The sequence below is a fragment of the Lissotriton helveticus genome, chromosome 4_1, assembly GCF_964261635.1.
Source record: "Lissotriton helveticus chromosome 4_1, aLisHel1.1, whole genome shotgun sequence".
NCBI lineage: Eukaryota > Metazoa > Chordata > Amphibia > Caudata > Salamandridae > Lissotriton > Lissotriton helveticus.
The window spans coordinates 2,126,948,362-2,127,020,075 of NC_136063.1; the positions used below are offsets into that span (position 1 = coordinate 2,126,948,362).

Sequence of the window (71,714 nt, forward strand, 5' to 3'; positions counted from 1 at the left end):
CGACAGCAAGGTATCTGTTGAATAAAGATTTTTTGGGGAAAAGTGAGTTAGTAGAAAGAAATTTGAGATTACAAATCCTGTAGAAACAGAAAATGTTTTGCTCTTATTCAGACGTCATTTGAAACTCAGCTAATTTAGGAAGAATTTCTCTATCTATAGAACTGTATGACATTTTAGAAAACCCCCAACAACATACTTTCAGTGCAAGATATTTTGATTTTTATCATTCAATAAATAAATCAAATAGGGAGAATTTATCGAATTTTAATACCTTATGTTATACTAGTGCTTTAAATAAGGTATGTTATGTTTTTTTAATTATTAGTTCATTTGATTCCAGTCTAACTGCTGAGCAATATTTGATATCATTTTATTATTGATGTCTTTTATATAAATGGGAGAAGGTATTGTTCAAATTTTACAATTACACACACACCATAATATATTGTATGAGGAAAAAAACAGCAGCAAATCAAATTCAATTCAGGGGTGGCCTTTCATATCTTTAAAGTGTGAACACAGCAATCTATAGGTTAAATGTAGGCAGAAACCATCTGCCACACTTTGACAATAATGCAGAGTTTGAACCAGGATCTAAAATTTTAAGAAAAAAAAATAGCACGACAGAATAAAACAAATGGAAATGAAATTTTGTGTAATACATTTATTACATATAATATGCCATATCAATAATGGCTAGAGTCATAGAACAGATCATGCCTGGGTGTGGCATAAGCAAGTTCAAAAAGAAAACAATCAAGACAGTTCCAATTTGATAGCAGTTTGTAAGTCTGCATCACTGGTCCTTCCATTCTTTTGGGGTAACTCGACCAACAGGTGAAAAATTCCATGTAATTCCAGTCTGTGTTAATACCTGCAAAAAACAAAAGAAAATAGTTAACCTCTGGTTAAAAAAGGGGCATCAGTTAAGCCTACAGAAAGAACATGTTTAAAAAAGTGGTAATAATTTAAAATAGAAATAACTCCTGACACAAACATCATCCCTTCGCACTGAAATCAGTGCTGTAAACTGCCCACATTGTAACGGATTTCCCAGCTTTGCAATCAAAAGCTCCCTTATGTTTGGGGAACAGTATTTTTTTAATTTCTGGGGTATTAACACCGATTTTCTTGGTTAACAATTCAGCTTGCTTGATACCTTAAAGGCTGCAGGGGAAGAAAGAGGTAGAATGATGCAAAAGTTCGGATGTATGCGTTTGTCCAAAAGCAATTATCTCCTTCACAGGGCCCACGTAGCAGCTGAAATCTATTACAACAGGCATGGACTGGAAAGCAGGAAAAGTTGAACGGCGGTTCAATAGCATCCCAAGTATTGACCAAGCCCATAGACAAGTCACAATACAAGATATGTTTCTCGTTTAAGGAGACGATGGGAGATTTGTTTATGAACATAAAGAAGTTTTCTAATATCGAGTGTTAAAATTAGGAGTAAATAACTGTCTTCACGATTACAGGATTATCTCCCATTTGACTAGGTTTGTGCTACACAAATCCCATAGTACATATATTCACATTGAACAGAATAGCAAGCTCAACCTCCCCTCCCACCAGGAGGGAAAGGTGACCAGTGAGAATACATATAACTATCATAGTTTAAGTTAGATTGCAAGCAATATGCTGGTAAAAAGCGTTAACAGACCTCTATGTGGTGCCTCTGAAAATCTCAGCAAAAAACAGTCTGATACCTGCATCAGAACAAGCCTTAGATTTACCAGGCAGGAGCTCATTTCAATGATGCAGAAGACTATCCACCTACAGAAGTTTTATTTTCAATACACTTTGTGAGTATTTATGTGCATTACCTACATCACATCTATGAAATAACCGCTCAGTTTGAAAGGGTAGGTTTGGAGTGCCACAAATTAGTCTGAAGTAAAAAACCAAATTGGCGTTTGGAAGGAAGGAGTGTGTTCTAAAGGTCGTATTATAAATCAATACAGTATGTTAATGAGAGCAGGTGTGGAAAAACTGCCTTCAAGCCAATCTAATGGTCAAAAGGAGCACTACTTCCAAGGAGAAATGTCGCAGGCCAGACTTGGGTGGGCCCATTCATAGCGAATAGGCAGTGATTGATTCCAGAGAGAATATAGTCTTCTAACTGGAGGGAAAAGGGTCACACCCATAAAATCCACGTTCGTACTGTTGGCGTTTGAGCTTAATGAAATCCTTAGGCAGAACAGGAGACAGAAAGAAAATGACTAGTCAATCGAGTTTTGAGATGTTGAAAATTAAGTCTCAGCATTATAAGTTTCTTGTTGTGTTGAATAAGTCCGAATTTGGGACCTCTCAGTTTCGAAAGGCATATGTCAGAATTTTGTAGTTGATAAACCATCAATATTCAGACAACGGATGCCTCCTTAGTTTGTCTGCTCAAGTTTTTAGTTCAACTGATAAAAAAAAATGTTTTAGACAGGCTACAAGTAGAAGCCATTGTTAAAACGAACAAAGCTCTTCCACGAGAAACATAGACCAGGTACATCTGAGTTAGGTGACCGAGTGCAATACATGAGAGCAGCACTGTATGACTGAGTTAAGATAAGACTTTGCCATGAATAACGTGAGAAGACAGGAGTCTCATGTGGGTGGCTCTAGAACACCCATTGCCATAGTTTTTGTCAATAGCGTCAAGGGAGCTGCAGGTAACCCACAATGACACCCTGATCTAGCATGGCTGTATCCGTTATTACTGTTTGAGTCAGATGTTTTACAACAGGGACTCGACTGAACAAGTTCTTTTTCTGGAACTAAAAGGAAAGCAATGTAGTCCTGTTTTGGTATGTGTCTTGTTTGCCCTTCCAGTTTTCAGACTTCTAAGATCACGTTTTTTTTTTTTAAACTGAGATGTGTGTTAAACGATGAACTAGGAATTAATATGCAGGTAACCAGCCCGGCTGGAATGACATCTTGCTTGCTGATGGAAGGGGAATTTGTGTGAGGAGTTATACACTTCTTATCAAATAGATAGCTGCTCAAGGAGATATCTAGTGTTGGGAAGTGCCGTCAGCTATTGTATCGACATTCCCTTGTCCCCTGGCACCAACAAATCCATGTCGCTGTAAAGAGGGGCTCATAAAGCAGAATAAACAAAGAAATCGCTTCCCCGAAGATGGAACAATTGCAGAGTCCGGATCGGCATCTATCTCGCTGACATCTCATGCACAAGCCTAAGGAGTGGAGGAGTAGATGTTTCCTGACCTGGGTTTGTAAATGGTCAAATTCCTGCTTAATTCCAAAAAGATCAAAAGCCATATGCAGCTCTGTTGTTGGTTTGGGTTCCCACCCTTAGACATCAACTTGCGACACATGCAGATTGTGCTTTGAACTGCCTAATGGCATCGAAGGTTACATCAAATTCCTTTGGTCAGTGTTTTCAAGGAAAGTACATTTCAAAGATGAGAAATCTCTTAAAAAACTTCCAGCACACAATCAGAAATTTTGAAGACTATGAATATCAAAAGGTCAATCCATGATTGAAAACGTCATTTTTTTCCAGAGAGGAATGTTAATCAGAGGAGGGAGCAACGGGAGACTCCAATAACTATTGGGTAATGAGGAAGGATTTCAGAGTACAGTTTCTACTGTGAGGCCTAGAAGTGTATCTTTGATATTGAAGAGTGACAGTTGTGCCTCACTTTGAAAGGCAGGCTATTAGGCTGAGAAGGGAATAAAAATTGAAGTATTGAATAAGCCCGACTGAAATTTCAATGATTTTGGTGTAATTTGCCTAAGTTCCAGATTTTTGCATAATGCTTTTTTGTGCAAAAATCCACAATCACACCACATTGGGAAAGAGACAGATTTGTGTTTCGCATAATTCAGCATCATTTTTTTCGAAACTGCTCGTAATTATACGAAGGTAAATGTAGTGAATCTCACACATCCCCGCCTTGGACAGTGGTAGTTTTTTTCAAGTATCTTTGCTAGGAAATGCCAAGGAGGCCTGTAATTTTTTTTTATCTCTAGTAAAATCCAAGGTGGGTTTCCAGAACAGAAAGTTACATTTTTAAAGGGAAAAACAAATAGATTATGAGGAAAGTAATGGACAGGTCTAAGACTTGGTGGATAAAATGCTTTAAAATAAAATCTGTAGCTTAATCTTCTAATGATGGAAACGGGGAATGAGAAAACTATGAACATTTGACTGCTGTGTTTTATCATAGTCTGGTATAAGTTTCTAGGTAAGCATATTTTGTTGTATTGTTCAATGGCATTGCATTTTTTTTTACATACGTGCTGCAATTTAGCATTTCGACTTAGCAGACTGGCTTAATTCCAGAGAGAGTATGTTGTACAAATGACTGGGCACTTCCTTGCACTAATATGGACATGGAGATTTTAGATTGGGATCCGTAGGATAAGATTAGTGACTTCCTCAAGACTATATTCAATTCTTACATATGTATAATATACTGCTTTGCGAACTTAGTGAACCAACTGCTGTTATTGCTGCGGAACAGCTGGCTTATTCTGGGGTAAGCTGCTCAGCACTGGTAGCAGAAAACAAAGACTGGTGGCTTAGGTCACGAATGAGTTCAAAGGTTCAAATAATGGCAGGTCCACTTTCATCTTTTTTTAAGTCAATAATTCATAGATTACAACTTGCACCAAAAGGTGGCAAATATTTTTAAAAAAGGGTTAAACTCATAGATAATCCCTGTTGTACACCACATCAGAGTTTGGTGGCTTTGGACTGACGGGGTCCGAGTTCTGCCAGTAAGCGCAGCTAGATGAAAGTTCTCAGAAAGTCACCTTTGTTATACAGATGTTAAAAAAGAATGGCTTGAAAATCATGTAGAAAGGTGCGCTGCGATCAAGACTGATCAATGTTGCCGATCGACCCTGATCCTGCATGAGATTAAGGTAGTCTACCACATTCAAAGGTGCAGTTTCTGTGCTCTGGGCCACCCGAAACCTAGATTGAGAGGGGTCCTATAAACTGCTAGATTCAATATAGTGCTCAACTTGTGGAGTACATTTTTCAAGGTGTTTCACTGTATAGGCGAGATATGGGTCTGTAGTTTGTTAAATCATTCGGATCCGCGGAGGAGAAAGATTGGCTACAAAGAACTGTAAAAGCTGGCTTAATAAGGCAAACACGTGAGGAAGACAAGGATTGATAGAAGCACCCGATAGTATGGTTGGAATAGTATTGATATCTGTAGCGGGATCAAGAGTGGTGACGTTCTTTAGTGAGGCACCATTACCAGAAACTAGATGTGAATTAAAGGAAGAGAAGAAAAGTGGGGGATCAAAACTGCTTTGAATTTTCTCAGAGAAATGGAGTTAGAGAGCACCGCAAAACTCCTAGGAGGGCTGTATCCCCATACTGCAGGCTCTAGGCTGAGCAAAGTTCTTCATATGAGATTTCCCATGAGGAATTGGTACTGTTACTAATGTGTTTGGCAAAATATACACAATGTGTGAATGGCCACTCGAAAGAAATTTTATAATGGTCTGTCCAGGTTACAAGAAACAGTGCCTCAGCTACTGTGCCTTCCAGGATGAAAGAGAAAGGAGCAAGAATATGGACTGCTAAATGGGTTGGATTATCAACAAGCTGAAGAAGGCCAAGTGTTTTGATATCATCAGTGAGACAGCATGTGACTTAAATGGAAAAACTGGGGCCACAAAATATAAGGGAGGATAAGTTCTACCAGTTTAGGAATCAAACCTCCCCTTGTGGGGTAGGAAAATAAATGAGAGTTCCCTAGAAGCCTGCGTTAGGCTTGCATCTAATTTTAAAGATCAAATACTCCATCTAGGAAGTTGGAAGACAAAATGAAAAGGTCTAGGGTAACACAGAACGTTTTGGCTAGTCCACTGTCCTACCTCTTGGGTCTACCTTGTATTAAAATACAACACCATAGTTAAAGACATGCAAGTTTCTGAACTTCCAATGATACAGGTAGCTGAATAGAAAGAATGTCTGGAAAGTGGGAGGTAGTAAAAAAGCAAAAACCATACAATCTGCAAATGTTTGGATAGTAAGACGGCAGGCCGGATATGGATTGGAAATTGAGAAATGTCGACAGATGGTGAGAGGGGTGTATCAGTGGTGACACCTTAAGTAATCTTTGCAGGTGCATGCAGAGAATATGCACCAGAGGTCCTGGTGCTGGGCTTGGTCCAAGCATGGAGCAGACACACAACAGCATCAACGCTGTAGTCCACCAGAAGGTGATTGTAATACCTGGGTATTTCAAGCAGAATCTGTTCATGCGAAGCACCTGCGAGGACTGCGTATGCACTAAAAATGCAAATTGCTATTTTGCAGGCAAAAATTATGTTTTTCTCGAAAGCTAAGCTGGTGTGTTCAAATTAGAACTTGGTATTGATAGAAAAATATTCATATTTTCAGTAACCGATATGCTGATGAAGACAAACACTGAAATTCCAAAACGCATTTAAAGTTGATAGATGAATAATAATTCAGTCGGGAGGGGTGTCTGGAGGTGCCCGGCACCAATATTTTTCAATGTGACTAAATGCAATGAAATAAGAGGTACTGATGGCTACCAGACAGGCTCCCAAGTCGTGGTAGAGTTTCGTTCATTCGAACGCAGACTTAAAGCACAACAGTACTATGGGCCGATTTTGCTGCCATGTTTGAGCAGGTTGGCCACTGCTGCTCTTAACAGGAGGAGGAAAGTCTGGCTTGTGCTATGACATCACACAGAAGTCAGAGAGGTTCCCATTTTACACAGCACTGCAGCCAACCGAATAAGGGCTTTAGAGAAACAGGTTCCGTGGAGTGAGAAAGCACTAACTGTACAGAGCTCCTCGTCCTATCCAACAAACTTCTCTGTAACACCAGGGCTCTTGCAGGCTTTAGCGTCTGGAAGCTAAGGTAAGAAAGTGCCCATCATTATCCTGAGCAGTATTTTGGGCTGTTACTCAAGTCTCTACTGAAGTAATGGTAAGCATAAGCACGTCAGCATGGTTTCTGCCAAGTCAATGGCTAGCGAAGCTCACTTGCTACATAAGATTTGATATTAGTAGTCTAACTTGTTTCTAAGCACTGCCAGAGTTAACAGAAAGAGGAACGGAGCTTGACTTTGACAACATCAGGATAATCCAGGCCTCATACGCAGTGGAAATAGACCTCAAACTGCTGATCAATGAGTAGTCCCACATGTTCAACCACTACCAATATGCGAACACTCTGAAGTGATAGCAAGAAGACATGCTATCTCTATAGAAGAAAAAACAAAGAAATAAGCTTATGTAATAAAAGGCTTATTTTCGCCCATCATTCTTAAATATGAGCACAGAGTTTCTGTATGTGACACACACATCTACTCAATATATATTGTGTGCGTCAATTTATTTGTTTATATACAATTCTTCCAGTACAGTTTTAATCTTTGCATATACGAATTAACCTTGGCTACTATAAAATAGCACTCTTTATTACATGCTGCGCATATTATTCTGCATTAGGATTTTAAGTTACGGCATATACACATTCCACTTTTATCAGGTGACACTTTCAGCTATGATCTAAAGACTTATACTTGCTGATCTTTCCATCTTCAGCCACTTCTTTCCACCTGAAAAGGTTATAGCTACCATTCGGCAAACTCCTGTCAATCACATTCAATGATTATCCCTGGAAAGCTCCTCCGTCATTCCCCCTCTTCGCCGCTGTATGCAGCAGCATCCCTGACCACTGTAGTGGATCTTACAATACCTTATCATCCATCCTAACCTTTCTCAATCTAAGTTCCTTTGCTAGTGACCATTCCAGTAAGCCCCTTTTGCAATAAGCCACAATTAGGACTCCTGGTCAAATCCATCGAATAGATAGGAGTCTTTTTACCAATACAAATACCAGCAGAGCAAATTTATGTTCAGCTCTAATGCCTCTGGATCTACGTATGGTCCCTAATACACAAATGTTTGATCAATGCATTTATGGTTATATTTGTTATTGTTGTTAGCCTGTTTGTTACCTCAAGGCAGCATTTACTGACCTTCTTGCATGCCCATACAGCTAGCCTGTATATGACATTATCACGTCTGGTAAAATAAAAAACATGAGGTCAGTCAATCACACATGCCATAAAACAGTATTTCCCCAACACAAGCTTTGTTTTGAATGAAACGTTTTCACTTAGATGTTATATAGCAGGGACGTTGGGTTTATAGTATTTCACCAACCAGCATGAGTACCTTTGTAGGGTTGATGCAGTATCCTTGTCGTACGAAACAGAGTATTTCAATTTGTTTCTATATTCCATTAGCAACCCGTGATGGGCTTTCAGCTCCTGGTGTACACATTCCTAGCATTTAAGGATGTAGTCCTGGACAAGACAAAGCTTACACGCCTGTCCATTTTAGTTTGGTCACTAAAGAGCAAGATAGTAGAAAGTCTGTTATGCAATAAAACTTAAATCGCACAATTCCCCGACAGTCCTACATATTGGGCATATATCTCTTACGTAATAAAGATGTTTCCTACAAAACAAACAAGGGACTATGCAATGCATACTCAAGAAAATAAGAAGTAACAAGCATCTTCAGTTCAGGGGGCACCCGCACGAGAATAGCCTTACCTAGAGGCAAATGACCAGTTAGGAACCTCCAAGCTCACAAACCAAAGATCTTACACTCAGCCACATTCGATGGATGCAAAGCCTGTGCGCGACACGTGCCCTTGGTTCAGACAGCAAGTCAAGGGAGCCTCATTAAAACCTCATAGGGGACGTAATCCTAAATACACTAAAAGTGGCTCAATCCCTTTAAGAACGCTGATGTTACTACCTCACACCAAGTACTGAACTTTAAAAAAAGTCTACCAACATGAATAATTGCATCAAAAAAAGCCCCCACCAAGCAAAACCAGCAACTTTACCTTTGCACTGGCAAGGCTTCGATTTTCACACCATATAATCATTAACGACCACACTGAGTTACATTAAAAAAAAAAAATTGCAACAAGTACAATCCACCTGAAGACGCTGCACACTATAAATGCCTCACACACAACAAAAAGCATATTTTCTAACTTCCTAAAAGTGGGTCAGAATCTCAGGTGAAGCCAACCATGGCTAGGGCAAGCTACACAACTACCACTCCAGTACCCTCCTCCTCTTAGGAAAGTCACTCGAAATAGAAGTAGAAGCATATACCAATCACAAGTGAAGGTATTTGCTTGACATCGTGAACCTTAAATGCTTCTCAACCTACCTTTCCACATATGCTAAGCGTCTTTGACTGCATCTACTGCAGCCCGTCATTAAGGGCACACAAAACATAAGAAAACCAGGGAACGTGACTCAGGGAAGCCTTTCCTCAAACCCACAAAGCTGCCAAAACACTGTACCAGCTCTCAACATTTTGTGCATTGGAAAACACAAGTATGCTGTATGGCTTTGCATACACAAACCACCCTTTCACCACTGGTCAAGTTAAATTTAACATTCCCAGAAAAGAAAACTGGTGTTTTTACGCCACCAAATATAACGCAAAGTCTACCTTTGTCACTTGCTTGCCGATCAACTTCAACCAACCAGGTAATTTACTATATAGGATCCACATCAACAGTGGAAGCCACACAAACCGTTGCTTTTCCAATGCATGAGTGAAACTTCAAAATACAAACAAATTATCAAAAGCAGGCTTTCTCAACGCTGCCCCAAGACTTTGGAGCAATTTAACAACTCAGATTATCCTTAACTGTCCATACAGTCCCTGGCAACCACAGATAATCACTCGCCCAAGACCCACACCACAACTCCCATGAAGTTTTCCTTGTCTCCCATAATACGTATGTGTTGTGCATTCTGCAACCTCACAAGCCAAACACATTCTCCTTTCTTATGTAAGATGTTCCTTTCTCTATTGGGGTCAGACCAGGCCCGAACTTGAGAGCAAAGAAATCTTACAAACAGGCGTGCATGCAATAAATCCACGGGAGCCGACTGCGTGAAACTACACGTTCTAAGAAAGTACTTACATAACTCCATATGGAGACACAGAACACGAATCCAGAGGCTAGGATAGCATTGCCATATTTATCATGGAAATCGGGTCCAGTTTTATGATGGCTCTGTCTTGCCGCAATCCTCTGAATGCCACGAGCTAAAATATATGTAAAACGAATTACCTACAGCTTTAAAAGTGTAAACACCTACTCAAAGCAAAAAATCTTAAGTATTAGAACAAAACAAGTGAATAAATACAGCAACATTCAGCATTTAGATTTTATGACAAAAACGGAAGCAAACAATTTATTTCCTTGTAATGGTTACTACTAACATTTGTAATTAAGATTGCAGACATTACGGTGTGTACAATACTTAGAAATCCATGGGCTGCAGAACGTAGCCTATCCTCCTTTCTTGCTGCTCTTTCAAATTATTTTTCCCTCCTTCTTGATTTAAGTTTATCAACTCTCCACTTTTACTTGGTCCCTGTCACTTATGTTTGCACTGTCAACAGAAGGAACAAGCATTTGCAATGCAATAGGTCTCGCATTAGGAAAGTTTGAGCTATTGGTATTGGAAATGACACATTTTTTATTTATGTAATGGTTTTGAAATTAGCTAAATTAATCGGTTTGTCATTTACAATGCAAATAGTTATAACTTTCACAAATGTGACACCTATAGCATTTGTAATGCAATATGTGTTGCATTTACGTGACTTAGATGTATTGATATTACAAATAACATTGGCTTTTCATTTTTTTTAATAATTAATACTTATAGTTAATTAATTTATAATGGCAATAGCTTAAACTTTTGTAAATAACTTTTGTGAAGATTATTTTCACTGTATTTTATTGTGACGAAAATCCAAGAACAGAAGTGAAATACTAACATATTTTTGTGGCATTTGTAATAAAGCTTGAAATATTGATAGAACATATTTGAACCAGTTGTTGTTGAATGGTTGCACAGATTGATGCTGTGGTGGCTCTGAGTGATGTGATGGGGACGAGTGATGCTGTGGCGTTCAGTGATGCTGTGGTAGAGCATAGTGATGTTGTGGTGCCCCGGAGTGATGCTGTGGTGGTGCTGAGTGATCCTAAGGTGATGCGATAGATAGATAGATAGAGTGAGTGCGATAGATAGAGGGAGGGCGATCGATAGATAGAGGGAGGGCAATAGATAGAGGGAGGGCGATCGATAGATAGATAGAGGGAGGGCAATAGATAGAGGGAGGGCGATCGATAGATAGATAGAGGGAGGGCAATAGATAGAGGGAGGGCGATCGATAGATAGATAGAGGGAGGGCAATAGATAGAGGGAGGGCAATAGATAGATAGAGTGAGGGAGATAGATAGATAGATAGATAGAGTGAGGGCAATAGATTTAGTGAGGGTGATAGATAGATAGAGTGAGGGTGATAGATAGATAGAGTGAGGGTGATAGATAGATAGAGTGAGGGTGATAGATAGAGTGAGGGTGATAGATAGAGTGAGGGTGATAGATAGAGTGAGGGTGATAGATAGAGTGAGGGTGATAGATAGAGTGAGGGTGATAGATAGAGTGAGGGTGATAGATAGAGTGAGGGTGATAGATAGAGTGAGGGTGATAGATAGAGTGAGGGTGATAGATAGAGTGAGGGTGATAGATAGAGTGAGGGTGATAGATAGAGTGAGGGTGATAGATAGAGTGAGGGCGATAGATAGAGTGAGGGCAATAGATAGAGTGAGGGTGATAGATAGATAGAGTGAGGGCAATAGATAGAGTGAGGGTGATAAATAGGGTAAGGGCGATAGATAGATAGATGGATAGATAGAGTGAGGGCGATAGATAGAGTGAGGGTGATAGATAGATAGAGTGAGGGCAATAGATAGAGTGAGGGTGATAGATAGATAGAGTGAGGGCAATAGATAGAGTGAGGGTGATAAATAGGGTAAGGGCGATAGATAGATAGATAGATAGATAGATAGATGGTGATAGAGTGAGGGTGATAGAGTGAGGGCGATAGATAGAGTGAGGGCGATCGATAGATAGATAGAGGGAGGGTGATAGAGTGAGGGCGATAGAGTGAGGGCAATAGATAGAGAGAGTGAGGGTGATAGATGGAGTGAGTGCGATAGATATATAGATAGATAGATAGATCGAGTGAGGGCGATAGATAGATAGAGTTAAGGCAATAGATAGAATGAGGGCGATAGATAGATAGATAGATTGATAGAGTGAGGGCGATAGATAGAGTGAGGGCGATAGATAGAGTGAGGGCGATAGATAGAGTGAGGGCGATAGATAGAGTGAGGGCGATAGATAGAGTGAGGGCGATAGATAGAGTGAGGGCGATAGATAGAGTGAGGGCGATAGATAGAGTGAGGGCGATAGATAGAGTGAGGGTGATAGATAGAATGAGGGTGATAGATAGAGTGAGGGCGATAGAGTAAGGGCGATAGACAGATAGATTAATAGAGTGAGGGCGATAGATAGATAGAGTGAGGGCGATAGGTAGATAGAGTGAGGGCGATAGGTAGATAGAGTGAGGGCGATAGGTAGATAGAGTGAGGGCGATAGGTAGATAGAGTGAGGGCGATAGGTAGATAGAGTGAGGGCGATAGGTAGATAGAGTGAGGGCGATAGGTAGATAGAGTGAGGGCGATAGGTAGATAGAGTGAGGGCGATAGGTAGATAGAGTGAGGGCGATAGGTAGATAGAGTGAGGGCGATAGGTAGATAGAGTGAGGGCGATAGGTAGATAGAGTGAGGGCGATAGGTAGATAGAGTGAGGGCGATAGGTAGATAGAGTGAGGGCGATAGGTAGATAGAGTGAGGGCGATAGGTAGATAGAGTGAGGGCGATAGGTAGATAGAGTGAGGGCGATAGATAGAGTGAGGGCGATAGAGATGGATATGAGGAATGTGTAAAGAAGTGTGACAAAGAGATAGATCTGAGGAATGGGTAAAGAAGTGTGACAAAGAGAGATGGATCTGAGGAATGGGTAAAGAAGTGCAACAAAGAGATGGATCTGAGGAATGGGTAAAGAAGTGTGACAAAGAGAGATGGGTCTGAGGAATGGGTAAAGAAGTGTGACAAAGATGGATCTGAGGAATGGGTAAAGAAGTGTGAGAATGGATTAGTGGTGAATTAGTATAGTGAAATGTGAAAGTATTTTGAGTGGTGGATATGTTAGATTGGTAAAAACAGCACAATACGTGATTTGTTTTTACTTTTAGCACAAAGGTGCAAAAAAAAAAAGAAAAAAAAGAATGGAAAAGCAGGTTGGGGCAGGGAGTGGACGGTGGGCGAAGCAACGTGGGGTGTGGGCAGGGGACAAGTGCATGGGTGAGAAATCGCAACGTTGAGTGCCATCCAGAGGGAGAGCACGACACAGGCAAGAAAGAGGACAATGTGGAACACTGGGCGGGGGAAGAGAAGGGTGTGAGAGAGATCAACGTGGGGAGATCAAAGTGGAGCGCTGCATAGGGATGGGGTGAGCACTCTGAGAAAACAATGTGGACTTCATATCTAATGATAGAATGGGAGGGGGGAAGGCACATTCATTCCTCTCCAGACATTTCTCAGACATTGACCCACTCTGTGCCCACTATAGGACACTCTCACCTGCCGGCTGGAGCAGGCCACACCTCTAGCAAATAACGAAGAGACCCTCCTTGCTTGCCTTAGACTGGGGTCGAAAGGGCCCTGAGAATGGGTTTGGTCTCTTGGGCACACTCCTAAGGAGCCAGTCAATCGAATGCATGCCACTCTACAGTTTGTGTGCCAGCTATTGCCTTTGTCCACAGAGCAAAATTGCTTTACTTTATTTTCTAAGTTTTAGACAACTTAATTAAATTTTAAGACGGGCGAGAGAAAGTCCTTGAATTAAGATTAAACTTATACATATCGTTGCAGAAGTAAAACAATACACTGGCTGTAAAAGAATGTTATTGTTCACCCCCAAAAACATATATCAAAATCTTCATGGCTGTGCTGATGTCTAAAGTGAACTGTGGAATGAGTGTATCTTGTGATAAATATAGAGAGGGTCATTTACAGCCTGGTGGGATATGAGAACGGCCACACTTTAGGGGGAGTGGGGTGTTTTTGCAAAACAAAAAATCTCTAAATACAGTGCGAGTTCTTCTGGAAGGAGATGGGGAGCCAATGCCCCTGTCAACCAGGCATGCTAAACCCCATCCCTCGCCACACTATAAATACACCCCAAACTAAACAAAACCTGCTCTTCATGTTTCTTTCAGAAATAAAAAGTTAAACATTAGGAGGATGGAAATGGTTCCCAAGTGATGTGTGAAGCTTTAGGCACTTGGTCCTGTGAGGGATACCGAGTTACAGTAAAGGTTGAAGTAAAAATGTCACCTTTTTAATTTTTCTTTGAGTTTTAAAGAGATCATCTAGTTTATAAAGTCACAATAGGTCTAAAAACCTGAGGCGGCATCTTCAGACAAGTTTTTCTAGATTGCCTGTGGTTGGTGACTGTTAAAAATGCAGCCCTGGGCAAAGACCATAATTTCTTTCTCTATACTGGACGGTCTCTATAAAAACAACTATAAAATCAGTGTCTGATGTTTGCAGAGTCCACTGAAAATAGAAGCTGTCCCCATAATGAAAACCCTTCAATGGCTCCCAGTGAAGACCACAAGCAACTGTGCTTTGCATGACTGAACGATGCTATGCTGCTCTCACCCACCTTCTTGATGTGGCTTCTTAGTATAGTCTTCTGATACATTCCCAATCAAGATGGCTTTTCAGACTGCATTTTCCTCAACTGGCACGGGAATGGCTGTTTCTCAGGAAAGGACCTACATGACATGCCCATCATATCTCAAGAGCACCTCCCCCAATCCCAGCCAACAATCTGAAGGGTGGAAAATGTCCTCGTCACCAACCCATATTGCCAGAAGCCCTAAATAGTCCTTCCACCAATGTGAGACCAACTTTTGTGAGTTGCGAAAGTTGGTTTACACCAATAAAGAATGGTATCTGCTTGCATTAGTCAAATGTTAATGCTTAAAATGCTTTGGGAATAATGTAATCTACCTCTAGACAGAACTGTACTAGCCCTAGAGGGCAGGCAGTCTAAGGTGCTCACAAATGTGACATTCTAGCGAAAGAAAGAAAGAAAGAAAGAAAGAAAGAAAGAAAGAAAAAGTTAGTTTAATCCCCGTTTTAATCTTTCAGCATTTGATAGTGGCTATTACATGTTAACAATAGATATATAAATAAGGACCCTTAGGTATGAAGTTTCTCAGTTCCCAACTCTCAATTCTTTCATGGTGGCCTCACATGGAGCTATTACGATGTTTTCCCGTGATATTTATCTAACAGAAAACACACATCATATGTTTCGGAGCCTGAGCCTCTCTTTCTTTGGTCAGAAGTAAGGCAAGAACCAGGGCTAAATACCTCGAACTGTTTATTTAAATATAACCTTTCAACAAAACCAATGACTCCTACTAAGTGGAACAGGGAACACAGATTTGTTTAGTTATTGTACACAAGTGGTTCCGAGAATCAACAATCCCAAATTTAGATCCATTCCTGGTGCATGTCCAGGGCTAAAGCCAACCATGCCCTCAGCAGAAACACCACTGTGGCTGACGCATTAATTATATTAAATTAAATAAAGGTGCGATAGAAAAAAATGAATGCCGCCCGATTAATTTATTATTGCTCACGAATATAACAACACCATACAGGGCTAAGGAGCCATGTGGATTCCGCAATTCCGAGGGAGCAAGCCAAGGCTTCCCAAACACCAGTGACATGACCCCTTCATACCTCCTACCTCTTCTGCAAAGCTAAACACAGATAGATCATGAACGCGTCGCCCTCGGGAGAACAGTTAGCCCCCCCCCCCACACCCCCCCACCCTGCCGTGCGAGCGCGTGGGGTTCTTCTCACATGCAGTTCCAGCATCACTAATAGTGCGCTTTTCATCGCAGTTCCCCAAATGCCTCGCACTGTATGGAAAAGGTTGTACTACCATGCTGATTACGGCTCAGGGCACAAGTTCTAAAACGAGACGCCAGCGGCCAGTCGCGTGCACATCTCCTGTTGTTGTAGTGATCGGAAGAGTGCCGCCACGCTGCCCGCGGCGACCCGTAAGCTCTTGGCCGGCCGGCCAATCCGCTCGCGGCCGCCCGGAAGTCCCGCCTCCTGATGTCCGTGAGGCGGCCTGCCGGCGCATGGAGCGCCCTGCCGGTCCTGGGTAGCCCGGGTCCCCAGGAGGGGGCCAGGGAGAAGGAGGAGTGTGGCGCCTGTTGCGGGGCTCCTCTGACCTGAGGGAGCCCCGATTGAGAAGATGAGACGCGCCGTGAGGAGCCCCGCCGGAAGAGCGCAGTCGGTGAGTGGGGCCCAGGGCTGATGTGAAGTCTGTGCGTGCCTGAAGAGGGGAGAGGGGGGGTGCGCGCGCTTGTATGTGCCTGCGTGTGTTGTGCCTGTCTGCGTGTATGTGCGCGCGTGTGCCTGTGCGTGCAGGGGATGGGGCCTGCCTGTGTGCGCGCCGTGTTTGCATGCAAGCACTGCGGTCTGCGCAACCGCGCTCGCTCCCGCGGTGAAATCCGACACTGGGAAAGCTCGTGACACTTTGGTGTCCACTCTCCCAAATACGGATAGCATTAGTTGTCGAGCTGACAGCATTCATGCTTCGCATGAATGCCACATCAGCTCGACCTAAAAATTTTTTGCCGTGGTCACAGCGAATAAAAAGGAGTTGTGTTTACACATCTTATCGTACATTCTGAGTTCATAACCAATGTTGCATCGGATATGATAATGCTCTTTCTTGACAACAGCCACTATCTATTACCTGCTTCCTATTACCTTTCTCTTAAATAACTATACTAACCGTACTAACTAAATCCAATGATGGAATCTCATGCTTGGAGGCGCTGACCTGCACCCAGCTAAACAAACTCTGCCTCATTACAAGTCAGGTAAAATTATGCAGGCAGCTAATCCTATGGGGCATCATAAGAGTATGTTATCCAACAGAATAGCAGTACAGATCAGGGGTCATCTTCCACGTTTGACTCGTGTTCACGGCACACAAGTAGGGCAGACTATCCCACCACTAGAGTAGTAAATGGTGCAAACTGCGACAAACGTTCACACTTTCTGCAGGACTTTCGACTGTTTTCAGATGGCTGGGAAAGTAGTCTATACAGTGAGGGGAATATAAAGAGAAAGTTGTTAAAATAATGGGACGATTGGAGGATTGTAGAGATACAGATTGTGAAATTTGATAGAAAATGGTAGGTTGACAAAGGGATTGACTAATGTGAAAGGCATGGGATAGTATTTTATACAGGGGCCTATGCAATTGATATGTAGAGTACAGCGAGGCCAAAGTGAGGGGGCTTTCAGAAAGTGGCTTCGGTCCCTGGAACGGTCCTGGCACTATGAATTTGCCAAAAGAAACCCTACGGGCCATGAAAATACAACATAATAATAAGAAGTCAATAACTGCATTCGCTGAAGACATTTTACACGCAGTCAAAATTAAAATGATCAATAGAATTATATAAATTGGTATTTCACATTATTTAGGATGGCTCAAAATCTTCCAATGTAACATCCACAGTTCAACTATCCAGAGGTGTACGATGTGAAAATAAATCACAACACCTATTAACAACGTTATTTTGTGGAAAGGCGGTGTCACAGTGGATCTGATCATCAGAAGGTGAGGTTTCAAGCTTGGACCCTGGGAGTAGGAGTTCAACTTGAGCCACTATACTAGAAATTGTGATCATGAAAGAATGCTTCCAATCCCTGGGCCCTGATAAACACAAAAAATCTATACACACAAGATTACAAACAACACTTTTTTTAAACACGTGTTTCGAAATGATAGAGAAATCCAGGAGTACTCCTCGGAACCTGCAGAGGTTGCAACTTTTCATAAGTACTCACATGGGCAAAACGTTACAAAGGCATAGTTGCATATGGTGTACAATTTCAAAAAATCTAATACTCACAAAGTACATGTGTAACGCCCTTTTCTCCATGAGGAAATATTCTTCCCGGTGGAGAAAATTCCCCAAAAGTTTGGGAATATCAACAAACAAGTCTATGCATGTTTGCTAAATATCCAAGACATTCCAGCCATAAACACCCATTCCCATCAGCAAATTACCTCCTGATGGCGCTCATCGATGCCGAGGCCAAGTATTATGCATCTCTGGTGTTAACTGACCTCACAAAATGGTCTGACGACAACAACAAAATCCCGGTAAACCAGTCAGGGTTTCGCCGAGGCATAGGTACCATGGCAAACGCCATAGATATAAGCCTAATAGCCGAAAAAAGCCTGCAAAACCATCAAGTATTATACTCATGTTTTGTGGACTTTAAGGCGGCCTTTGACCGGGTCAGCCGACACCTACTCTGGTCCAAATTAAAACAGCAGGGCCTGCCGAATGAGATTCTAAATCCATTAATGTATTTATACACTAACACCTGGATGCAGGTAAAGATTGACAACGGCCAGCGGCTAACGCGGAAGATTAGAACCTGCGATGGATTAAAGCAAGTTTGCGTCTTGGCCCCTCTTCTTTGCAACTTATTTATGGCCGATCTGACACCAAGGCTAGATGGGATCAATGCACACCCACCCCGACTAGGAACATTGCCCATCACGCATCTTTCCTACGCCGACGATGTGGTTCTCCTAAGTCAGAGGAAAATAGGTCTGCAACGACTCATGCAAGAACTGGCAGGATACACCAAACAGAACCTCCTGGAAATAAACAGTAATAAAACAAAGGTCATGATAATAACCCGTCGCCGTATAACATCGCCAAATTTTGTAATTGATAACAAGAATCTGGAAGTAGTGAACATCTACAAGTACCTGGGGATATATTTGGACAGACGGTTTACCTTTGCTGCCCATTTTGAAACCATCGAGAAGAAAGGTGTTGGACCCGGCCTCGTGGCGCGGTCCGCTCTGTCCCTCCACACCCTGCGAGAGCAAGCCTGCACCCTGAGTCTCCTGCGCAGCATCCCCGTTAGCGTAGCCTGCACCCCGAGCCTGGTCGTCCTACTCCCGATAAGCCCCGACTCTCGTAACCAACGACCAGGCCTGACTATCCTGTCCCACTCCCGGCTCCGAGCGCCTAACCTTGCATGCCCCACAAGGCCCGGCAGCCATTTTCCCTTCCCGAGATCCCTGTCTCCCTGGGCCTAGCGTGACCCCAGCCCCAGCGAAGCCCAGACTCCAAAGGCGCGCCAGTCCCGGCTGGGGGGTAAAGGCCTCCCCGAGTGAGATAAGCCAGGGAGTTTCGATGGCACCTCCGGCCTCCCCTGAGAGACCGGTATCTGTCACACCTCTGGCCTTCCCTTGTGGGCCAGTTTCGTTCACACCTCTGGCCTCCCCCAGTGCTGGCTCCAGACCCGCTGGCGTCTGGGACCCATCGTCAAAGGATCAAAAAGCCAACCGCCGGACCTCGCCAACGACCAGCCCCCAGGGCATGAGACCTCCGCCTGCGAGGGTCCGGACATCAAAGGGCCAATGGACTATATCTGGGCCCGCTCGACAACTAGCGGTCAGTTGTATCTTGGACCTGAAGCCCTGCTGATCTGATCGTGGCTGACCCTGAGACGAACTCAACCTCACATCCCTGAGCCCTGCTGACGCTGTCGCGGCTCCCTCTTCGCAACAAGGAACTGAACCACCTGAGCCCTGCTGTCGCGGCTCGCCCTCTCTAAGACCTCGGAGCCCTGCTGACGCTGTCGCGGCTCGAGCTTGAACTCGTAACCATCGGAGCCCTGCTGACGCTGTTGCGGCTCGACCTTGCAAAGACCTCGGAGCCCTGCTGACGCTGTCGCGGCTCGAGCTTGAACTAAGTGACCACCTGAGCCCTGCTGACGCTGTCGCTGCTCCTCAAGACTTTCTCTGGATCAAGCCCTGCTGACCCCGTCGCGGCTCGAGGAGTACTCTGGTCCGGCTGGACCATCGAGACTACCATCACGACCCGAGCCGACTCGACGTGAGTGAAGCAGCCAGTACAACCATCATCCCGTATCCCCCGGCTCGAGGATTGAGAGCTGTGCGTAGGGTACGCCTCGTACTGGCCCAAAGGCTAAAGACTGTCCCGCTTCCCTCTTCCCGAATCCTCAGAGACTCTGTGATCCCTCGATCATTTCTGTACATAAGAGTGCTTCCTTCTTTTTACTGCTTATAAAGAACTTGTCATTGAAACTCAACGTTGTGGTGTCTGTTCGTAAGTGTGGTGTGAGCTCAGTGTGTACGATCCTAGACTCGAAGTCCTCCCCGGTGAGGACCTCACGATAAGACTCGGCAAGATCTGTGGGAGAGGTGGGTCCTGGGGTGGTTGGGTGAGCACAACCTGGCCCTCTGAGATCGCCCCTTCTAACATTGGTGGCAGCATCGCGATAAGAACCTACGTCTAGGGATCGTACAGTACTGACACACTACCCGAACAAAGAACAACCATGAGCCTCACGAACGACAAAACCACCTTCCAGATGGAGCTTCTGGGAGACTATTCGCACCGAGAGCTCAAACAATTCTGCTAAGATCTCCATATCCCGACAACGGGATTAAATACCAAAGAAGACCTTTAACAAGCTCTAACAGCCTGGGTGGAGACCGGAGCACCACTTCCAGCACCGACAGAAGTCGATGGAGAGGGAGCACCCCTGACCGAAACCCACGCACAAGAGCTTGAGAGAGCTGAATCCCCGACGCGGAATTCCAGCACGGAGAGAGGTCTGTCGCAAGAAGAGATGACCGACCGAGAAATCAACCGAAACCACGAGCTCGAACTAGCCCATCTGAAAATAGAAGAAGAGCTCAAGCTGGCGGAGAAGAAGCTAGCCATCAAGCAGCTGCGGCTGCAAGGAGAACTGGAGGAGAAGAAACTCCAGAGAGAGCACGAAGGGAAAAGACTCCAGCTGGAGCACGAGCGTGGCCTGAAGGAGATCGAACTAAAGGCCCGGAACGAAGACAACAGAACATCGGGGACCCGAGAGGCCGGTCCCCCGGTGGAACCCAAAGTCCACATCCCCAAGGATGTGGTCAAGGAGTATTACAAGAATGATGACATCCAGCAATGGTTCAAGGCCTACGAGGTCGCCATGACATCCCACCGAGTTCCGCAGAAGGATTGTGGGGGCGATTCCTGAGTGAGGGGAGGGACACCCTGCTCGATCTACCTTCCGCCGAACAGACCTCCTACAGCCACATGAAGGAGGCCCTTCTCACAAGGTACGGACTCACCCCTGAAATGTACCGCCAACGCTTTAGAGAATGCAAGAAAATCCCCGGCACCACCTGGGTGGAATATGTAAACTTCTACAGCAGGGCCCTGGAAGGGTGGATCAAGGGCAGCAAAGTATCCACCTTCGAGGGGCTCATCGACCTCATTGCCTATGAACATTTGTCCCTGAACTGCTTTGTGGAACTCCGACAGCACCTTCTGGACAGCAAGTTGGCTGACCCCCGGAAGCTGGCCGTCGAGGCCGCTCGATGGGTGAGCACCAGAGTCCCCCGGGGGCCCGGAGGAGACTCTGGCCGAAATGAACAGGGATCTTCCCGCCAGAGGGGAGGGGGGAGTCAGAATAGACAGAGGGGATCCCAGGTAGGGTCCCCGCGCAGTCCCCCCAGAAACCAGCCCGGCACCTCGCCTCCCACAGCGCGCGCAGGGTTTCCCCCAACCAAGCCAGGGCCCCGAGTCAGCCAAGCCTGCTAACATTGCCAGCAACCAGGGCACTATGCCAATGACCCCCGATGCCCGTTGTTCAAGAAGCCCTCCGCTGCGGGGCAACCAGCGCGCCACATCACCTCAGTAGCCCTAGAAGAGGAGGGGGAAGAGGAGTTAGAGGGGGCTGACCCAGCCGCCATGATGTTAGTCTCCCTGGGAGATAGGGAAATGGTCCCGGGAGCCCCCCTGCCCGACAACACGGAAAAGTACCGACAGCAGGTGACTGTCAATGGCCACCACATAGGGGTGCTCCGAGACACCGGGGCCAGTATCACCGCAGTCAAACGTCACCTGGTCACCGAAGCCCAAATTGTTCCCCACATCTCCTGCAGGGTGATCGCAGCTGACAACTCCATCCGCACCTGCCGAATTGCTCAAGTCCCTTTCGAATGGGGGGGCGTCTCCGGAGAGTTACGAGTGGCAGTCCGTTCAGACATGCCCGTGGACTGCCTGCTCGGCAACGATCTAGAGAGCTCCCCATGGAAGCGGGTGGAGAAACTGACCCACCTGGAGATGGTGGGCCTGCCTGAATGGGCCTGTGTGAGCACCCGGTCGATGACCACCCGGGTGGCTAACCCCGAGGGGGTGAACCTTGAGACCGCACCGCCAACCCCTGAGGACCCCGAGGTCCCCAAGTCCTCTGAAACCCCCGAGCTGTCCCCCGGAGAGAGCTCCCCCTCCGACGCAGTCCCCCTCGGCCCGGACGTCGAACCAACCGCGAGCCTGGACGACCTTCCTGAGCTGGCCCAGTGGCGCCAGGAAGGAGGACCGTCCCGAGAACAATTCTGCCTAGAACAGACCTCCTGTCCGTCCTTGGTTGGGCCGCGGAGGAAGGCCGCCGCCCAGGCCGCCGGTGACCGGTCCGGCTCCCACTTGGTCTATTGGGAAAACGGCCTCTTGTACAGCGAACAAAAGTCTGCCGAGCTAGGGTCAGCCCGAGTGCTGGTGGTACCCCTACGCTTCCGCGGCTTCCTCCTCAACCTGGCCCATGGTGTGCCCCTGGCGTGACACCTGGGACAAGACAAGACGTATCATCGCCTGGTCACCCACTTCTACTGGCCAGGCATGCGCTCCGATGTAGAGGCCCACTGTAAGTCCTGCCCCACGTGTCAGTCCAGCGGGAAGAACGGAGGGAAGCGCAAGGCCCCCCTCCAACCCTTCCCCGTGGTCAGTACCCCCTTTGAGAGGGTGGGAATCGACATCGTGGGCCCTCTCGACCCCAGGACCTTCTTAGGTCACCGCTTTATCCTTGTCTTGGTGGACCATGCCACCCTCTACCCCAAAGCCATTCCTCTCAGAACGGTGACGGCCCCCGTAGTGGGGCGGGCCCTCATGGGGATCTTCTCCCAGGTGGGATTCCCCCGAGAAGTCGTCAGCGACGGATGGACCAACTTCATCTCGAAATACATGAAGTCCCTCTGGCAACAATGTGGGGTGACCTACAAGTTCACCACCCCCTATCACCCCCAGGGTAACGGTCTGGTGGAGCGATTCAACCGGACCCTCAAGGGAATGATGATGGGTCTCGAAGAGCCCCTGAGGCGTAAGTGGGATGTCCTCCTCCCCTGTCTCCTCTTCGCGTACCGCGAAGTCCCCCAGAAATCCCTGGTGTTCAGCCTCTTCGAGCTCCTCTACGGGCACCCTGTCCGAGGACCCCTCAGCCTGGTCAAGGAAGGTTGGGAGACGGCGGCCCCAGAGCCCCCTCCGGATGTGTTTCGCTACATCTTGGCCCTCCGGAACCAGACTAGGAAGTTCCGAGAACTGGCCGAGGCCAACCTCGAGGCCAGTCAAGAAGAAATGAAACGGTGGTATGACCAGAATGCCACTCTGGTCGAGTTTCAACCCGGACAGCAGGTCTGGGTGATGGCCCCCGTGGAGCCCTGTGCCCTGCAAGACAAGTGGACAGGGCCCTTGAAGGTGGTGGAGCGCAAGAGTCAGGTGACCTATCTCATCGATGTGCAGTCCCCCAGGAACCCCTTGAGGGTCCTCCACGTGAACCGCCTCAAGCCCCACTTCGCCCGGTCCGAGTTGAGTTTGCTCCTCGCCACGGACGACGGAGAAGAGGAAACTGAGCCTCTCCCCGATCTCCTGTGCGCCAAGGAAAAAGATGGCTCCGTAGAGGGAGTGAGTCTCTCCTCCTCCCTCTCCCCCGAGCAGCACGAGGACTGTCGCCAGTTACTGGGACAGTTCTCGGACCTCTTCTCCCTCACCCCCGGCGTCACCAGCTGGTGCGTCCACGACGTGGACACCGGAGACAGCCCACCGGTACGGCACAGAGCCTACCGCGTCCCTGACAGAGTCCGGGCCTGTATCAAGGCCGAGGTCTCGAAGATGCTAGCCCTAGGAGTGGTCGAAGCCTCCGACAGCCCATGGGCTAGTCCTGTGGTTCTGGTTCCGAAGGCAGCCGCCCCCGGCGCTGTTGCAGAGTCGAGGTTCTGCGTGGACTACCGCGGGCTCAACGCAGTCACCAGAACCGATGCACATCCCATGCCCCTAGCAGACAAGCTTATTGATCGCCTAGGGGCTGCTCGCTTCCTTAGCACGTTCGACCTGACCAGCGGATACTGGCAAAATCGCCCTCACAGAGGGGGCCAGGGAGCGATCCGCTTTTTCCACCCCGGATGGTCACTACCATTTCCGCCACCTTTCAGAGGCTGGTGAACCAGGTACTGGCTGGGTTGGAAGAGTTCAGCGCTGCGTATCTGGACGATATCGCAGTTTACAGTTCCCACTGGTCCGAGCACCTCCAGCACCTCTGGGCGGTGCCGACAGCCCTGAGGAGGGCTGGCCTCACCGTTAAGGCAAGCAAGTGCCATTTCGGACAAGGGTCTGTGGTCTACCTCGGGCACCAGGTCGGAAGCGGCCTCGTAACCCCCCTCCAGCCCAAGATCGATGCAATCGTAGCCTGGGAGGCCCCCACGACCCAGACGGAAGTGCGGGCGTTCCTAGGGCTCACGGGGTACTATCGAAGATTTATCAAAGGGTACGGCAGCATCATAGCCCCTCTCACGGAGTTAACCTCCAAAAACCAGCCGAAGAAAGTCAGCTGGACCTGCCAAGAGGCGTTTGAAACCCTGAAAAACGCCATGTGTACTGCTCCAGTCCTACAGGCCCCCCCCCGACTACTCCCGAGAGTTTGTAGTCCAGACAGACGCGTCCGAGCATGGCATCGGAGCAGTCCTGTCCCAGATGAACGAGGACGGCCTGGACCAGCCAGTGGCATTCATTAGCCGGAGGCTACTCCCTCGAGAACAAAGGTGGAGCACCATCGAGCAGGAGGCCTTCGCGGTGGTTTGGGCCCTGAAGAAGCTGAGGCCCTACCTGTTCGGTACTCACTTCCGGGTCCAAACTGACCACCGACCCCTCCGGTGGCTAATGCAGATGAGAGGGGAGAATCCCAAATTGCTGCGCTGGTCCATCTCCCTCCAGGGGATGGACTTCACTGTTGAGCACCGGCCTGGTGCTGACCACGCCAGCGCAGACGGCCAGTCCCGATTCTTCCGCCTCAGCGAAGAGAACCCCCAAGAGGATGGGTAGTTCTCCCCGCCTTCAGCTGGGGGGGGGGGGACGCGTGTTGGACCAGGCCTCGTGGCAAGGTCCGCTCTGTCCCTCCACACCCTGCGAGAGCAAGCCTGCACCCTGAGTCTCCTGCGCAGCATCCCCGTTAGCGTAGCCTGCACCCAGAGCCTGGTCGTCCTACTCCCGATAAGCCCCGACTCTCGTAACCAACGACCAGGCCTGACTATCCCGTCCCACTCCCGGCTCCGAGCGCCTAACCTTGCATGCCCCACAAGGCCCGGCAGCCATTTTCCCTTCCCGAGATCCCTGTCTCCCTGGGCCTAGCGTGACCCCGGCCCCAGCGAAGCCCAGACTCCAAAGGCGCGCCAGTCCCGGCTGGGGGGTAAAGGCCTCCCCGAGTGGGATAAGCCAGGGAGTTTCGATGGCACCTCCGGCCTCCCCTGAGAGACCGGTATCTGTCACACCTCTGGCCTTCCCTTGTGGGCCAGTTTCATTCACACCTCTGGCCTCCCCCAGTGCTGGCTCCAGACCCGCTGGCGTCTGGGACCCATCGTCAAAGGATCAAAGAGCCAACCGCCGGACCTCGCCAACGACCAGCCCCCAGGGCATGAGACCTCCGCCTGCGAGGGTCCGGACATCAAAGGGCCAATGGACTATATCTGGGCCCGCTCGACAACTAGCGGGCAGTTGTATCTTGGACCTGAAGCCCTGCTGATCTGATCGTGGCTGACCCTGAGACAAACTCAACCTCGCATCCCTGAGCCCTGCTGACGCTGTCGCGGCTCGAGCTGAACTCGTAACCATCGGAGCCCTGCTGACGCTGTCGCGGCTCGAGCTGAACTCATAACCATCGGAGCCCTGCTGACGCTGTCGCGGCTCGCCCTCTCTAAGACCTCGGAGCCCTGCTGACGCTGTCGCGGCTCGAGCTTGAACTCGTAACCATCGGAGCCCTGCTGACGCTGTCGCGGCTCGACCTTGCAAAGACCTCGGAGCCCTGCTGACGCTGTCGCGGCTCGAGCTTGAACTAAGTGACCACCTGAACCCTGCTGACGCTGTCGCGGCTCCTCAAGACTTTCTCTGGATCAAGCCCTGCTGACCCAGTCGCGGCTCGAAGAGTACTCTGGTCCGGCTGGACCATCGAGATCACCATCACGACCCGAGCCGACTCGACGTGAGTGAAGCAGCCAGTACAACCATCATCCCGTATCCCCCGGCTCGAGGATTGAGAGCTGTGCGTAGGGTACGCCTCGTACTGGCCCAAAGGCTAAAGACTGTCCCGCTTCCCTCTTCCCGAATCCTCAGAGACTCTGTGATCCCTCGATCATTTCTGTACATAAGAGTGCTTCCTTCTTTTTACTGCTTATAAAGAACTTGTCATTGAAACTCAACGTTGTGGTGTCTGTTCGTAAGTGTGGTGTGAGCTCAGTGTGTACGATCCTAGACTCTAAGTCCTCCCCGGTGAGGACCTCACGATAAGACTCGGCAAGATCTGTGGGAGAGGTGGGTCCTGGGGTGGTTGGGTGAGCACAACCTGGCCTTCTGAGATCGCCCCTTCTAACAAAAGGAATAACCTTATTACACGTATTCAGCAGTCTATCTAAGCAGTTAAAAGGCCCTCTTTTCACTCCCCTCCTAACAGTTATCAAAGCTAAGCTACTTCCAACAATAGGTTACGGCAGTGTGGTACATCATGGAAGGAGTGCACTGCTCCTAGATAAGATTCAAACGAGGGTGTATAAGCGTGTATTCAGCCTACCAAGTGATGCCTCTCCTGCGCAGGTGTGTCTTGAATTTGGCCTGCAGGCTCAAACATTGCTTAAAAAATACGAGGCAGTTAAATTTTGGTATGGTATCTGGATGAACCGCGAAACATAAATTAATCTCGCCATTTGGGAAGCCATGCAAAGCAATCCTAATTCTCAGTACGCCAAGTACTTAAATTCCTCTCTTGAAACAACCGAATTAGCATCACTGTGGAAAAGGAAGCTACCGGTACCCCTATTTAAGCAAGCTGTAAAAAAGGCAGTTAACATGCATTCGTTTATCAATGACAAAACCACCTTAAGCCATCGCTCACACGCTTGGATGACCATACAATCTTACAAAAAGCCGGCACCAGCATCCTATCTAGGGCCTGCCTTCTCATCACACATTAAACTAAAATATCTTAGCCTAAGGATGGGAAATTTGCCAAGAAGTGCTGATCAACCCGGCTGGAGGTCACCAGGCCCCAAAGAGTGCGAATTATGTGGCGCTGCTGTACAAGATATTACCCACATGATCTGCATTTGTCCTGCATTGGACAGGGAACGCCGGAGCCTACTAAAGCCCAAATTCAACAAAAAAGGAATACGCACATGTCGCTCGGCGATCTTACAAGCACTGTGCTCAATAGACCCATTTGTCGAACAATTAAACATGTCATTAATTTTGAGGAAAAAATTAAAAAAAAAAAGAAGAGGAACTCTTGCGAAGAGCTAACAAACTTGAATCTCAAGGTTTCTTAATTTGCACTACTTAATGTAGAATTGTTTTGTGAATCATTAAGTGCAACAAGTGCACCGTGTTTTTATCATTTTATTAACGGCTGTTTTAACCCTTGCACATGAATGTATTTTTTTGATATTTTTAAATATTATTGCACTCGATGTTTTAACTGTTTTTACTAACTATACAATAAAAGATTTTCACTCCCATTAGTCACACCCACAATGGTGATGCAAAGAGTTTGTAAACCAGACAGCCTGTGCCTAAAATTGTAAATATATCAACTAATAATGTATTTCAAATGACGAAACCCCAATTTGGCACACATATTCTTTAACTGTCTTCAAAATCAGCAATTAAATTAGTTGACAGCAATCTGTTGCTCCCCAACTAAATTCAAGTCCACTGTGGCAATACTGTATTATCTAGTTAGGTACATTAATGGTTCCAGTAATTTAAAACCGAGCTCAACCCCAGTCCCTCCCTAACTAATATGGTCAAAGTTCCTAGGCTAACCCTCCCCAGTTTAGTAGCCGGTCCTGTGAGCCCTACTGCAAATAATTCCACACTGCCCCATACACGCTAATTCCAAGATAGTGATACTCTTATCCCTTTGTGTGGAGTTTGTCCCCACCTAGAGCAGTGGCCACAGTAGTTGGCTACCCCTCTTCTGTGGTCACTTCAAACCAGTACTGGAGCTGCTCCCTCTACACTGGGCTTGGAGCCTGCCTAACTGGGGGAGAAAGTGGGGCAAACAATGAAAAGGGCCAGTCTAGGGGTCATATGAAACCTGCCTGATATGGGGGAGGCCCCTTTGAAGTGGACTAATTTCCTGGGCACTGCCAAAGTGTTTATCCTGCCAGATGAAGAGAAAAGCCTCTCCACGCCCAGGACTTCGTCTCTGCTCGGGAGCAGTTTTCACACCTCATTAAGGGCACAGAGAGCTGGAGGGTAATGCAAATTAGTCTTCAGAGGCTTTAGGCAGGGAAAATGAAATGTTCCTAGAAATACCTTTTCCTTAATATTTAACCTTCTACATGCCCTACTTTTTAATACCATGCACCCGGCCTGATGGGCTATAAGGACTACTTAGAGGTGACATTCTTACTTAAGAGTAAGGTTTAGACCTCTTGAAAGGGATTATTTTGGCAGGCTGAATTGCAGTTTTTTCACATCCAGTCAGGCTACAATGGAAGACATGAAGCAGTGTTTACACTGTTTGTATAGTGGACGGCACAATAGGTGCAGCATTCCACTAGTGGAATTTAACTTACAGCCCCTGGGTACACTTTGTACCATATATTAGGGAATTAGGTAAAATGAACATGACAATAATTTAGAATTATAACCAATTTCAGCATGTTTTAGGGGTCAGCGCTCCAGTATGCAGTCTAAAAACCAGCAATAAAAATGATGACCCTACACACACACAAAAAAAAAACAGAGCATTTTCTCAACAACTGCATATGTTGAATCTGGGACAAAAGCCTTTGCCAGGTATACACCCCATGGCCAATGTGACAGCTAACAAAAATCTAAAATATATATATATGTATATTTAAAGACATGAAAAGTGGACATATATCAAAATTTAATTATTGTTTCAAGTTGCTTAAAAATACTACAATTAGTCCAAAATGGATGATAAAATAAAGAGAGCAAAGAATCCAATAAGACTAAAAAATAGAGGTTAAGAAAAATTATAGTTCATTAAAATCAAACTTAAACCGTGGTCTCTTAAACTAAGGTCTTGTTTGAGGTCACTGTGTTTCAGTATCAAATTCCTCAATTCATAAACATGTTTGCCATTGAATATTCAGAAATTGTTATTCATGGAATATTCAAATGTTAACAGTGTCTATGAAAGTGTACTTCCTCTTCTGGCTTCTGCTTCAGATGGATAGATGTTGATGCTTTGCAAAATTAATGTTTATTAAAAGGTTTAAATCTATTAAATATGATGCTCATAAATTTGCCAAACTGAGCTATCTCGGTAGGACCTAATGCGAGTATTAAACCCTCTGAGAAATATCCCATATTTGTTTTTTTAGAAACGTTGGTTTAATGATAGTTTGGTTGCTAACATGAATTCTGGACAACGGCTAAGTAGGTGCAAGATGAATTAGCTTCTATAGTTGCAGAATCTAAAACGAAGGGTTGTAATGGCATCTTCAGCCATAAGTATTGTGAAGCAAGATGTCTCAGCGAGTTAAACACTTGACTCAGTCTTCCATCCTTCAGGTGTTGCTGCAAAACCTACCATTAAATAGGGGAAGTAACAGATAAGGAGTGGTTACACATGGCTTAAGTGCATTATCTAACACTATATTAAAGAGGTCAGTCACGGTTACATTTTCAATCAATCAATCAATCAATCAGGTCATTTGTATAGCGCACTACTCACCCGTAGGGTCTCAAGGCGCTGGGAGGGGGGGGGTGCCGCTACTGCTCGAACAGCCAGGTCTTGAGCTTCTTCCTGAAGGAGAGGTGGTCTTGGGTCAGGCGCAGATTGGTCGGAAGTGAGTTCCAGGTCTTGGCGGCCAGGTGGGAGAAGGATCTTCCTCCTGTTGTCGCTCTTCGGATGCGGGGGACGGTGGCGAGGGCGTGGTTGGTTGATCTGAGGAGGCGCTTGGGAGTGTAGAAGTTGATCCGGTTGTTGAGGTAGCTCGGGCCTTGGTCGTGTAGGGCTTTGTGCGCGTGGGTGAGGAGCCGGAAGGTGATTCTCTTGTTGACCGGGAGCCAGTGCAGGTCTCTCAGGTGTCCGGAGATGTGGCTGCGTCGGGGGATGTCGAGGATGAGTCTCGCCGAGGCGTTCTGGATCCGCTGGAGTCTCTTCTGGAGTTTGGCAGTGGTTCCGGCGTAGAGGGCGTTGCCGTAGTCCAGTCGGCTGGTGACGAGGGCTTGGGTGACCGTCTTCCTCGTCTCGGTGGGGATCCACCGGAAGATCTTACGTAGCATGCGCAGGATGTTGAAGCATGACGAGGAGACGGCGTTGACTTGTCTGGTCATGGAGAGGGAGGAGTCCAGGATGAAGCCCAGGTTGCGTGCGTGGTCCGTCGGTTTGGGTGCGGTGCCCAGGGCGGGGGGCCACCAGGAGTCGTCCCAGGCGGAGGGCGTGGAGCCCAGGATGAGGACCTCCGTCTTGTCTGAGTTCAGTTTCAGGCGGCTGGTCGTCATCCATTCGGCTACGTCTCTCATCCCTTCGTGCAGGTTGGCTCTGGCGGTGGCGGGGTCGTTGGTCAGGGAGAGGATCAGCTGGGTGTCGTCGGCGTAGGAGATGATGTTCAGGTTGTGTTGGCGTGCGATGGCCGCGAGGGGGCTCATGTATACGTTGAAGAGGGTTGGGCTCAGCGAGGATCCTTGGGGTACGCCGCAGATGACTTTGGTGGCCTCTGACTTGTACGGTGGTAGGCGGACTCTTTGTGTTCTTCCGTCGAGGAAGGAGGTGATCCATTCCAGCGCCTTCTCCTGGATTCCGATGTTGCTGAGGCGCTGTACTAGGGTGCGGTGGCAGACAGTGTCGAAAGCCGCGGAGAGGTCCAGGAGGATGAGGGCCGCTGTTTCTCCGTTGTCCATCAGAGTTCGAAGGTCGTCGGTGGCGGCGATGAGGGCGGTCTCGGTGCTGTGGTTCGCTCGGAAGCCGGACTGTGAGGGGTCGAGGGATCCATTCGTCTCGAGGAAGGCGGCCAGCTGTTTGTTGACGGTCTTCTCGATGACTTTGGCCGGGAACGGGAGGAGCGAGATGGGACGGTAGTTCTTGAGGTCGGTGGGGTCTGCTGTGGGTTTCTTGAGGAGAGCGCTGAGTTCGGCGTGCTTCCAGCTCTCAGGGAAGGTGGCGGAGTCGAAGGAGGTGTTGATGATGTCCCGCAGGTGGGGTGCGAGGACAGCGTCGGCCTTGTTGAAGACGTGGTGAGGGCAGGGGTCAGTCGGAGATCCGGAGTGGATGGAGTTCATGGTGCGGATGGTGTCTTCGGTGCTGATCGGGGTCCAGGTGCGGAGGGTGGTGGATGGTGGCGTCGTTGCGGTTGTGGCTTGCGTTGGTTGGTTGTTGAAGCTGTTGTGTATGTCCGCGATCTTGTTGTGGAAGTAGGACGCGAGGGAGTTGCAGAGGTCTTGCGACGGGGTGATGTCGTTGTTTCCGGCGTTGGGGTTGGAGAGCTCTTTCACGATGTTGAAGAGTTCCTTGCAGTTGTGTGCGTTGTTGTCCAGCCGGTCCTTGTATGCATTTTTCTTGGTGGCGCGGATCAGTTGGTGGTGTTTCCGGGTGGCGAGCTTGAGGGTGGTCATGTTGTCCGTCGTTGGTTCCCTTCTCCAGGCTTTCTCGAGGGCTCGACAGTTCTTCTTGGAGCACTTGAGTTCGTCGGTGAACCATGGTGTTTTTCTGCTGCAGGATCTGCTGGGCGGGGTCCTCAGAGGGGCGAGTTCGTCCGCGCAGTTGCTGATCCACTTCGTGAGGTTGTCGGCGGCCTGGCTGGGGTTCGCTGAGTTGGCGGGAGGGTGCTGGCTCAGGGAGGCGGTGAGCTGGTCGGCTGTGATCTTGTTCCAGCTTCTTCGAGCAACCTGTTGCTGGAGGTGGTGGATCGTCGTTCTTCTGAAGGTGAAGTGGATGCAGCTGTGGTCCGTCCAGTGGAGTCCTGTTGCGTGGCTGAAGGTGACGTCTTTGCTGGATGAGAAGACGGCGTCGAGTGTGTGTCCGGCGAGGTGGGTGGGGGTGGTCACTAGCTGCTTGAGTCCGAGGTTGTCGAGGTTGTCGAGCAGGGTGATGGTGTTGCGGTCGTTGTTGTTCTCCAGGTGGAAGTTGAGGTCCCCCAGGAGGATGTAGTCGGCGGAGGGGAGAGCGTGCGGGCTGACGAAGTCGGCGATGTCCTCGCTGAATCGTGTGCGCGGTCCCGGGGGTCGGTAGATCAGGGTGCCTCTGAGGGTGGTCTTCGGGTTGGTGTGTATCTGGAAGTGCAGGTGTTCAGCGGTGGTGAGGGTGTCGTCGGTGTTGGTCGTGATGCGGATGGTGTCTCTGTGGATGATGGCGATGTTGTTGCGGTCCCTCCGGGTGATCTTGTAGCCCTCTGGGATGGCGATGGCGATGTCTGGGGCTGAGGAGGCGTTCATCCAGGTCTCGGTGATGAAGGCAACGTCGGGGGCGGTGGTGTCGAGCAGGTCCCAGAGTTCTACGGCGTGTCTGTGGACGGAGCGGGCGTTGAGCAGGATGCACTTGAGGTGGGTGCTGCTGGAGGTCGGCTTGGCGGGTGCAGGGAAGGTCCGGATGCAGGTGAACTTGCAGGCGAGGCAGCTGAAGGGTCCGTGGGTGTGCTTCGGGGCGGCTCGGTGACATCCTGGGATGAGGCCGGTGTTGAGTGCGATGAGGTCGGCGGCGCTGTAGGTTCGTCGGGTCGGCTTCCGTCGGTGGGGGCCAGGGGTCCTGGCGCTGGTCGCGGTCCGGTCGCGGACGGGCGCAGACGGGCTTACCTTTGGCGCGCCTTCGGCGCACAATCGGCGCGCCCGCTGCGCGTCAACGCTGCGCGTTCGCACGGTCGCCATTTAAGGCGAAGTGCGCGGGTGGGCGGAGCAGCTGGGAGGCGGGAGCGGGGAGGGAAACAGAAGAGAAAAGGGGCGGGGCTGAAGGCGGTGGCGGGAAGCGGGAGCGGGGGGCGGCGAGGTGGGCAACACGACGAGAGACGGCAGGAACAGGAAAACAAGCACAGATTCTGGACAAAACGGGGAAAAAATACAGTTACACGCGATCAGGGCACAGGGAGAAATAGTAAATAAACAAGCACAAATTCTAGACAAAAACGGGGAAAAATACAGTTACACGCGATCAGGGCACAGGGAGAAATAGTAAATAAACAAGCACAAATTCTAGACAAAAACGGGGAAAAATACAGTTACACGCGATCAGGGCACAGGAAGAAATAGTAAATAAACAAGCACAAATTCTAGACAAAACGCGGGGGAAACCAAGGAGAGCTCTCAGGGCGGCTGCGAGGCCGGCGCTGAGGCAGAGGCAGGCACTGGGGGCACACGCAGCAGCTGGTGGCCGTGCGGCGCGGGGGTGTCCCACAAGTGGGTCACACTTACCTGCGTCGCACGGTCGCCATTTAAGGCCAAGTGCGCGGGTGGGCGGAGCAGCTGGGAGGCGGGAGCGGGGAGGGAAACAGAAGAGAAAAGGGGCGGGGCTGAAGGCGGTGGCGGGAAGCGGGAGCGGGGGGCGGCGAGGTGGGCAACACGACGAGAGACGGCAGGAACAGGAAAACAAGCACAGATTCTGGACAAAACGGGGAAAAAATACAGTTACACGCGATCAGGGCACAGGGAGAAATAGTAAATAAACAAGCACAAATTCTAGACAAAAACGGGGAAAAATACAGTTACACGCGATCAGGGCACAGGAAGAAATAGTAAATAAACAAGCACAAATTCTAGACAAAACGCGGGGGAAACCAAGGAGAGCTCTCAGGGCGGCTGCGAGGCCGGCGCTGAGGCAGAGGCAGGCACTGGGGGCACACGCAGCAGCTGGTGGCCGTGCGGCGCGGGGGTGTCCGCGGTGGCCACAACAGAACTAGCCAAATTAGTAACAAACTGTTATAAAATGTTTGAAAATAAAAATCAAGAGCCTGCCTGGTGGCACTTAAGGACCTGGAGTGACAGTTAACAAACCCTGCATTTTTCGTTACTAAAGTGAACTTCATGCTCAAGGGCACGACTTACCTCTGGCATGCAAAGGACATTACTGGGTTTAACAGATGCAGTATAGAATGCCCTTTCAATATTACTATAACGTAGAATTAATCTTTTGGGAACAAAGGCAGATCAGAAATGTCAGAAGAGTTTTACAAGCGGTGGGGGTGGTGCAGCAAGGGAGTGTACGCATGTATATTTAATTGGTCAGTGGTCTGACAAAAACTAGCTCTATACAGGAAGCAGGTTAACCTTTGGACTAGATCATTACTACGCGAATAAAACAATACTTGTTACCCAACATTTAAAAACTGCAGTTATGCAAATGTACTCCTCTCCCATTAACTTGTTTGCGTAAAGTATACTCTGCCATTGAGAACACGAAGAGTGAGGCTGCACTGACAGAAGCGAAACCTCGATAGCATTTCACTCGAGTCGGATGAGATACAATAACAGAGACAGTCTGGACTTCAAGCACCACAGCGAAGGCTTCCACAGAATGTCACCCCGTCCTTACCAGACAGCGAAAGAGCACTTCTAGCCAGAGGAAACATGACTGCACCGAGAGCAGGGACACCGGCAGCACTTCCCACTATAGTACCCTTGAAAGGAGTGAAAAACAAAATGGCCACTATCCTCAACCGGAACTTCCGGCAGTGGAAAAGACGCTGCAGTGAAACGCACCGGGTTCAGCCTTCCAATCTGGCTCTGTTGGAAACACGGAGAGACTGGTGTTTTCTAGAAGTAGCTTGGAGAGAAAGAGTTTTTTTTGTCGAATTAATTTGGAACTGTGAAGTAAGTATTTGATATTTTGTATAGGAGATTATTTACCCATCTGTCTTTTGGGCCGTGGTTCTCCTAATTTAAGTGGCGCCACTCAAGTTTATCTACGTTTTAAGTTGAGCAGAATTGTTTTTCAAACATAGAGGCAATCGGATGCCTTAGATGGGGTACAACATATATAGGGGTTCGAAGTGAACTGTTGGAAGTAACTCAGACTAACATTTTTATCGCCGCCATACATTTTGAGAACACCGGGTCTTTAAGAGTAACACCAAGATGTGAGTGTTCTCCGTCACATGTATTCTGGGAAATGTAGTTTCTGTGACGCTCGACCTTTAGTTGGACATTGTAAACAAAGGCTTTATCAGATGTCACACTTAAAATTAGCCATGTTGTATATACATTGTGTTGTACGCGCCGAAACTGTGAAACGCGCTTAAAGACAAACCAAAAGTGGAAGGCAATCAAGATTTTTTTTTCGCTCGATAAATTATCGGTAGGCTGTGCAACTGAAGATCTTCGATAACGCGATTGGTGTTCATCCACCAAAAACAGTATGTCAGCGGATCATTGGTTTGTGCTTCTTTAACTATGTTCACTTTTCAGTTGTCGTCAGAGTGTCAGGATGGCCGAGTGGTCTAAGGCGCCAGACTCAAGAGTAAATTCTTACCCGTATGGGTGTTCTGGTCTCCGCCTGGAGGCGTGGGTTCGAATCCCACTTCTGACACACTCTTTTGTTTTTTGTGTAATGTTATATCAACATATTTTTCCCTAATAATTGGCAGCTTTCTTTTCCATCTATAATTTGCATTAAATACGCATTTTAATTTCAGTAACCAGTTCGGAGTCATCCACTACGTACTATGTGTTTTCATAAAGTCAGCACACAATTGATTACCCTGCTGAACAACATGATTAAAACAAAGTCCAACACATTCAGCCATTTGTTTTTCAGACTTCAGAACTCATCACTGACTTCTGAGCTGTGATTAGTCTCAGTCTGCTAAATGGGTGAAACTAGAAACAATTGTAGCCTCATTTTTTCCGTTATGCATTAGCTCATGAAATACAATCTGAAAGTTGATACTACTAGAGTTTTCTAACGCTAAGGAATTATAATGGTTCCAAAAAATATATTCTTCGTAGTAGATGACGAACGGCTTAAACCCACCCGTATCGTTCAAGGGTAAAACGACAATGAGTTATTGCAGTGGTTCTTAACCCTTCCTTCCCTCGCTTCAAAAAGGACCTGAAAATCCTTCTCCTCAACCAATACTTTATTGACCAAGTCAACCAACCTAGGCATCAATGACCTGATGGACTCCCCCTAACTCTGACCTTCAAGGATGGTGATTATCTGACTGTGTCACCCACCTGCCGTCTTTCTCCCCTCACTGGATACATAAGTATTATGTCTTTGCCTATATCTTTATGCATCCTCATGTCCTGCGATGTTTATGCAATTTTTCTTTCCTTCGTGTATGTAAAGCGCTCTGATACCCACGGGTCTAGCTAGTGCTATATAAAACTTTATAAATAAAATGAAAAGAACACTTTATCATTACTCGAATCCGGGGACACCCAATAAACCATTATTGGGATCCGGGGACCCCTACTCAGTCATTACTGAAAGCCTGGGACCACAGCCTAAGCATTTTCGATGATTTGCAAACAATACACAAACAATTCAGAAATTAGCATTCATCAAACAAATAAACAAATTATTACTTTTTTTAATTCACAAACAAATATTAAAAAACCCTCAAGATTTTAATTTTATTAGGAAAGTTGGAGCTTTTCTAAATGCATTCAAGGCTATAATATATTTTGTTTGATACACTTACGCTGTTCCCACTAATCAATCTGAGGATACTAATTTAATTCTTAGCATCTGATTTTAAATTCTTTCACGTTTACAGAACGTTTAAAAATTTAATTTTACAATTTGCTTCTTTATTTATATAAATTGTATTAATCTGCTAATATTATATACATTTCTAAGCAGTCACAGGCCACGTTAGTAAGGTTCGCAGACCCTCAGGGCTCCCGGGAGCACTGAATCTCTAAATTTTTGCTTAAATTACTTACAGAGAAGCAAGAAAGAATGGATTAAGACTACAGGAATTACCGACAAGCAGTTTAAACGTTACCCTTTAGTCCACTTCCTAGTTCCAGTAAATTTCTATGAGGAATCTCCAAGCAGAGCAAATATGGGTGTTGGACCTGCGATGGGCAAGCCCAGCACAAAGGGGGTAGCTTGGCTCAAGTGACAAGGCAAGTGAAGGCTGTAGTGTTAAGCCGGCTCTGACCCAATAATAACTCCTTGTACATCCACACCAAAAAGAAGGACACCACACCACTGCTGTAGAAAAATACGATTCCTTTATATAAAAGTTCTTTGTTGTAAATAGGGTTGACTGGGAAAGCACATATACATTTCTTTTGGTCATACAGTTCTGGTAATAAATAGTATTAATAAATAGAATAACTTCAGGAATGAGTATCACAATAAATATCAGAATACATATCAGAATAAATATTGGTTCATTTAAATAAACAACCACATGTTTCTTCTGGTATCGCTGCCACCAATTAAATACTTTAGAATCATTACATGTGCAATACGTTTCCAATGGGAAAGATAACTCTTACAGTTTATGCTGTTTTCAATGACCAGGTATACGGCTTCTCTGAGCACAAAATAAGGTTTGGGATTCTTTAATGATCATTCAGGGCGTATGCGCGTATATCTAAAAGGCAAGGAAACACAGTAAATACATCATTTGCACTCGGCGGTCACCAGGATAGGATCTCTGCTTTTGCCGGTGAAGTCTATGCGCGCCTACGGGCTTTAGCACCACTAGAGCACAGGCGGCACCAGTTCAAAGTCTTTAGACTGACGAACGGGCTGCCGGAGAGGTCACACAACCTTCGCGCACAGTCAAATGAATGCCGGTTCACAGTTCCTTCACAACGCTGCATTCACTATGAAGAAACGGGCCCACCTCACATCGGCTGCAATCAAAATATGATTCAGTCGGGCACAGCACTTCTCTCGTCAGCGACGGGGTTCTCAGGGGCTCCACGGACCTCCCTCCGACTTCCGCATACAGGGTGGTTCCCGCCCACAGCTACAGCTCCCGGGTCACTGGGGAGTGCCAGAGACGCTAGTCCCGCCCAACGTAGGCCGGCCTTTCCCCACCCCGGCGCACCACCTCACCTTCAATCTGCGCAGGCAGCGCTCTATGCTGGTGGGGCTCGGAGACGTCCGAGCTCCCCTCTAGAGGCACCTGTCGCGAAGGGGGCACAGCTGACGATCGCGGCGAACTTGCTCTCGCCTCGCGACTCGATAAATCGATCACAGTTCACCACCGGGTGGGCGGGAAGGCATACGAATCTGGCCACAGTCTTTGGGGGCAATGAGGTACTCGCTGGGCAGGCGCTGTAGGCGCTAGATCACTTCTCACGTAGCTGACTGGAACGCCAGTCAGACAAAACGCCAGCAACCCTTTGCTGCTCTACTGCCTGCGCTACCAGCCACCTCTGGGGTCAACAGGGCAGGTGTCAATCTGGTGTCAAGTCTGGAATCTCTTAATCTCCTCTTCTCTAGTCTAATCTTCTCATCATCTAATCTAATCTTCTCATCATCTAATCTAAAATGGCCGCCAGGGACTGGGCCTTATATAGCCAGTACCCTGGGGTACTGGCACGAGCCAGAAGGTTCTAGAACCTTCTCTGGCTGTGACAATGACATGGCACTCTTGAGGGGTATTTAGGAGACTCACAGCCACCATACTGGGGTTCTAGAGCAGCCATTTTGTGTACCTGAGGAAAATAAAGGAATTCCTGTCAGAAATGCGCGCCAAACAAAGGGCGCCAAAACCTCAAAAGGCCAGGGCTCATGAAGGCTCCAATGGGAGTCACTCACATGAGGAAAAAGGGTGTCCACCATTTTAGGTCCATTTATACAGGTTGACAACCCCAGTTTGTAATGCCACAGGTTTGGGCCAGGCGCCTTGTAAATAGGTGCCACAAACCTTGTGAGCAACTGGGCGTCAAGGAACATCTAACCACATGAGACAACACATAAACAGTCCTGGTAGACAAATAAAAAGCGACAAATTTTGGGAGGTACAGGGGAACAAAAGAAATCATAGTGGTGAGGGGACTCTCAGAAGCAGACGGGTCCAACAATGGGTCACACACATCAAACATTATTTATTGTGTTTTATAAACCGCGTACAAGATCGCCAAGGTATCAGATCGCTCTACAGAGATCTAATGAGGGTTGCAGTACAGTAAAACATCTATTTCTAATGATATGCTGTTCATAGCAGTTGAAGATCAGGGTACCAAAACATTAGGATACAATAATAAATATTAACATCCACAATATACAATAGTTATAGGGCTTTTACTTAATTCTTGAAGATCCTGAAGAAGGTAGCTGCTCTTGTTGAGGGTGGTAGGGAGTTCTATATTTCTGGAGCAGATCCGGCAAAAGTGCAACCTTGTATCTTTTTCTTTTTTTAAATTGGCTAATTGTAGTATGAGGGATATAGCACTTCTAGAAGCCCTTCCTCCTCCTTCTGATAGTTTGATCCTATTCACCATGTCTTTAGGGCTAGAATTGTGTAGACTTTCTGTGTAATGTATGCAACCTTCAATAAGACCCTTGCTTCGACTAAGAAACAGTTGAGGGTTCTGAGTGAAGGGGAAATGCTGTCATAGTGCATTGTACCTGTTAAAAGTCTTGCTGCTGCATTTATCGTCAGTTTTATTGGGGCAAGGCTGGCTTTCAGTAGACCTATGAGGGTGGCATTCCCATAGTCCAGCCTTGAAAGCACTAGCGATGAAACTGCCATTTTGAGGTCTCCAATCAGTATAAAGGTTTTATTTTTCTTAGAACGTGCAGATGTAGGTTAGTGCTTCTGGTTGCAGCTTGTATGTGAGCTTGCATGTTTAGCTTTGCATCTAGTATGATGTTTAGTGATGTCAAGGAGTCGCAGATGGTTGGGATGCAGTTCATTTATTGAATGGTTTTCTGTATTTCCCCTCTCAGACAGAGATCTGAAACTGTTCCAGAAAGCGTAGTATGTTTTTAGGACAGTTGAAGTGAGGTGGTCAGAGTTCTTGCTGTGATCATTAAGATTGGGGTAGATGGAAACCCTAGGTTGGGCACTAGCATGACTGGGATTAGAATAGCGAATGGTTGCAATTTTCTCTTTAAAGAAAGTTGAAAAGGTATTACAGATTTCCACCGAACAGTTTGTAATTGTGGGTTCTGCAGGTTTTCCTGATTTTTTTTTTTTTATTATGTGGAACAGTTTTCTGGGCATTTTCTTTGCTCTGGTCAGTTGTGATATGATCTCTGTTGTTTTGGTTTTCCAGATAGTCTTTTTGTATGAGGTTCTATGCATTCTCAGCTGTTGTAGATAGCTGAGAATGTATCCTCCATATTAGTTCCAGATGTCCAAGTTGTCTTTTTTCATTGTTTATGTGTTGTGCCGCAGAACTGGAGGTTTAATCTTTTGCCTCTTTAGATGTAGTGGAGCAGCCTTCTGAACCATGTCGGTCATACCGCTGTTGTAGAGATGTCAGAGCTTGAACAGAAGTTTGGTCCGTCCAAGTTGCCAATGATGCTTGGCACAGACCCACCATGTCATAAATATACAACTACCCCACAATGATGCAACATCTCTGATACTTTAATTCCAAAATAAAAAAATCAGGACCACCAGAAATTCAACTATAGCACGCTAGAAAGAGCGCTGGTATCAAAATCACCATAGCCCTTATCCTCATACAAAACCCAATACTTATTTCTAAAAGTTGAAGGTACTGCCCAAGTAGCAGCCCTGAGCCTCCGCACCAGCTGTTGCCATACTCCTGGTATAGCAACCTTGCCACCATGGGGGCAAGGCAGTTTCTAATCACTATATACAAATGCAATAATGGAAGTACCCACCTCCTCATAGTTAGTGCGGAAAGCTTAAGGCTTGCAGGAACAAAATTCAAAATTGAAGAATTTGACCTTCTAAAAGAAGCAATCCTTGCTATAGAAAGTAAGCACAACTCTTCAGACATCAAGCACATGCAACTGAGTTTGTTCAGGAAAGGAAGGGTTATACATTTATTTTGGCAAAATTATTTGATATATATAAACAGCAGTAGAAACTTTGCTAACAGAGGAAGAACCTAAAAGTAAAATTAACTTGTTTGGGAGAAGCTTAAGAAAAATAGTCTGTTAGACCCGTCTGCTTCTGAGAGTCCCCTCACCACTATGATTTCTTTTGTTCCCTTGTACACCCCAAAATTTGTCGCTTTTTATTTGTCTACCAGGACTTTTTATGTGTTGTCTCATGGGGATAGATGTTCCTTGACGCCCAGTTGCTCACAATGTTTGTGGCACCTCTTTACAAGGCGCCTGGCCCAAACCTGTGGCATTACAAACTGGGGTTGTCAACCTGTATAAATGGACCTAAAATGGTGGACACCCTTTTTCCTCATGTGAAGTGACTCCCATTGGAGCCTTCATGAACCCTGGCCTCTTGAGGTTTTGGCGCCCTTTGTTTGGCGCGCATTTCTGACAGGAATTCCTTTATTTTCCTCAGGTACACAAAATGGCTGCTCTAGAACCCCAGTACGGTGGCTGTGAGTGTCCTAAATACCCCTCAAGAGTGCCATGTCATTGTCACAGCCAGAGAAGGTTCTAGAACCTTCTGGCTCGTGCCAGTACCCCAGGGCACTGGCTATATAAGGCCCAGTCCCTGGCGGCCATTTTAGATGATGGAGATTAGTTCAGACTAGAGAAGAGATTCCAGACTTGACACCAGATTGACACCTGCCCTGTTGACCCCTGAGGTGGCTGGTAGCGCAGGCAGTAGAGCAGCAAAGGGTTGCTGGCGTTGTATGACTGGCGTTCCAGTCAGCTACGTGAGAAGTGACCTAGCGCCTACAGCGCCTGCCCAGCGAGTACCTCATTGCCCCCAATGACTGTGGCCAGATTCGTGTGCCTCTCAGCTCCCCGGTGGTGAACTGTGATCGACTTATCGAGTCGCAAGGCGAGAGCAAGTTTGCCGCGACCGCCAGCTGTGCCCCCTTCGCGTCAGGTGCCTCTAGAGGGGAGCTCGGACGTCTCCGAGCCCCACCAGCGTAGAGCGCTTCCTGCGTAGATAGAAGGTGAGGTGGTGCGCCGGGGCGGGGAAAGGCCGGCCTTCGTTGGGCGGGACTAGCGTCTCTGCCACTCCCCAGTGACCCGGGAGCTGTAGCTGTGGGCGGGAACCACCCTGAATGCGGAAGTCGGAGGGAGGTCCGTGGAGCCCCTGAGAGCCCCGTCGCTAACGAGAGGAGTGCTGTGCCCGACTGAATCGTATCTTGATTGCAGCCGATGTGAGGTGGGCCCGTTTCCTCATAGTGAATGCAGCGTTGTGAAGGAACTGTGAACCGGCATTTACTTGACTGTGTGCGAAGGTTGTGTGACCTCTCCGGCAGCCCGTTCGTCAGTCTAATGACTTTGAACTGGTGCCGCCTGTGCTCAAGTGGTGCTAAAGCCCGTAGGCGCGCATAGACTTCACCGGCAAAGCAGAGATCCTATCCCGGTGACCGCCAAGTGCAAATGATGTATTTCCTGTGTTTCCTTGCCTTCTAGATATACGCGCATACGCCTTGAGTGATTATTAAAGAGTCCCAAACCTTATTTTGTGCTCAGAGAAGTCGTATACCTGGTCATTGAAAACAGCATAAACTGTAAGAGTTATCTTTCCCATTTGAAACGTATTGCAGATGTAATGATTCTAAAGTATTTAATTGGTGGCAGCGATACCAGAAGAAACATGTGGTTGTTTATTTAAATGAACCAATATTTATTCTGATATTTATTCTGATATTATTTGTGATATTTATTGTGATACTCATTCCTGAAGTCATTCTATTTATTAATACTATTTATTACCAGAACTGTATGACCAAAAGAAATGTATATGTGCTTTCCCAGTCAACCCTATTTACAACAAAGAACTTTTATATAAAGGAATCGTATTTTTCTACAGCAGTGGTGTGGTGTCCTTCTTTTTGGTGTGGATGTACAAGGAGTTATTATTGGGTCAGAGCCGGCTTAACACTACAGCCTTCACTTGCCTTGTCACTTGAGCCAAGCTACCCCCTTTGTGATGGGCTTGCCCATCGCAGGTCCAACATAAAATTGGTGCTCAGCGGGTGGGATTGCGAGCCGTGCTTGTTTTGAACCCCATAATAATTCAGTGTGCACCACAGGTACACACCCGGAGTTTTCTCCTAGCGGCCTTCAAATTCAACGTTTTGCTTTTTCCAAATTCTTTCCTGGAGGTGGGTGGAAGTGACCCTCAAAGTTCTTATCCTGGTTACCTACTTCGGGGTGGTGGTCCACACTTTTCACTGACAAGATGGAATTCGAAATGTCAGAGCTGGAGACCTATACTGTGGCACAGCTCAATGATTTCTGTCAGGAGAGGGGAGTGTTTGTCAGGCGAGGGGCCAAAAGAGAGGAGATCCGTACTAGTCTGCGAGCATGGGTGGAAGCACACACGGAGGTAACGGTGGAGGAGGAGGAATCGGACAGAGGTACTGTCATTGATAGGACTGCGGAATGTCCCCGGGGGTGGGTGAGATGTCAATCAGCCCCAAGGCAACCTCACGGGAGGGCAGCAGTGTGTCATCGAGAGGGTTGTCAGAAACCGAGTTAGCTGACAGGAGAGAGGAAAGACTGTTAAGGTGGGAAATAGCAAAAATGGAGTTGGAAGAAAGGAGGGAGGGGAGGAGGTTGGAACATGAGTCCAAGCTGGAGATGGAAAGGAAAAGGATGGAACACGAGTTGAGGCTACGAGAACTCGAATTCCAGGCCCCTAACATCACTCCGAAGGGTGTCGAGTCAAAGGAATTTGCCAGGGAGCCCAGGCCCCATTTACCCAAGGACGTAGTCGCCAGTTATACCGCTGGAGACGACATAGCCAAGTGGCTGGCAGCCTATGAGGTCTCCTTAAGAGCCCATGGGATCCATTAGAAGCATTGGGGTGGTGGATTATACCGGTACATGCCTCCGACAGGTAGGGATGCCCTATTGGCCCTAGACCGGGAGGAACAGGTTAATTACCCCGCCATGAAGGTGGCGCTCATCAGGAAGTTTGGGTTGACCCCCGAGAAATACCGGCAAAGGTTTAGGGGCAGCCACAAGCTGAGCTAACAGAATTGGGTTGACTTCCTGGATTTTGCCAAGAAAGCCCTGGATGGGTGGGTCCAAGGTAATGAGGTGGAGGACTATCGAGGGTTGTACGACTTGATACTCAAGGAACATCTACTCGAGAAATGTCTTCCCGAGCTGAGGCAACACCTGGTAGACGGCAAACTTACTTGCCCCCGTAAGCTTGCTGAGGAGGCGGACATTTGGGCAAGTACCCGAGTGTCCACGAAGGGGACGGGAGGAGATTCTCAGAAGTCCGGACAGGGCGCTCCCCAGAAGAAAGAGGGGGGAGATAACAAGAAGCAGGAGTTCTCCAAAGGCCCCCAAAATACCTTTAAGGGGAAAAGTTTCTTCTCCACTTCTAAGGCTAACCCGCAGAAGAACCCTAATCCTGGCCAGAGTCAGCAGCCAAGGGTTATCCATTGCTATGAGTGCGGTGGTATTGGACATTATAAGGGAGACGTGAAATGGCCAAAGAGACCACCCCCTCCCACTGGAGGAAAGGCCCCGGGAGTCGCTAGTGTAGCGCTCTGGGAGGAGATGCCCTTAGTTAATGGGGGGGAGTGGGCGGGTGTCACCTTAGTGTCCCTGGGTGATCGGGAGGTGGTTCCAAAAATCCAGGTGCCCTCAAATACTACCAAGTATGGGCAATGGGTCACCATCAATGGCCATAGAGGGGAAGCTCTGAGAGATACAGGAGCCAGTATGACTATGGTAAGGAGTCATCTGGTGTCCTCAGAGCAGGTGATTCCAGGCGTACTTCATCCAGCCGCGATGGCTGACGGCAGAATGGGCCACTATCCTGTGGCCGAGGTTCCCCTTGAGTGGGGAGGGGTTGCAGGTTCACTTCGAGTTGCCGTAAGCCCCGCCGTGCCAGTCGATTGTCTGCTGGGCAATGATATGGAGCACAATGCTTGGAAGGAGGTGGAATACCGGACTCATACTGAGATGCTGGGTACACCTGATTGGGCCTGTGTGAGTACCAGGTCTGCGGCTGCTCGGGAGGAGAAGTCGCGTGGGTTGGAGCCTGGAACAATGGCCCACCCAGCTGCTGATGAGGGAACATTTCGAGGACAGGAGGAGCCTGCCTCGATGTCCATGCCCCGTGAGATGGATAGGCCACCTGTGGAGGTGGACCCGGAGTCCGCGGAGGAGGACATGGTTCCGTTGGAGGACTTGCCTATCCCCGCTGAGTGGCGAGTGGAAGGAGGACCATCCAGGGAGGAACTGAGCAAGGGACAAAGGGAATGTCCCACCCTCGAGGGTCTGAGGCAACAGGCTGAAGCCCAGGCAGCAGGTAACGAGTCTGGGAACTATTTTGTTTACTGGGAGGATGGTCTCCTCTACAGTGAACCCAGGGCGCCAGTGCACGGACTGTCACGGGCCCTGGTAGTCCCACAGTGTTACCGAGCCTTCCTATTAGAGTTGGCTCATGAGATTCCCTTGGCAGGACACTTGGGTCAGGACCAGACCTTTGCCCGGCTTGTCCCCCACTTTTATTGGCCTCGAATGAGGGTGGCGTCCGACACATACTGTCGGTCGTGCGTGTCATGCCAAGCCAGTGGGAAAACAGGGACGCAGCTGAAGGCTCCCCTGGAACCACTTCCCGTCATTGGCACCCCCTTTGAAAGGGTGGGCATCGACATTGCTGGGCCCCTAGATCCACCTACATCATCCGGTCACAGGTTTATCCTGGTCCTGGTTTGGAGAAGTGTGGCTCAGGGGTTAGAGGCAGCAGACCCGGAAGCTGAGATCGGTCCTGGACCAGGGTTCAATTCCCCGCCTCGGCGGGGTCTTGAGCTAAAAATTCCACGGACTCGATAATTCTCGCCCCGGTGCCTCCTCGACTCACGGGTTCACACTCTGCGACTCTGGGCAATAGCTTGCTTAATCTCCACAACGGCCCCTCGCGGCGGGATGCCTGACTTTCACCTTGTGGATACCCTGCTATCTCACAGGGGAATACCAGGAAGGGTTCCCTAAGCAAGCGCCGGGACACCCACTGCGGGTAGCTGTGCGCTATATAAGCTCAACTACATTTACATTTACATTCCTGGTGGATCACGCCACAAGGTATCCAGAGGCAATTCCTCTGAGAACCATTACTGCACCAGTAGTGGCCAAGGCCCTGATGGGGATCTTTACCCGAGTGGGATTCCCCAAGGAAGTTGTGTCCGACAGGGGGACCAACTTCCTGTCAGCATATATGCGGGCCATGTGGAAGGAGTGTGGAGTGACTTACGGGTTCACCACTCCTTATCACCCCCAGACCAATGGTCTTGTGGAAAGGTTCAACCAAACCTTGAAGGGTATGATCAGAAGTCTACCCGAAAGCCTGCGGAGGAAATGGGACGTCCTCCTACCCTGTTTGCTCTTTTCCTACAGGAAAGTGCCGCAAAAGGGAGTGGTATGCTCAGACATGAGTCCCTTGCTCATTGCACCATTGCACCATCAGGATTCAAGCAAGCCGGGCCGAAGACGGCTGTAATGCCAGAAACCGATCCCCGGAAGCTTGTTTCCTTTCCAGTGAAGAATTGGCTTGGTAGTTTGGTCTGCCCTGTTCCCATGATGCACTGGGCCAGGGACAGACTAATTTGCATATAGCCAGGTTCTGAACTGGGATGGTGCAGTGAGCTAAAAAACGGTGATGGATCAAGCCCTGATCTGTTGACTGGGTAGGAGTGTTCTGATTAATTCAGATACTCTGTCCATCACCACCCCCTTTTTGTAATTATTTTGGCCACCATGAGTGTGGAAGGGTATGCTCAGACATGAGTCCCTTGCTCATTGCACCATCAGGATTCAAGCAAGCCGGGCCGAAGACGGCTCTAATGCCAGAAACCGGTCCCCGGAAGCTTGTTTCCTTTCCAGTGAAGAATTGGCTTGGTAGTTTGGTCTGCCCTGTTCCCATGATGCACTGGGCCAGGGACAGACTAATTTGCATATAGCCAGGTTCTGAACTGGGATGGTGCAGTGAGCTAAAAAACGGTGATGGATCAAGCCCTGATCTGTTGACTGGGTAGGAGTGTTCTGATTAATTCAGATACTCTGTCCATCACCACCCCCTTTTTGTAATTATTTTGGCCACCATGAGTGTGGAAGGGTATGCTCAGACATGAGTCCCTTGCTCATTGCACCATCAGGATTCAAGCAAGCCGGGCCGAAGACGGCTGTAATGCCAGAAACCGGTCCCCGGAAGCTTGTTTCCTTTCCAGTGAAGAATTGGCTTGGTAGTTTGGTCTGCCCTGTTCCCATGATGCACTGGGCCAGGGACAGACTAATTTGCATATAGCCAGGTTCTGAACTGGGATGGTGCAGTGAGCTAAAAAACGGTGATGGATCAAGCCCTGATCTGTTGACTGGGTAGGAGTGTTCTGATTAATTCAGATACTCTGTCCATCACCACCCCCTTTTTGTAATTATTTTGGCCACCATGAGTGTGGAAGGGTATGCTCAGACATGAGTCCCTTGCTCATTGCACCATCAGGATTCAAGCAAGCCGGGCCGAAGACGGCTGTAATGCCAGAAACCGGTCCCCGGAAGCTTGTTTCCTTTCCAGTGAAGAATTGGCTTGGTAGTTTGGTCTGCCCTGTTCCCATGATGCACTGGGCCAGGGACAGACTAATTTGCATATAGCCAGGTTCTGAACTGGGATGGTGCAGTGAGCTAAAAAACGGTGATGGATCAAGCCCTGATCTGTTGACTGGGTAGGAGTGTTCTGATTAATTCAGATACTCTGTCCATCACCACCCCCTTTTTGTAATTATTTTGGCCACCATGAGTGTGGAAGGGTATGCTCAGACATGAGTCCCTTGCTCATTGCACCATCAGGATTCAAGCAAGCCGGGCCGAAGACGGCTGTAATGCCAGAAACCGGTCCCCGGAAGCTTGTTTCCTTTCCAGTGAAGAATTGGCTTGGTAGTTTGGTCTGCCCTGTTCCCATGATGCACTGGGCCAGGGACAGACTAATTTGCATATAGCCAGGTTCTGAACTGGGATGGTGCAGTGAGCTAAAAAACGGTGATGGATCAAGCCCTGATCTGTTGACTGGGTAGGAGTGTTCTGATTAATTCAGATACTCTGTCCATCACCACCCCCTTTTTGTAATTATTTTGGCCACCATGAGTGTGGAAGGGTATGCTCAGACATGAGTCCCTTGCTCATTGCACCATCAGGATTCAAGCAAGCCGGGCCGAAGACGGCTGTAATGCCAGAAACCGGTCCCCGGAAGCTTGTTTCCTTTCCAGTGAAGAATTGGCTTGGTAGTTTGGTCTGCCCTGTTCCCATGATGCACTGGGCCAGGGACAGACTAATTTGCATATAGCCAGGTTCTGAACTGGGATGGTGCAGTGAGCTAAAAAACGGTGATGGATCAAGCCCTGATCTGTTGACTGGGTAGGAGTGTTCTGATTAATTCAGATACTCTGTCCATCACCACCCCCTTTTTGTAATTGCAAAAGGGAGTGGGCTTCAGCCCCTTCGAGCTTTTGTACGGGCACCCTGTACGTGGACCTCTCAGCCTGGTGAGGGACTCCTGGGAAAGGTCTCCCCGGAAAGTTCCCCAGGATGTGGTGAGCTACATGCTGGCCTTCCGAAGCCAAATGGCTAAGTTGTGGAAGCAAGCTTCTGACAACTTGGAAGCCAGTCAGGCAGTTATGAAAGCGTGGTATGACCACAACGCTCACCCAGTGGAGTTGGAGCCTGGCCAGAAGGTGTGGGTGATGGAGCCTGGAGAGCTGAGTGCCCTCCAGGATCGTTGGACAGGCCCCTACGAGGTATTGGAGAAGAAGGGCAAGTCTACCTATCTGGTGGACGTAAAGACCCCTCGGCATCCGCATCGGGTGTTACATGCCAATCGCCTCAAGCCCCACTACGAGAGGCCCGAAGTCATGTTGGTTATGGTGACTGACGGAATCGGAGGAAGAGGACACAAAGCCTCTTCCCGACCTTTTTGCGTCTCAAGAAAAGGATGGGTCAGTGGAGGGAGTGAAACTCTCGCCAACCCTGACTCCTGAGCAGCAGGAGGAATGTCGCCAGGTCTTGGGGTCATTCGCTCCTCTGTTCTCCCTTGTCCCGGGTAAGACCCACTTGTGTACCCACGACGTGGACACGGGACAGCCCACCTGTGAAGTCAAAGTCTTACCGGCTGTCTGACAAGGTGAAGGCCAGTATCCAAAGCGAAGTAGCTAAGATGTTGGAGGTAGGAGTCATCGAACCTTCAAGTAGCCCTTGGTCTAGCCCGGTGGTGTTAGTTCCTAAAGCTGCCCCACCTGGCACCACACCAGAATTGAGATTCTGTGTGGACTACCGAGGACTAAATTCGGTAACCAAAACGGATGCTCATCCGATCCCTCGGGCGGATGAATTGATTGACCGGTTGGGAGCTGCCCAATATCTCAGTACCATTGACCTCACTGCAGGGTACTGGCAGATTCCCATGTCTGATGGAGCCAAGGAAAGGTCAGCCTTCTCCACGCCTGATGGACACTACCAGTTTTGCGTCATGCCCTTTGGGCTCAAGAACGCTCCTGCCACTTTTCAGCGGCTGGTGAACATGATCCTCACCGGGATGGAGTCATTCTCTGCTGCGTACTTGGATGACATAGCTGTCTTCAGTAGCAGCTGGGAGGATCACTTGCAGCACTTGCAAGCCGTTCTCCAGACCCTGGAACGGGCTGGCTTGACGATCAAGGCCAGCAAATGTCAGATTGGACAGGGGTCGGTAGTGTACTTAGGACACTTGGTGGGCCGGGGAACGGTGCAGCCCCTTCAGGCGAAGATTGAGGCAATCATGGCCTGCTAACCCCCCAAGACCCAGACTGAGGTCCGAGCCTTCCTGGGTCTCACAGGTTACTACAGACGATTCGTGAAGGGGTATGGCACTATCGTGGCACCCCTTACAGAACTCACGGCCAAAAAGCAACCCAGGAGAGTCATTTGGACGGAGGCTTGCCAGCGAGCCTTCGACACTCTGAAACAAGCATTGTGTAAAGCTCCAGTCCTGAAGGCTCCAGATTTTTCAAAAGAGTTCATTGTCCAGACAGATGCATACGACATTGGCATTGGGGCGGTGCTATCGCAACTCAATGAAGAGGGTCTGGATCAACCCATGGTCTTTCTGTCACGGAGACTGCTTCCCCGGGAACAGAGGTGGAGTACCATCGAGCGGGAAGCCTTTGCGGTGGTCTGGGCACTGAAGAAGCTGCGACCATATTTGTTTGGTTCACACTTCCTTGTTCAGACAGACCACCGACCCCTTTGTTGGCTCATGCAAATGAAGGGGGAAAATCCCAAACTGTTGAGGTGGTCTATCTCCCTACAGGGAATGGACTTTCGGGTGGAACACCGGCCCGGAGTTGACCACGCCAATGCAGACGGTCTCTCCAGGTATTTCCACCTTAGTGTTGAGGACTCCCAAGGGGTTGGGTAGCTCTCCCCACTTTCAGCTGGGGGGGATGCGTGTTAGACCCGTCTGCTTCTGAGAGTCCCCTCACCACTATGATTTCTTTTGTTCCCCTGTACACCCCAAAATTTGTCGCTTTTTATTTGTCTACCAGGACTTTTTATGTGTTGTCTCATGGGGTTAGATGTTCCTTGACGCCCAGTTGCTCACAATGTTTATGGCACCTATTTACAAGGCGCCTGGCCCAAACCTGTGGCATTACAAACTGGGGTTGTCAACCTGTATAAATGGACCTAAAATGGTGGACACCCTTTTTCCTCATGTGAAGTGACTCCCATTGGAGCCTTCATGAACCCTGGCCTCTTGAGGTTTTGGCGCCCTTTGTTTGGCGCGCATTTCTGACAGGAATTCCTTTATTTTCCTCAGGTACACAAAATGGCTGCTCTAGAACCCCAGTACGGTGGCTGTGAGTGTCCTAAATACCCCTCAAGAGTGCCATGTCATTGTCACAGCCAGAGAAGGTTCTAGAACCTTCTGGCTCGTGCCAGTACCCCAGGGCACTGGCTATATAAGGCCCAGTCCCTGGCGGCCATTTTAGATGATGGAGATTAGTTCAGACTAGAGAAGAGATTCCAGACTTGACACCAGATTGACACCTGCCCTGTTGACCCCTGAGGTGGCAGGTAGCGCAGGCAGTAGAGCAGCAAAGGGTTGCTGGCGTTGTCTGACTGGCGTTCCAGTCAGCTACGTGAGAAGTGACCTAGCGCCTACAGCGCCTGCCCAGCGAGTACCTCATTGCCCCCAAAGACTGTGGCCAGATTCGTGTGCCTCTCCGCCCCCCGGTAGTGAACTTTGATCGACTTATCGAGTCGCAAGGCAAGAGCAAGTTGGCCGCGACCGCGATCGTCAGCTGTGCCCCCTTCGCGTCAGGTGCCTCTAGAGGGGAGCTCGGACGTCTCCGAGCCCCACCAGCGTAGAGCGCTTCCTGCGTAGATAGAAGGTGAGGTGGTGCGCCGGGGCGGGGAAAGGCCGGCCTTCGTTGGGTGGGACTAGCGTCTCTGCCACTCCCCAGTGACCCGGGAGCTGTAGCTGTGGGCGGGAACCACCCTGAATGCGGAAGTCGGAGGGAGGTCCGTGGAGCCCCTGAGAGCCCCGTCGCTAACGAGAGGAGTGCTGTGCCCGTCTGAATCTTATCTTGATTGCAGCCGATGTGAGGTGGGCCCGTTTCCTCATAGTGAATGCAGCGTTGTGAAGGAACAGTGAACCGGCATTTACTTGACTGTGTGCGAAGGTTGTGTGACCTCTCCGGCAGCCCGTTCGTCAGTCTAATGACTTTGAACTGGTGCCGCCTGTGCTCAAGTGGTGCTAAAGCCCGTAGGCGCGCATATCAATCAATCAATCAAAGACATTTATAGAGCGCGCTACTCACCCGTAGGGTCTCAAGGCGCTAGGGGGGGGGTGCCGTTACTGCTCTAACAGCCAGGTCTTGAGCTTCTTCCTGAAGGAGAGGTGGTCTTGGGTCAGGCGTAGGTCGGTCGGGAGGGAGTTCCAGGTCTTGGCGGCCAGGTAGGAGAAGGACCTTCCTCCTGTGGTCGCTCTTCGGATGCGGGGGACGGCGGCGAGGGCGTGGCTGGTTGATCGGAGGTGGCGCTTGGGAGCGTAGAAGTTGACTCGGTTGTTGAGGTAGCTCGGGCCTTGATCGTGTAGGGCTTTGTGTGCGTGGGTGAGGAGACGGAAGGTTATTCTTTTGTTGACGGGGAGCAAGTGCAGGTCTCTCAGATGTCCGGATATGTGACTGTTTCGTGGGATGTCGAGGATGAGTCTGGCTGAGGCGTTCTGGATTCGCTGGAGTCTCTTCTGGAGCTTGGCGGTGGTTCCGGCGTAGAGGGCGTTGCCGTAGTCCAGGCGGCTGGTGACGAGGGCCTGGGTGACCGTCTTCCTGGTCTCGGTGGGGATCCACCAGAAGATCTTCCGTAGCATGCGCAGGATGTTGAAGCATGACGAGGAGACGGCGTTGACTTGTCTGGTCATGGAGAGGGAGGAGTCCAGGATGAAGCCTAGGTTGCGTGCGTGGTCCGTCGGTTTGGGTGCGGTGCCCAGGGCGGGGGGCCACCAGGAGTCGTCCCAGGCGGAGGGCGAGGAGCCCAGGATGAGGACCTCCGTCTTGTCTGAGTTCAGTTTCAGGCGGCTGGTCGTCATCCACTCGGCTACGTCTCTCATCCCTTCGTGCAGGTTGGCTCTGGCGGCGGCGGGGTCGTTGGTCAGGGAGAGGATCAGCTGGGTGTCGTCGGCGTAGGAGATTATGTTGAGGTTGTGTTGTCGTGCGATGGCCGCGAGGGGGCTCATGTAGACGTTGAAGAGGGTGGGACTCAGCGAGGATCCTTGAGGGACGCAGCAGATGACTTCGGTGGCCTCTGATTTGTACGGTGGTAGGCGGACTCTGTGTTCTTCCGTCGAGGAAGGAGGTGATCCATTCCAGTGCCTTCTCCTGGATTCCGACGTTGCCGAGGCGCTGCAGTAGGGTGCGGTGGCAGACAGTGTCGAATGCCGCGGAGAGGTCCAGGAGGATGAGGGCCGCTGTTTCTCCGTTGTCCATCAGGGCTCGGATGTCATCGGTGGCAGCGATGAGGGCGGTCTCAGTGCTGTGGTTGGCTCGGAAGCCAGACTGTGAGGGGTCGAGGGATCCATTCGTCTCGAGGAAGGCGGCCAGCTGTTTGTTGACGGTCTTCTCGATGACTTTGGCCGGGAACGGGAGGAGCGAGATGGGACGGTAATTCTTGAGTTCGGTGGGGTCCGCTGTAGGTTTCTTGAGTAGAGCGCTGAGTTCGGCGTGCTTCCAGCTCTCAGGGAAGGTGGCGGTGTCGAAGGAGGTGTTGATAATGTCCCGCAGGTGGGGTGCGATGACAGCGTCGGCCTTGTTGAAGACGTGGTGAGGGCAGGGGTCGGTCGGAGATCCGGAGTGGACGGAGTTCATTGTGCGGACGGTGTCTTCGGTGCTGATCGGAGTCCAGGCGCGGAGGGTGGTGGTGGGTGGTGTTGCTTTGGTCGTGGCGTGCGTCGGTTGGATGTTGAAGCTGTTGTGTATGTCCGCGATCTTGTTGTGGAAGTAGGAGGCGAGGGAGTTGCAGAGGTCTTGCGAAGGGGTGATGTCGTTGTTTCCGGCGTTGGGGTTGGAGAGCTCTTTCACGATGTTGAAGAGTTCCTTGCAGTTGTGTGCGTTGTTGTCCAGCCGGTCCTTGTATGCGTTTTTCTTGGTGGCGCGGATCAGTTGGTGGTGTTTCCGGGTGGCGAGCTTGAGGGTGGTCATGTTGTCCATTGTTGGTTCTCTTCTCCATACTTTCTCGAGGGCTCGGCAGTTCTTCTTGGAGCTCTTGAGTTCGTCGGTGAACCATGGGGCTTTTCTGCTGCTGGGTCTGCTGGGCGGGGTCCTCAGAGGGGCGAGTTCGTCCGCGCAGTTGCTGATCCACTTCGTGAGGTTGTCGGCGGCCTGGCTGGGGTTCGCTGAGCCGGCAGGAGGGTGCTGGTTCAGGGAAGCGGCGAGCTGGTCGGCTGTGATCTTGTTCCAGCTTCTTCGGGCAACCTGTTGCTGGTGGTGGTGGATCGTCGTTCTTTTGAAGGTGAAGTGGACACAGCTGTGGTCCGTCCAGTGGAGTCCTGTGGTGTGGCTGAAGGCGATGTCTTTGCTGGATGAGAAGACGGCATCGAGTGTGTGTCCGGCGAGGTGGGTGGGGGTGGACACCAGCTGCATAGACTTCACCGGCAAAGCAGAGATACTATCCCGGTGACCGCCGAGTGCAAATGATGTATTTCCTGTGTTTCCTTGCCTTCTAGATATACGCGCATACGCCTTGAGTGATTATTAAAGAGTCCCAAACCTTATTTTGTGCTCAGAGAATCCGTATACCTGGTCATTGAAAACAGCATAAACTGTAAGAGTTATCTTTCCCATTTGAAACGTATTGCAGATGTAATGATTCTAAAGTATTTAATTGGTGGCAGCGATACCAGAAGAAACGTGGTTGTTTATTTAAATGAACCAATATTTATTCTGATATTTATTCTGATATTATTTGTGATATTTATTGTGATACTCATTCCTGAAGTTATTCTATTTATTAATACTATTTATTACCAGAACTGTATGACCAAAAGAAATGTATATGTGCTTTCCCAGTCAACCCTATTTACAACAAAGAACTTTTATATAAAGGAATCGTATTTTTCTACAGCAGTGGTGTGGTGTCCTTCTTTTTGGTGTGGATGTACAAGGAGTTATTATTGGGTCAAAGCCGGCTTAACACTACAGCCTTCACTTGCCTTGTCACTTGAGCCAAGCTACCCCCTTTGTGCTGGGCTTGCCCATCGCAGGTCCAACATAAAATTGGTGCTCAGCGGGTGGGATTGCGAGCCGTGCTTGTTTTGAACCCCATAATAATTCAGTGTGCACCACAGGTACACACCCGGAGTTTTCTTCTAGCGGCCTTCAAATTCAACGTTTTGCTTTTTCCAAATTCTTTCCTGGAGGTGGGTGGAAGTGACCCTCAAAGTTCTTATCCTGGTCACCTACTTCGGGGTGGTGGTCCACACTTTTCACTGACAAGATGGAATTCGAAATGTCAGAGCTGGCGACCTATACTGTGGCACAGCTCAAGGATTTCTGTCAGGAGAGGGGAGTGTTTGTCAGGCGAGGGGCCAAACGAGAGGAGCTCCGTACTAGTCTGCGAGCATGGGTGGAAGCACACACGGAGGGAACGGTGGAGGAGGAGGAATCGGACAGAGGTACTGTCATTGATAGGACTGCGGAATGTCCCCCGGGGGTGGGTGAGATGTCAATCAGCCCCAAGGCAACCTCACGGGAGGGCAGCAGTGTGTCATCGAGAGGGTTGTCAGAAACCGAGTTAGCTGACAGGAGAGAGGAAAGACTGTTAAGGTGGGAAATAGCAAAAATGGAGTTGGAAGAAAGGAGGGAGGGGAGGAGGTTGGAACATGAGTCCAAGCTGGAGATGGAAAGGAAAGGATGGAACACGAGTTGAGGCTACGAGAACTCGAATTCCAGGCCCCTAACATCACTCCGAAGGGTGTCGAGTCAAAGGAATTTGCAGGGAGCCCAGGCCCCATTTACCCAAGGACGTAGTCGCCAGTTATACCGCTGGAGACGACATAGCCAAGTGGCTGGCAGCCTATGAGGTCTCCTTAAGAGCCCATGGGATCCATGAGAAGCATTGGGGTGGTGGATTATACCGGTACATGCCTCCGACAGGTAGGGATGCCCTATTGGCCCTAGACCGGGAGGAACAGGTTAATTACCCCGCCATGAAGGTGGCGCTCATCAGGAAGTTTGGGTTGACCCCCGAGAAATACCGGCAAAGGTTTAGGGGCATCCACAAGCTGAGCTCACAGAATTGGGTTGACTTCCTGGATTTTGCCAAGAAAGCCCTGGATGGGTGGGTCCAAGGTAATGAGGTGGAGGACTATCGAGGGTTGTACGACTTGATTCTCAAGGAACATCTACTCGAGAAATGTCTTCCCGAGCTGAGGCAACACCTGGTAGACAGCAAACTTACTTGCCCCCGTAAGCTTGCTGAGGAGGCGGACATTTGGGCAAGTACCCGAGTGTCCACGAAGGGGACGGGAGGAGATTCTCAGAAGTCCGGACAGGGAGCTCCCCAGAAGAAAGAGGGGGGAGATAACAAGAAGCAGGAGTTCTCCAAAGGCCCTCAAAATACCTTTAAAGGGAAAAGTTTCTTCTCCACTTCTAAGGCTAACCCGCAGAAGAACCCTAATCCTGGCCAGAGTCAGCAGCCAAGGGTTATCCATTGCTATGAGTGCGGTGGTATTGGACATTATAAGGGAGACGTGAAATGCCCAAAGAGACCACCCCCTCCCACTGGAGGAAAGGCCCCGGGAGTCGCTAGTGTAGCGCTCGGGGAGGAGATGCCCTTAGTTAAGGGGGGGGGAGTGGGCGGGTGTCACCTTAGTGTCCCTGGGTGATCGGGAGGTGGTTCCAAAGATCCAGGTGCCCTCAAATACTACCAAGTATGGGCAATGGGTCATGGTCATAGAGGGGAAGCTCTGAGAGATACAGGAGCCAGTATGACAATGGTAAGGAGTCATCTGGTGTCCTCAGAGCAGGTGATTCCAGGCGTACTTCATCCAGCCGCAATGGCTGACGGCAGAATGGGCCACTATCCTGTGGCCGAGGTTCCCTTTGAGTGGGGAGGGGTTGCAGGTTCACTTCGAGTTGCCGTAAGCCCCGCCGTGCCAGTCGATTGTTTGCTGGGCAATGATATGGAGCACAATGCTTGGTAGGAGGTAGAATACCGGACTCATACTGAGATGCTGGGTACACCTGATTGGGCCTGTGTGAGTACCAGGTCTGCGGCTGCTCGGGAGGAGAAGTCGTGTGGGTTGGATCCTGGAACAATGGCCCACCCAGCTGCTGATGAGGGAACATTTCGAGGACAGGAGGAGCCTGCCTCGGATGTCCATGCCCCGTGAGATGGATAGGCCACCTGTGGAGGTGGACCCGGAGTCCGCGGAGGAGGACATGGTTCCGTTGGAGGACTTGCCTATCCCCGCTGAGTGGCGAGTGGAAGGAGGACCATCCAGGGAGGAACTGAGCAAGGGACAAAGGGAATGTCCCACCCTCGAGGGTCTGAGGCAACAGGCTGAAGCCCAGGCAGCAGGTAACGAGTCTGGGAACTATTGTGTTTACTGGGAGGATGGTCTCCTCTACAGTGAACCCAGGGCGCCAGTGCACGGACTGTCACGGGCCCTGGTAGTCCCACAGTGTTACCGATCCTTCCTATTAGAGTTGGCTCATGAGATTCCCTTGGCAGGACACTTGGGTCAGGACAAGACCTTTGCCCGGCTTGTCCCCCACTTTTATTGGCCTCGAATGAGGGTGGCATCCGACACATACTGTCGGTCGTGCGTGTCATGCCAAGCCAGTGGGAAAACAGGGACGAAGCTGAAGGCTCCCCTGGAACCACTTCCCGTCATTGGCACCCCCTTTGAAAGGGTGGGCATCGACATTGCTGGGCCCCTAGATCCACCTACATCATCCGGTCACAGGTTTATCCTGGTCCTGGTGGATCACGCCACAAGGTATCCAGAGGCAATTCCTCTGAGAACCATTACTGCACCAGTAGTGGCCAAGGCCCTGATGGGGATCTTTACCCGAGTGGGATTCCCCAAAGAAGTTGTGTCCGACAGGGGGACCAACTTCCTGTCAGCATATATGCGGGCCATGTGGAAGGAGTGTGGAGTGACTTACAGGTTCACCACTCCTTTTCACCCCCAGACCAATGGTCTTGTGGAAAGGTTCAACCAAACCTTGAAGGGTATGATCAGAAGTCTACCCGAAAGCCTGAGGAGGAAATGGGACGTCCTCCTACCCTGTTGGCTCTTTTCCTACAGGAAAGTGCCGCACTGTAGGCTTCAAGAATGGTTAAATTCGGCCATTAATGTCTGTGTCCCCCTCACTCGCTTTGATAACTCACGCGGTGTGGGCGCACATCAGTGGTACACACCTGAATTGAGGAAACTAAAACTTGAAGTGAGGCAACATGAGAGGACATGGCGTACCAATTACTGTCCTCAAGCAAGGATTGCATACTGTCTAATTCGTAAAGCCTACCAAAAGACACTGCACACTCACAAAACTGATTATTTCTCTTCTAAAATACTTAATGCGACTAATAAGTCGAAAGAAATTTTCAGGATTGTGACTGAGCTGTGCAATGATGAAAGAACTTCTCCCCCGGTTGTCCCTTCACAATCTCTTTGCAACTCCTTGAATGACTATTTTTATGATAAAATAGTGTTGATTAAGGATACTCTATCCAAGCTTCCAGCTTGTACGCCGATAGATGATACCTTTTTTTAATCCCCTTACTTTGCATTCTTTCCCTTTAATCACTGACCAAATCCTCCTAGATTTGCTTACTAGAGTTAAATCTGGATCTCCTCAGGATGTCTGCCCTCCTCAAATAATGAGGGAAATTGGTCGGGCAATCCCCAATAGCCTGCTTCCTCTGCTTAATAATTCCCTCATGTCAGGGACTGTTCCGGATAGTTTTAAACAGGCCTTGCTGATCCCTTTAAAAAAGAAACCCGGCATTGACTCTTCAGACCTCTCAAATTATAGACCAATATCGTTACTGCCTTACCTATCCAAAATATTGGAGGCCCATGTGACCAATTGTCTATCAAGTTTTGTGGAAGCCTCTGGTTATTTACAACCTAACCAGGCAGGTTTCCGGCCTGGTCATTCCACCGAGGCAGTGATATTGGCCGTTCAGAACACCTTGAGGTCTAACGCTGATGGGGACCTGCACCAGGCCTTGGTGTTATTAGACCTGTCTGCCGCGTTCGACACGGTTGACTATACCATCCTGGTCAACCGTGTCGAACAGGCTGGACTTCGAGATTCGGCTTTGGCCTGGCTTAGGTCCTTCATTTCAGAACGTACCCAGTCGGTTCGTCTGGGTTCTTTTACAGCCCCTAAAACATTTCTTTCTGTGGGGTTCCCCAAGGATCTTCCTTGTCCCCTTTATTATTTAATTTGTATATGCGGCCTCTTTTGTTCTCCTTACAACAGTTTAAGGTTGATGTATATAATTATGCAGACGACCTGCAGTTGGTTTTTGTCCTAAACTCAGACAATGCGGCCGAGGACTTTCGAGCAACCATGTCCTTTATCCAAAGGTGGATGTCTCTAAACCACCTTAAGTTAAATCCGGGAAAAACGGAGCTCATTCTACCCGGGAAGAGTGAAATCAGTTGGAGCCCCTGTTTTTGGCCATCGGACATGGGCTCGCCTCCAAAAAAATCCCGTACAACAAAAAGTTTGGGAGTGACTCTCAGTGAGGACCTCTCCTTGGCAAGTCAAGTTGGAACAGTGGTCTCTACGGGGTTTTTCCAACTGAGGAAGATCAAGAAAATAGCACATCTCCTCACAGGTTTGGCCTTAATTCAGACAGTCAGTGCTCTTGTCCTGTCTCATATCGATTTTTCAAATGGCCTCTATTTGGGGGCTCCTATTGGCCAACTGAAAAGATTGCAATACCTGCAAAATCAAGCTGCGAGACTTATTTATAAAGTCCCGAAGTGGGAATCGATTAGACATGGACTGGAGACCTTGCATTGGCTGCCTGTGGAGCAGAGAGCAATGTTCAAGGTGGGCTGTATTGTGTTTAAGGCTTTGGAGGGCAAGGGTCCTATGTTTCTCAGACAACTGCTGCGTAGATATCAACCTCTGCGCAGCTTGAGATCTACCCACAAAGACCTACTTGAGGTCCCTCGTTTTAAAAGAAAACGTCAGGGAGGTAGCAGTTTTCAATTTTTAGCTGCTTCATTGTGGAATTCACTCCCCCTGACTCTGCGACATAGCAGGGACCTCCTTACCTTTAGGAAGGCATTTAAAACTTTTCTTTTTTCTCAGGCTTATTGTAAGTAGTGATTTGTGTCTTTTATGTACTGTTATGTTTGATTCTCTCCAGCGCCAAGAAGCCTCCGGGCGTATGCGCGCTTAACAAATAATAAATAAAAAATAAAAAATAAAATAAATAAAAGGGAGTGGGCTTCAGCCCCTTCGAGCTTTTGTACGGGCACCCTGTACGTGGACCTCTCAGCCTGGTGAGGGACTCCTGGGAAAGGTCTCCCCGGAAAGTTCCCCAGGATGTGGTGAGCTACATGCTGGCCTTCCGAAGCCAAATGGCTAAGTTGTGGAAGCAAGCTTCTGACAACTTGGAAGCCAGTCAGGCAGTTATGAAAGCGTGGTATGACCACAACGCTCACCCAGTGGAGTTGGAGCCTGGCCAGAAGGTGTGGGTGATGGAGCCTGGAGAGCTGAGTGCCCTCCAGGATCGTTGGACAGGCCCCTACTAGGTATTGGAGAAGAAGGGCAAGTCTACCTATCTGGTGGACGTAAAGACCCCTCGGCATCCGCATCGGGTGTTACATGCCAATCGCCTCAAGCCCCACTACGAGAGGCCCCAAGTCATGTTGGTTATGGTGACTGACGGATCGGAGGAAGAGGACACAGAGCCTCTTCCCGACCTTTTTGCGTCTCAAGAAAAGGATGGGTCAGTGGAGGGAGTGAAACTCTCGCCAACCCTGACTCCTGAGCAGCAGGAGGAATGTCGCCAGGTCTTGGGGTCATTCGCTCCTCTGTTCTCCCTTGTCCCGGGTAAGACCCACTTGTGTACCCACGACGTGGACACAGGGGACAGCCCACCTGTGAAGTCAAAGTCTTACTGGCCTTCACCTGTCTGACAAGGTGAAGGCCAGTATCCAATGCGAAGTAGCTAAGATGCTGGAGCTAGGAGTCATCGAACCTTCAAGTAGCCCTTGGTCTAGCCCGGTGGTGTTAGTTCCTAAAGCTGCCCCACCTGGCACCACACCAGAATTGAGATTCTGTGTGGACTACCGAGGACTAAATTCGGTAACCAAAACGGATGCTCATCCGATCCCTCGGGTGGATGACTTGATTGACTGGTTGGGAGCTGCCCAATATCTCAGTACCATTGACCTCACTGCAGGGTACTGGCAGATTCCCATGTCTGATGGAGCCAAGGAAAGGTCAGCCTTCTCCACGCTTGATGGACACTACCAGTTTTGCGTCATGCCCTTTGGGCTCAAGAACACTCCTGCCACTTTTCAGCGGCTGGTGAACACGATCCTCACCGGGATGGAGTCATTCTCTGCTGCGTACTTGGATGACATAGCTGTCTTCAGTAGCAGCTGGGAGGATCACTTGCAGCACTTGCAAGCCGTTCTCCAGACCCTGGAACGGGCTGGCTTGACGATCAAGGCCAGCAAATGTCAGATTGGACAGGGGTCGGTAGTGTACTTAGGACACTTGGTGGGCCGGGGAACGGTGCAGCCCCTTCAGGCGAAGATTGAGGCAATCATGGCCTGGAAACCCCCCAAGACCCAGACTGAGGTCCGAGCCTTCCTGGGCCTCACAGGTTACTACAGACGATTCGTGAAGGGGTATGGCACTATCGTGGCACCCCTTACAGAACTCACGGCCAAAAAGCAACCCAGGAGAGTCATTTGGACGGAGGCTTGCCAGCGAGCCTTCGACACTCTGAAACAAGCATTGTGTAAAGCTCCAGTCCTGAAGGCTCCAGATTTTTCAAAAGAGTTCATTGTCCAGACAGATGCATCCGACATTGGCATTGGGGCGGTGCTATCGCAACTCAATGAAGAGGGTCTGGATCAACCCGTGGTCTTTCTGTCACGGAGACTGCTTCCCCGGGAACAGAGGTGGAGTACCATCGAGCGGGAAGCCTTTGCGGTGGTCTGGGCACTGAAGAAGCTGCGACCATATTTGTTTGGTTCACACTTCCTTGTTCAGACAGACCACCGACCCCTTCGTTGGCTCATGCAAATGAAGGGGGAAAATCCCAAACTGTTGAGGTGGTCTATCTCCCTACAGGGAATGGGCTTTCGGGTGGAACACCGGCCCGGAGTTGACCACGCCAATGCAGACGGTCTCTCCAGGTATTTCCGCCTTAGTGTTGAGGACTCCCAAGGGGTTGGGTAGCTCTCCCCACTTTCAGCTGGGGGGGACGCGTTTTAGACCCGTCTGCTTCTGAGAGTCCCCTCACCACTATGATTTCTTTTGTTCCCCTGTACACCCCAAAATTTGTCGCTTTTTATTTGTCTACCAGGACTTTTTATGTGTTGTCTCATGGGGTTAGACGTTCCTTGACGCCCAGTTGCTCACAATGTTTGTGGCACCTATTTACAAGGCGCCTGGCCCAGACCTGTGGCATTACAAACTGGGGTTGTCAACCTGTATAAATGGACCTAAAATGGTGGACACCCTTTTTCCTCATGTGAAGTGACTCCCATTGGAGCCTTCATGAACCCTGGCCTCTTGAGGTTTTGGCGCCCTTTGTTTGGCGCGCATTTCTGACAGGAATTCCTTTATTTTCCTCAGGTACACAAAATGGCTGCTCTAGAACCCCAGTACGGTGGCTGTGAGTGTCCTAAATACCCCTCGAGTGCCATGTCATTGTCACAGCCAGAGAAGGTTCTAGAACCTTCTGGCTCGTGCCAGTACCCCAGGGCACTGGCTATATAAGGCCCAGTCCCTGGCGGCCATTTTAGATGATGGAGATTAGTTCAGACTAGAGAAGAGATTCCAGACTTGACACCAGATTGACACCTGCCCTGTTGACCCCTGAGGTGGCTGGTAGCGCAGGCAGTAGAGCAGCAAAGGGTTGCTGGCGTTGTCTGACTGGCGTTCCAGTCAGCTACGTGAGAAGTGACCTAGCGCCTACAGCGCCTGCCCAGCGAGTACCTCATTGCCCCCAAAGACTGTGGCCAGATTCGTGTGCCTCTCCGCCCCCCGGTGGTGAACTGTGATCGACTTATCGAGTCGCAAGGCGAGAGCAAGTTCGCCGCGATCGTCAGCTGTGCCACTTCGCGTCAGGTGCCTCTAGAGGGGAGCTCTGACGTCTCCGAGCCCCACCAGCGTAGAGCGCTTCCTGCGTAGATAGAAGGTGAGGTGGTGCGCCGGGGCGGGGAAAGGCCGGCCTTCGTTGGGCGGGACTAGCGTCTCTGCCACTCTCCAGTGACCCGGGAGCTGTAGCTGTGGGCGGGAACCACCCTGAATGCGGAAGTCGGAGGGAAGTCCGTGGAGCCCCTGAGAGCCCCGTCGCTAACGAGAGGAGTGCTGTGCCCGACTGAATCGTATCTTGATTGCAGCTGATGTGAGGTGGGCCCGTTTCCTCATAGTGAATGCAGCGTTGTGAAGGAACTGTGAACCGGCATTTACTTGACTGTGTGCGAAGGTCGTGTGACCTCTCCGGCAGCCCGTTCGTCAGTCTAATGACTTTGAACTGGTGCCGCCTGTGCTCAAGTGGTGCTAAAGCCCGTAGGCGCGCATAGACTTCACCGGCAAAGCAGAGATCCTATCCCGGTGACCGCCGAGTGCAAATGATGTATTTCCTGTGTTTCCTTGCCTTCTAGATATACGCGCATACGCCTTGAGTGATTATTAAAGAGTCCCAAACCTTATTTTGTGCTCAGAGAAGCCGTATACCTGGTCATTAAAAACAGCATAAACTGTAAGAGTTATCTTTCCCATTTGAAACGTATTGCAGATGTAATGATTCTAAAATATTTAATTGGTGGCAGCGATACCAGAAGAAACATGTGGTTGTTTATTTAAATGAACCAATATTTATTCTGATATTTATTCTGATATTTATTCTGATATTTATTCTGATATTTATTCTGATATTTATTCTGATATTATTTGTGATATTTATTGTGATACTCATTCCTGAAGTTATTCTATTTATTAATACTATTTATTACCAGAACTGTATGACCAAAAGAAATGTATATGTGCTTCCCCAGTCAACCCTATTTACAACAAAGAACTTTTATATAAAGGAATCGTATTTTTCTACAGCAGTGGTGTGGGGTCCTTCTTTTTGGTGTGGATGTACAAGGAGTTATTATTGGGTCAGAGCCGGCTTAACACTACAGCCTTCACTTGCCTTGTCACTTGAGCCAAGCTACCCCCTTTGTGCTGGGCTTGCCCATCGCAGGTCCAACATAGTCCTACAGGAAAGAGACTCAAGCTCTCACTAAAATCGCCTAGCTGACATAGTCACATTTAAAAAGAAATCCTTCCACGTCAAAAACTGAACTCAAATGGAGAGTGTTGCAAAATTCTCAAAACCAAAAAGCAAATCCAATCAAAGCACTAACACCCTATGAGGGGGACTGAAAATAGAAAAAAACCTTTAGTAACATTGAGGCATGAGGTTGAAAAGTTTTCACTCTTCCTAAGGTTCCCTAAAGGCTGTGATAGTAGCTCATTGCAATGTAGGAGTTTTCACAGTTAAGCATCAATCAGAATCCTCCTATAAAAACCACAGAATATTCACTTCAACCCCTGAACACCTCTACTTTCACGTGCTCTCTGAAAAGAAAAACAATGGTGAGAATACACTTTAAGTGCAGCAGGTAAGCCCCTATTCTGTAGTCTTACTCTTTCAACCTCCAAGTCAACTCCAGGGAAGTACTGGGAAACACAAGGTAGATGGTAAAGTTCTCCCTCTGCATTAATCGAAGCAGAGGAAACCATGCTAAATGGGAATAAGCTGTACCAACTAGAATGACAGAAGCCTTCTCTCTCTTCATCTGGGACAGATCTTTGGAAATTATAGGAAGAACCTCCAAACTTATCGGGGAATTTAAGAGAGCGTATCACCCAAAGTGCCTGTTTATAGCACCAAATAAAGCTACTGATTGCGCCTTCTAATTTAAAAAAAAAAAATTGGGGACACGAATATGAATAGCTTGGAATAGATATAAGAACTTAGGTAAACTTGTCATTTGATTATGTTGATTCTGCCTATGATAGTTAATGGGAGTTTACTTCAAGTATTACATTTTTTCATGACTGAGTTCAGTAGTGTTTCATAAATAAGTTTCCATATCTGTTCTACGCTAGTTGAAATCTGAATTCCCAAATACTTTACTACAGTGCACCCACCAGTTATAGATGTAGTTAATTGTATATTGTGTAAGATTTGGGGGTAATGTACATTTAATTTAAACCCTGTGAAAAAAACAGCTATAGATTTTTTTATTTTTTTTTCCTCATAAACCAATAATGGGTATTCCAGACAGGGTGTCCTCTCCATCCCCTTAGCGATGTAACGGCCTCAAGGATTCCATCCAAAGGATGAAATCCGAATCAAGTGGGGAGAGAGGAAAAACCCCTCTAGATTTAGCTGTTTGCTAGGTCCGCTCCATACCCGTTATACTGGAACGCCCTTGGTTGGGTAGGAGACCAAACACCGACAGCACCCAGGTGAAATCATAGGAATGTTCTCATCTATTCCGCCAAGCCTCAAGGGCCGCCCAGATCTTAGTCAGGCTAGAACTATCACATGCTATGTCAGACTCGCTAACATATATAACATATTTAAGGCAGTCAGCAAAAGTAGGACTACTCTCCGTCTTCCAACCCTTGCAGATTTCACGCCTAGCAAGAATCATTATATAGAATATAAATTTAGTTCTCAACTCTTTAAGCTGGTACTCTTCCCCTAAGCCAAAGAGAATAATTTTAGGGGTGATGGTAAAATGAATATCAAAAACTTCGGTTATAAACTCTTCAACTTTAGACTAACTTTAGACTAAAAAAGTGACAATTTTGGACACTCAACAAACATATGTAAGTCACCTGCAGCAATCGTTTTGCAACGAGTACAACAATGTTCAAGGTTCGTAATCTTTACCAGTTTTATTGGGGATATATATACTCTATAAAGGGTAAACAAATGGTTTCGTTTCAAGGGGGCAGATTTTACCACTGTATTCAACAATTCGAAAGAATCTCCCCATAGAGCAGAGATATTATCACTTTGTGAAAATTCCACTTCTCCCCACAGTTTATTCAGTTCTATATCTGTTAATTCGTCTTTCTCGTTAAGTGCCTCATACCAGAATGCTATTTCTTTTCTCCAGCTCTGTTTTTTCTTGACCAATTCAAATTTCGGGTTAGTTGTTATATTCCAAGGTATGGTGGCCCACCAACTGGATAACTGATAAAATTTAAACCTTGTAAGAGTTCCATTTGTCAACCTATAGAGTGTTTCCCACCCCAATAGCATTGAACCATCAAGGAGATCCTGCCACTGCATAATACCAGCTGCTTTTAGGGGAAGAGATAGTTGGTCTGTGAGACATTCTGGTGTCCCCGGAGAATCCCATATAGGAGCAAGAGGTGTATAATAGGGGATACCCAGTCTTTTCCTGACAAAAACCCAGTTTCGCAGAGCTGTACCCAGAATCTTTAGTCTGACCTTTTTGTAGAATTTTGGTTCCCCAAATTTAAATAAAAAAGATTCATGCCCTAGGGGGATGTCGTGTAGTAACGCCTGAAATAGTCGACCCATGCAAGATGTATCAGCTTTATCAGCCATTGTCCTAAAGTTTTTGAAATGAAAAGAATGGCAGTAATGGAGACTGTCTGGCATAGCAAGACCACCTGTTTTTAATTTTCTTCGTAATTTTTTCAGTGAAATTCCAGGCGATTTAGAGTTCCATATAAAAGATCCTATTTTTCCCTGTAATTTGGTAATCTCGTTGGAGTTGAATGACAGGGGTATCGAATTAAAGAGAAAAGTAATCTTTGGCAAAATAACCATTTTTATTAAGTTTACCCTCCCAAAGATATTCAGTGGCAGTCCCGACCATCGATGCAGGAGTCCACTGATGTCTTTGTGGACTCTATCTAAATTTACTTTAGACGTGTCGGAGATGTTCTGCACCAGATGTATTCCTAAGTATCTCATTCTTGGTTTCGTCTCAGGGAGGAGGTTCTCCTGATTCCACTGCATGATCTCTGTTTTTTCTTTATTAATTCTGTATCCAGAGACCTCTCCGAAAGCCTCCGCATGATGGAATAGTCGAAGGATTGATATCTCTGGATTAGAAGTGTACATTAAAAGATCATCAGCGTATAGAGCAAGTTTTAGATCCAGACTATTCATATGGAAAGGCTTAATTGAAGCATCGGCTCTTAACAGGATAGCTAGGGGCTCTATATATAGGTTAAACAATAAAGGAGAGAGAGGACATCCCTGTCTAGTACCCCGTGTTATTTGGACCCAATCTGTAAGTGAGTTATTATCAGCGATAGATTCTTGCTTCCTCCTGTGTAATATTCAATGCTGTTTCTGGATTGGCAGTAAAAAACACAATATCATCAGCATACGCGATAGCCTTCAAACAGAACATTCCATTGCTAAATGGAGTGATGCCAGTGTTCCGATTTAATTCTGTAACAAATGGCTCTATATATAGTGCAAACAGCAAGGGGGAGAGTGGACACCCCTGCCTTGTGCCACGCTGTATCGGGAATATCGCATAATGCAGATTGGTGTATATATAAGTTTTGCTTGTAGATTAATATACAATGCTCGAATCCGATTCAGAAATCGACCTGGCAGACTGCACCTAATCCGTATAAGCCATAATGCCTCCCATACTGTTATGTTGTTTATTTACACATTCTTTATGTCATGTTACTTTAAATGCTCGTGATGCCAGAGCCATGGAATTTATGGTGATGTGCCATTCTGGTTCTATGGTCAGTTGTTGAGTAGCTGCAAGAGTATATGCTGCTTCCCTGGCATTCGCCTGTTGTACCAATGATCTTATTAATTTGCCAATAAAAGAACTTCTAGACTATCAGATCATTCTCTACAAATTGGTGACGAGGGAAACTGGACTTTTAGGAAATAACATCTTTTATGCAGTTTTTTTTTAAGAAGTCATTTTTGAGCGGTGTTTACAGGAATTAAAACAAAGGAAGAAAAGAAATAGAGCTTCGTGGAAACCTCAACGTTGGGAGTCTCATTGATCGACCGGCCATCAAGTTAATTACTGCGGTAAGATTTACCTTTCTTTTGGCCTGCACGGTGACCGTTGAATCCACTGCCTCCGGCTGCATTTTTCGAGCAGCGTCAGGATTCGGCACGGGCTGTGCGCGTTGCCAGTGACACGGTGAGTGTTCTTCTCCTTACATCACTGGGCATGCGCAGGATTGAAGACGTCTCAAAGAGGAGTGACGTCGGAACGCAAGGTCACGCAACGTGACCGTGCGCAGCCGCGATTTTGAGTGCATCGGTGAAGACAAAGCCACCGATGTGAGGACATCTGAAGATCGGATAATTTAACAAATTACATACGATTAAGGAAATTAGATAGAGCAATTCGCGGAGCATTTAAGAAGTTCCTAGTTGAATATTGGCACAATTTAAGTAACAAATGGTGAGAAAGTCGGGGGAAAAGTTATTTTGCTGTATGAACAGCTATTTTGTTTTGTTTGTCGTTCTAGGTGGAGAGGAAAATACGTTTTTTTTAACAACTAGTTACACTGTGTATGGAAGAAGGAGATTGTTCTGCAAATAGGAATAAAGACATGGCACAGCAGAATTTTTCAATTAGTTCCCCTGAACCATTTTGGGCAACAGGTACACAACCTACCATCAAGTGGATTGAATGGAAGGAATATTTCATTAATTATATTGAAGCTATTGATGAGGCTAAAAAGATGAAAGCTGAACAGATAAATAGAATTTTGTTGCACTCATTAGGGCCTATTGGATTGAAAACTCAATCACGAATGAGTAAATATGTGGATCCAGATTTAGATGTATTTGAAAATACTCTTAGAGATATGGATAAATACTTTGCTCCAAGAGTCTGTAAATTCTTTCAGAGGAATCAAACAAAGGAGGAGACAGTTGATGAATGGATCGATGATTTAAAAAAAAAACTGGCTATTGATTGCAAATTCGGAGGACTACACGATGATCTAATACGTGATCAATTAGTCATGCACAATAACAATTCTACTTTGCAGGACCGTCTGTGGGTTAATGGTGATGCACCACTAGACGATGTAGTTGCTATAATGAGGAAATCAGAAATGTCAGGCAGATGTGCAAAAAATGTTAAGGAGACAGATAAAGATCCAGTCAAGACATCAGGAGCTATATGTAAAATTCAGACACCGTTTAAGAGTTTTCACCAGCAATCGCAAGGGAAATGGATGAGTCAACCTGCAAAGTATCAAAGTAAAGATAGGAAGATAGAAGAAAGGAGATGCTATTGTTGTGATAGTAAAGAACATTTAGATTTTAGTAAATATTGCCCTGCGTTAAAGAAGAAATGTGGGATTTGTGGACTTATGGGCCATTTTAGTAAGATTTCCCGGAAACGTGCTAATGTGAAATATATTTGGGATGTGGAAGGTGGTGAAATGGAAGATGAAGTATTGGATGATGAATGTGTTAAAAATGTAAGGGGGAATTATGTTATAAACATCACGGAAAATTCCTTAGAGGGTAAACAGGTGTGCGAGATATCCTTGGGAGGTGCCATAGTGAATGTATATGCAGATTCGTGATCTCCCTACACCATTGTTAACGAGGAAATTTGGAGAAAAAAATTTATTGGAAAAATTGGGGACCAATTGAATGTATCTGACATTTGCCCCGTCAGTTATACTGGGGAGAAAATTGAGATGTTGGGTTTTAGATGGCTTACCTTTTTGTTCAAGGGTAGATCCACTAGGGGAAAGTGGTATGTGGCAAAGGTTGGACCATCGGTACTTAGGTGGTTTGATCAAAAGAAATTAAACATAATTTTAGACCCTAATAGCAAAGAGAAAGTTTTGATCATGGATGAGTGCAGCAAGTTGGGTGATGTAATGTGTTGAAGTTTTCCTAAAGTGTTTGGTGAAGAACTAGGAGCGTTGAAGAGTTTTGAACACCGAATTGTGTTGAAAAGCAAATGCTGAACCTAAAGTGCACAAAGCAAGACCTATTCCCATGTTGATCAGGGACGAGGTTGAGAAAGAGTTACAAGGTTTGTTGTCCAAGGGAGTAATTGAGGAGGTGGAAACATCTGAATGGATTTCTCCCATTGTGGTTGCCCGGAAACCCAATGGAAAAATGTGTTTATGCATTGATTTGCGCCACCTAAACAATAATATTGTGATTGAGAGGTTTCCCCTTCCTAAAATTAACGAAATGGTGTCTTCATTAAGAGGTGCCACATGGTTCTCAACAATTGATCTTTCGGCCGCTTACCATCAGGTGGAATTAGAAACCGAATCTAGGAAGCTTACGGCATTTATCACGCCTTTCAGTTGCTACCAGTTCAGGCGTATGCCGTTTGGGCTGGCGTCAGCTGTGGCTGTCTTCCAGCGTCTCATGCATGGATTATTTGGAGATATGGACATGGTTTCATTTTTCCAGGATGACATTTTGGTGGCAGCGGCAAATAAAACTGAACATGATTCAAGGTTAAAACAGGTTCTAAATACGTTGCAGTCAACTGGATTGACAGTAGAATTGTCTAAATGTACATTTGGTCAAAGAAGTGTGTCTTATTTGGGCCATATTATTAGTGAAGAGGGAGTCAGGCCTAAACCTTCACTGCTAGAAAATATTGTAAAGTCATCTGCACCTACTACTAAAGAAGAAGTGATAGCGTTTCTTGGTATGGCAGAGTACTGTGCAAAGTTTATCAATAATTTTGCATCGAAGGTACATAACATTCATAGTTTGCTCAAGAAAAATACACATTTTGAATGGACTAAGGCTTGTGAGGGTGAATTTGGAATGGTCAAAGTTGACTTAAAAAATGTGAATGCGTTAGCTAGTTTTGATCCTAACGTAGAGTGTTTGTTGACTACTGATGCTAGCGATAAGGGTCTGGGAGCTGTCTTATCGCAGAAAGGATTGGATGGCAAAGAAAGGAGAATTTTGTTTGCTTCAAGAGCACTTTCTCCTGCTGAGGGGAGATATCCGATTTATAAAGAGAGAAGCCTTGGCGTGTGCATGGGCCTTAGAACATTTTCGGGCTTTTGTGTGGGGTAAACCGGTCATTATTCGTACTGACCATCGACCTTTAATTCACATTTTGTCTTGTGATGGTGTTTCAGGAGCTTCGGCAAGTTTAGCTAGATTATCCATGCGCATGAAAGAGTACATTTACAAAATGGTTTATTTACCTGGAAGAGAAAGTCTTATAGCGGATTGTTTAGATTGCTGTCTCCACTTGAAGAGTGTGTTGATGATCCTTGGGGCAATTTTAGTGTGGCTTTGGTTCATGATTCTGGTGCGCCTGCTATCAGATAAGAACAATGGATGGAAGAACAAGAGAAGGATATGGTTTTGAAAGATGTTATGGATTACATTTGTAAGGGTTGGCCTAGGAAAAACTTTATAAAAGGAAGTGTAAATGCCTTTTAGGAAGTTCATATGGAATTGTCTCTTGAGAAAGATATACTGTTGAGGGGTGATAGAATTGTTCCCCCTGTTTCATTGAGAAGGAAAATTCAGCAATTGTGCCATGAGGGGCATTTTGGGATTGTAAGGAACA

General features: G+C 48.0%; 1 protein-coding gene and 1 non-coding gene across 2 annotated transcripts; one reads left to right on the forward strand and one right to left on the reverse strand.

Moving 5' to 3' along the window:
• Positions 1–711: 711 nt before the first annotated feature.
• COX7B (cytochrome c oxidase subunit 7B) lies at positions 712–35,045 on the reverse strand. The gene is made up of 3 exons (XM_078688828.1): positions 34,889–35,045; positions 9,980–10,104; positions 712–874 (listed from the first exon to the last, which is right to left on the reverse strand). The coding sequence occupies exons 1-3, from the start codon at positions 34,923–34,925 to the stop codon at positions 797–799; spliced, it is 240 nt and encodes a 79-aa protein (XP_078544954.1). The 5' UTR covers positions 34,926–35,045; the 3' UTR covers positions 712–796.
• Positions 35,046–35,773: 728 nt separating this feature from the next.
• TRNAL-CAA (transfer RNA leucine (anticodon CAA)) lies at positions 35,774–35,881 on the forward strand. The gene is made up of 2 exons: positions 35,774–35,811; positions 35,836–35,881. It is a non-coding gene; the product is annotated as a tRNA-Leu (tRNA).
• The last annotated feature ends 35,833 nt before the right edge of the window (positions 35,882–71,714 follow it).

What these genes read in the sequence shown, in the direction of transcription:
- COX7B (XM_078688828.1), bottom strand. Translation starts at nt 34,925, where the DNA reads ATGTTTCCTCTGGCTAGAAGTGCTCTTTCGCTGTCTG. An exon ending in AAGTGCTCTTTCGCTGTCTG is followed by an intron (nt 10,105 to 34,888) that starts GTAAGGACGGGG and finishes CATATATTTTAG; the next exon opens with CTCGTGGCATTCAGAGGATT. An exon ending in GTGTCTCCATATGGAGTTAT is followed by an intron (nt 875 to 9,979) that starts GTAAGTACTTTC and finishes TGTTTTTTGCAG; the next exon opens with GTATTAACACAGACTGGAAT.